This window comes from Conger conger, chromosome 13, assembly GCF_963514075.1.
Source record: "Conger conger chromosome 13, fConCon1.1, whole genome shotgun sequence".
Lineage (NCBI taxonomy): Eukaryota > Metazoa > Chordata > Actinopteri > Anguilliformes > Congridae > Conger > Conger conger.
Window position 1 is genome coordinate 18,729,674 of NC_083772.1, and position 72,089 is coordinate 18,801,762.

The 72,089-nt window shown below is 42.9% G+C and overlaps 1 protein-coding gene across 1 annotated transcript; it reads right to left on the bottom strand.

The window, feature by feature from the left end:
• Positions 1–2,603: 2,603 nt before the first annotated feature.
• On the bottom strand, positions 2,604–53,270 carry LOC133107363 (F-box only protein 40). The gene is made up of 3 exons (XM_061216354.1): positions 53,130–53,270; positions 7,355–9,241; positions 2,604–2,819 (listed from the first exon to the last, which is right to left on the bottom strand). The coding sequence occupies exons 1-3, from the start codon at positions 53,268–53,270 to the stop codon at positions 2,604–2,606; spliced, it is 2,244 nt and encodes a 747-aa protein (XP_061072338.1).
• Positions 53,271–72,089: the final 18,819 nt, after the last annotated feature.

Consider the following 72,089-nt stretch of genomic DNA (forward strand, 5'->3'; position numbering starts at 1 on the left):
CTGTGGCTTTCCCGAGCTGTTATTTCTACAGAAATCTAATTCAAAGTATGTCTGACAGAGGCCAATTCTGGTTTGGCGATGGGCATGGGCCACTCAAATTTCAGCTGTAATACCAACAGTCCTGTAACGAGTGAATGATATGACTTGTTACATTACATTACATTACATTTCAAGGCATTTAGCAGACGCTCTTATCCAGAGCGACGTACAATGAAGTGGCTTATTATGTTTTATTAGGAAGCGCTTTCTGGTAGACACAACAGATTATATAATGAACCCCCCACCCATGACATAAGGTTATATTGGTTATGTCATGGAAATGTCACTTGCTGCATGAATGTTGACATAACACCATATGCCTATTTGCAGTTGACATAAACACTTTTGCATGCTTATGTACCGCTTGTGAATGTGCTATGAAGGAGCTACTGTACTATGGTTCTTATGTAGGACTCAATCAAGTGTATATGTTTTAACTGTTCAATGTGAATCCAGATCGAATGAATTCATTTTAAGGGACAAAATATGAAGGTAATGCATGTGTTTTGCAACTTAAAACATTGTCTGAGATCGTTGCTGGCCAGGTCTGGCCCTGTTTTCCATATTCATCAGGTGGGTATACTTTTTGTACTTTTATATCACAAGTTATTCTGTAATGGTAAACACAGGCCTGGTCCTCACCTGCTGGGTGCTCTGTGCATTTAAAATATGAGTCACTCAATATGATGGAGTCGGACAGGCCAGGGCATCTGAACTGTAGGGAGTTATGCATGGTCCTTTCTCACCGTAGTTCACTGGCATATCTTCCTAAGTGGATATTACAATCGCAGGGCATAAATTAGATCATGTAAAAATATGTAAATGTATTCTGGGCAAGAGGGTGAGCGTGGGACAGATCTGCTGATGGCAGGGGTAAAGGGCCTTAATTTCTTTGCCCACTGCCAATCCATCTTCATCCCAGCTCTGCGTGGTCGTCAGGGAGCAGGAGCAGGCTGTTGGTTGTCGGGGGGGAGCCTTTCCGGATTGTTCCTGAATGATTTGTCATTTGAAATAACCCTACACGAGAATGATTAGTAAAGTAAACAATGATTACACCGGATGATGGACGGCCTTCCCGTCATGGCCGATCGCGGAGAGAGGCTTATCCGCAGAGCGCCGGGACTCTTCGTGAGAGAATTCCCGGGTCGCTACACGGCTCGCTAGCGACGGGGCATAGTTACGGGTTTATGTCATTACATTTTACAGGCCCCCTACGTCATTTTACTCCTCAATTTAATTTGATGGATGAGAGAGACCAATGAGGGCACATCACTCCTGTCTCCCTTCCATCTGAATACAGACGAGCGATGTGTTAATATGTTTATTTCCCCTCAAAATCTCATTAAAGTAGAGACGTATTGGGGCAGTTTAATAGGTGCACTTCCCAGGATGCTCGCTGTTCACTGCCCTGTATCTTAAGGTCAGCCCAATGTGCGTTTCTGCATTTTGTATTGTCGTAGATTTAATGAGAATTGGAACTGAAAATAAGCCCTTTTAATTGATGCACAGCTAGGATCTAATAGGAAGCTATTTTTTTTTGTTGCTATTTATAATAATAATAATAACAATTTGTTATTTAGCTGACTCTTTTATCCAAAGCGACTTACAGTTCAATAGACAATCCCCGTTGAGCAGTGTGGGGTTAAGGGCCTTGCTCAAGGGTCAAACAGCTGTGCAGACCTTATCGTGGCTACACCGGGGCTTGAACCAGCAACCTTCTGGGCCCCACTGATGCACCTCAGCCGCCATTTAGCTTTAGCAGTGTAGTAGCGTGGATGGCTGAGGTTCATCTGCTTGTTGATGCTGACCAGAGATTTTCTTATAAATAATAATTTTATATTTTATATTTATTTTGGAAAATAAATTTATATGAATATATATAGTTAATAAATAAAAACAGACTTGCGAAAGGTAATTTACTTAGCGGATATGCTATATTTTAACAGGAACACGTAAGGAGTTATTATGTTATTATAAATGAAGGCACTGTTGTGGTGATCATTCAAAGTATTAATGAGGCTCTAATCAGAATCCCCAGTGCCCTATATTTGCATTCTATTCCTGCTTATACGATACATAATTACTACCACTAATAATCACAGTCCTTGCAAATTAGAGATCAAAACTTTGATTTTTTTTTTCAGTCCACTAGATGTCAGCCTTACTCTTTGAAATAATTTTGTACCTGCCTTTCAACAGGTTTACATTTTTAAAATGTCATATTTGGTGAGTGAGTAATAGTTAAAATCTAAAATTATGCAAGTGGAATAAAAGTATAACCCCTCCCATGTGGAGAGAATGGTTTTTGAACATATGCTTGCAGTATTAAGGCCTGATCAAGCTTAAAATACACACCCTATGCCATTAATAAAAGGCACTGCACAACAGATTGTCCAAAACAAAAAGAGCCCCAGTATCATTCACCCATATTGCAAATAAAGCCATTGCATTTCAGTTTGTAAAACCCTGATGCAGGGTCCATGTTCTGGAGATGGTCCTGATCAGGCAGAATGGAGGTGTGATTGTGTGGTGCCTTGGGGCAGATGTGAAAGATGTCTCCTCTGTCAGGGCTGATGTTGTTTGTTCGACAGGAACGTGTGGACGAGACTCTTCTGCTCTCCGTCCTGCTCCTGGCTGTCGGACAGACCCACCAGGACGAAGGGTTCACTCTTCTCCTGTGTCTGGTAGAAGGGGCAGACTTTCAGGTGCTCCGACATCGAGGGCGTTTCGTCAAAGCTCCACCGCTCTACCGGGGAGAAGAGACTGCTGAACTGCCACACCTGTGGAGAGGGAGGTAAAACCAGACACTTTCACTGGGAAAAGAGGAAAACCAGACACTTTCACTGGGAAAAGAGGAAAACCAGACACTTTCAGTTTGAAAATCAGCTGAGAAAACAGAGGGAAGTGCCAGTTTTATCTGAGACATTTAAGAATGTCTTTTCAGTCTTGGCCTGTAATAAAAACCAATATACTCAAGGCTCCCCAGGACTGAGTTTAAGAACCACTGTTCTAGTGCATGGATGGGCCCCACAGTCTGCTGGCTGTTGAAGCATACATAGTAATGTCTAATACAAAGACATGAAAATCCCCTAATTAAGAAATAATTAACAGCTTGTTGAAATTGAGAGATTGAAATTGCGGTTGGGCACGGAAACCCAGCACGCACGGCGGTCCTCCAGGAGCGACTGTCAGGACTAGAATAGAGCTTTAAGAGATATCAGACCATGGGGGGTATGCATGGAGTAAAGCAGCATGAGGTGTTTGTCAACTCCAAATAAACAATCTGCAACATTTAGACTGTACTTTATAAAAGGGAAGAGTGTTTTTTGTCCTAATTTTACAAACTGAAATGCAATGGCTTTACTTTATCCTGTGGACGGTCTGTAGTGGTTAAGGTACAGGACTCGGACTCGACAGGTCGGCGGTTCAATCCCCGGTGTAGCCACAATAAGCTGTTGGGCCCTTGAGTAAGGCCCTTAACCCTGCATTGCTCCAGGGGGGGTTGTCTCCTGCTCCCCCTTTCTCACCACCTACTCCACTCAGCTCCTTGTTCAAGCAATGGTCCTGTCCCGCCTGGACTATTGCAATTCTCTGCTGGCTGGCCTTCCAGCATCTGCCATCAGACCCCTACAACTGATCCTGAATGCTGCAGCCTGTCTTGTATTCAATGTTCCCAGACATTCACATGTCACCCCCCTGCTCCGCAACCTCCACTGGCTGCCTGTTATGGCTCGCATCAAATTTAAAACTTTGGTGCTCGCATACCAGGCAGTTAAACGATCAGCCCCTGGATATATTCAATCCCTTATCAAGACTTATTCACCAACAAGACCCCTCCGTTCTGCCACTGTCCTGGTCCCACGGTGGTGGAATGACCTCCCGGTGGATGTCAGAACGGCAGAGTCTCTGACCTCCTTCAAGCGCAGACTGAAGACCCATCTCTTCAGGCTACACCTTTCCCTCCCCAACTCACCACCATGATTAGCCTTAGACTGTAATGGCACTTATGTATAGATTGTATAGATATTGTTACTTGTATAGATATTGTTATTTTTTGTATTCTAGCTGCAATTGTGGTATGCTAGTTTGAAAGTTGATTGTACTCTTAAAGGGTTCTGATTTTCTGCATGTTTACACTAGGAAACGGAACTATACTGTCCTCTCAGGTCCTCTTTGCACTTGTTCTTGTGTACAACTTTGTTGTACGTTGCTCTGGATAAGAGCGTCTGCTAAATGCCATGTAATGTAATGTAGTCTAATCAACTGTATGTCACTGTGGATAAAAGCATCTGCCAAATGCCATTAATGTAACATAATGGTTTAAAGCTGATTTAAAAGAGCTCCCCTGCAGCTCCCCTGCTGCAAAAAAACAGCAAAGGCTAGGTTTTGAAACAGTTGGTAATTGGTTGACCAGTTCAGACCAGGTCCCAGCTTGACATGGTTTACCTGGTTGACCAGTTCAGACCAGCTCCCAGCTTGACATGGTTTGACCAGTCCAAGGTACTGTATGTTTTTAAACTGGTTGACCTGCTCATACCCAGCTAGACCAGCTTTATAACCAGCTGGACCAGCTTATGACCAGCCTGAGAACTGAGCTGGTCAAGTTGGCATAGCTGGATCTCACAGCAGGCTCTACTGTTGGCTGTCTCCTACCATGTTAATGGAAGGGTGCTGAGTGGCAGCGAGGTTGTGTTTGCATTCCAGTTCACTGAGATCAGTGGCTGTTAACTACACTCCTGTTTCCTGGCAACCGGTGCTAACAGTCTGAGCTATGGCCCTGAGCTGCCCATGTTACAGCAGAGCATGACACCACTGCATCCAAATTCCACTGGCAGGTGGAAGGCAAACGATAAACTGTGCCGTTTTTAACACCGAAGATTTTTTTTAATCTTCAATCCTCAGTTGGGCTTTCAATGTTTTTTTTTTTTGTTGGTGTTCTTGGCCAATTTAACACGGAAACATATTTGTTTGATTACATGTGACTCTAGGAGTTTCTTTTATGATCGTATCAAAATGAAGCGCTACGTCTCTGTTCAGTAGGGGGTCTGCGTTTACTGCCTGAGTGAGATATGATCCAATCTCCACTAACTGCTTCCACAGGCACCTCAGGAACCATCGCTTTAATTGGTCCAAACAAACACGTCTCCTCGTCTTCCCTGGCTCCCTCCCTGTGGAGCGATGCACAGCTCAGGGGAAACTGTAGATGCGAGGAGGAGAGCAGAGCATTTGCTTTTCTGCATTTATTTTCCAATTCATGTTTTTCTTTTTAAAGATTTCTGGTAATTCACAAATCCTTTCTTGTTTTTTTGCAGCCCAAAGGGAGATTTTTGCAGCTCTTTTGCAGTGATGTGTGGGTTCTTCTGAGCATTTCTCACCAGGTATCACTCTATCAGAACATTTTCTTGGTCTTCCAGACCTTGTCTTGTCTTCAACTGTTCCATTTATCTTCCATTTTCTAATAATGTTTCTGACAGTGGAAATAGGCAGTTTAAAATGTTGAGAGGGTTTTTTCTAGCCTTCTCCTTCTTGGTGGAAATGAACCCTGACATCCTTGGACAACTGTTTAGAGGAAGCCATGGTTGTTAACACCAAACAGAACGACCACTGCAGTTGGATACTTTAGAAGGCATGGAATAAAAATAAAAAGTTCAGCCCTGGAATTATGTTCACCTGACTCATTGAAGCCCTTAAGACTAACTCACCTGGGTCTGGGCCTTAGTAATCATCTTTTTAAAGAGTAACAAGGATTGTTTTCCTTTTTTATCATTTATAAACAGTAAAAAATATAAATGAAAAAAGCAATCTTGCTTTTTTTTCAATTTGCAGAAAGGTCTCATGTTTAAATCTGTGACATTTACATTTTAGGTTTGCATTCCCTCATGCACAGATTCATTGTAACAGACATTTAAACCAGGGGTGCCCACATTTTTGCATACCACTGTATAACTTATTAATGTGTTGAGGTTTATGGAATATAACTGAAGAGTTTTGTTTCCTTTCTGGGAGCAGTGGCATGTCCAATGGGGTGGCACTGACTACCTCTGGAATTTGATTGGCCACCCCAGGTGCCTCCCCTATTTTTCCACCTACATTAGCTCATTGCCATTGGTTAATATAACTGGTTGCATGCCCCTACCCCATACTCAGTCTGTGCCCCTCCCCCCTCCTCCCTCCCCCCTATATGCAATGCTCCTCTGTAGCCTGATTTTGTACATCAGCAGCTATTCATGATATGTGGCTGAAAGCCAGAAAAGTCCAGAGCGGGCATTATCCGCCAGGTGCTCCCTGGGCCTGACTGACCTAAATACCTGCAGAGAGCAGCACTATCACAAATATAGATGTGTGTTTGTTTTCATTGCGCTCGCTGGCTACCAACAAAAAGCACTCAGCGTAATGCTACCGTATGCTGTGGTAATCCTACGAGTACAAGCATTTACGTGACTGTCAATGCCCAGGACTGTGAACTTAGATGGAGGCCATGATGGATTCCCCACAGGACCTACACTCTGTGAAGAAAGGGATCCAAAAGGAGGCTTTTCTATAGAGGACCCCTGTCTAGTTAAAGTGTTCCTTTTCCAGGCCAAATGGTTCAATCTGAGAGCTTTCACACTCTTTACACCTACCACACAGGGCTCCATAAAGAATTAAAAATGGGTTCCCCTATGGAGGCAACCCCTTTTTACTGAGAGTGTACCTTCCCACTACTGGCAGAAAGTCAGTCAGAGGGCACGGGGAAACAAATTGAAAGGTAAACACCTCCTGTATAACATTCCTTTTGATAGACTAGGAGACTGCAAACCTTTTCCTTCACAGTTTTTTGGTAATGCATTGACTCTTTCTATACACCAGGAAAAAGTCCTGCAAGTTTTTATATCCACCAGGACTTAATATAAAAATTTTATTTCATACTGTGATTGCAATTCATTTATTTATTTTATATATACTCAGTGAGCACTTTATTCGGCATGTATTACTTATTGTTCTTTATTAGGTCTACCTAATAAAGTGCTCAGTGAGTGTATATGTTTTTAATAACACACTCAATTATTCACAGGAAGCTGAAATTATGTTTTCAGACTTGAGAGTCTAAAGAGTTTAAGTCAGGGCTGTCCAGAGATCTTCTGTCCTGAAAGTTTTCATTTCAACCATAATTTGGCATGCCTTATAATACCAATTAGCAGCTCAATGAGACCTCTAGCTGTTGAATGAGATGTGGTTTCCACAGGACAGTAGATTTCCAGGGACAGGGTTGGGCGGCCCTGGTTTAAGTATTTGTGTTTTATGTATTACGTATGCTAATCGGACAGTGACTTGCCTTCTTTCTGCACTTCCAGCTTGAGCCCCCGTGGGGGTGCGTGCTCTTCTCCCACTGCAGGGATACCGTCCCCCTCTCCTGGAGCAGCGAGGCACAGATGTCCCGCAGCAGCCTGGAGACCTGTGCCAGCTGGGACAGGCTAAAGCTGTCGAGGAAGCTGGAGATGTGCTGCAGGATCTCAAAGGGCAGGCTGTTGAAGGAGTCCACATTTCGGACATAGTTGCTCTTCGGGTCCTCGGAAAGCAAAGCCGGGACGTCTGGTCGGAGGTTAAACGCGCTGACGTTTTGGTCATACGTGACCACGGCCCTGTGGGTGGAGGGTCGGAACCTCTTCTGGCTGTAGGTGCAGCCCAGGTAAGCCAGGGGGCAGCGCTGCTCGAACCAGCCACTCAGGCAGGACTGGATGTCGGAGTGCGTGTTCCTGAAGTGCGACGGGAACTCGTCCCGCCGGAAGGTGTGGCCGCAGAGGAAGGTGAAGGCCGAGCTGGACTTGTTGTGCCTCCGGGTCACGCATTCGGTCTGGATCTGGACGTGTAGGCCCGGGGCCTGGTCCGCCGTGATGTCCGCCAATGAGGCGTCCGGCTTGAATGGGGCGGAGGGGAAGTTGTACGTCTGTGTTCCTACGTCCAAAAAAAGGCCGTCTGTGCCCACACTCTCGCTGATGGTGTGACCTTTCAGCTCCTTCTCCAAGGAGCACAGCAAGGTCATCTCCACCTCATCCTTCTCGGGAGTGTCCGCCTCCTCTGACACCACCCAATCGGATGTGTCGACCCCTTTGTCTTCCCTCTTGGCCATGTTGGAAGGGTCTTTGAGGTGGCTGCGCTTGGCCTTGTAGCTGGTGGGGATGTTGAACGTACGGACGGTTTCCACCTCTATGGGCTCCAGGTTTCCGTAGACAAAGTCCTTCTCTTTGGGCGTGCAGGCGGCCATCTGGCCGAATCGAATCAGCATGCTCCCATGATGCACCAGGTACATGTTATATTCCGCTGCGTTGACCTCTTTCCCCAGTCTCTCCAGGACGCCATCTTGCCAAGGGGCGAGGCCTGACTTGGAGATGTTGACAGAGGTAACGGTTTCCCTCTCCTGACGTTCTGTAGCTAGTTCCCGGATCCCTGCCTCTATGTTTGTCAAAGCCTTCTGGTCTTTTCCATCTCTACCTTTCAGCTCATTTTCTAGGTTTTTAGCGGTCTGTTGGCAGCCTCTGAACTCCTTGCTGAAAATGGCTTCCCAGGATGAATAGCTCTCGACGGCTGCCACATCTCTGTTTTTGGCGATAGCGTCTCGCTCTTCCTGCGTAAGCTCCTGCATCTCGCCTTTGGGATCCCCCGTTCCATGCTCCAGCGCCCCCCCTAGGCTTACAGAGGCCACCCCGGTGAAGATCTCACCCCCCACGGCTCCCTCGACCTCCTCAGGGAAGGTCTTCTCCTCCCTCTCCATCAGCTCAGGAAACAGGGCCTCCATTTTGAGCGAGCGAAACAGCAGTGCCTGATCTCGCACGGCCATGGACAGATCCAGCTGCTCGTCGACCTTCGACCCCTGGAGAACGTTCTTGCGGAAGACGCCGTCGTCGCTCTCCTCCGCGGGCCAGCGGTTCCAGTCCAGGGAGCAGGTGACCACGCTGGCGGGGCAGGTCTCCAGGTGCTTGGCCAGACGCTGACGCCGCATGGTGAAGGGGCAGCCGTTGGCCGCGTTCAGGCAGGGCACCTTATCCAACGGGCACAGCAGCTGGTGCTCCTCCTGCTTGCAGATGTGGAAGACGGCTCCACACAGGAGGCGGCAGCTGATGACCACACACGACACGGAGAGCTCCACGGGAACCTTGCAGTGCCGGTTGAAGCATGTCTCACAGTGAACGTGATGCCCGGTCACTGGCTTCTTCTGTTTTCCCTTAAGAGGAGAGCTCTTGTGAGAACATGGCTTTGTGCAGACCAGGGGTCGGCAACCCTGGTCCTGGAGAGCCGCAGGGCGTGCTGGCTCCCCAGGACCAGGGTTGCTGACCCCTGGTGTAGATGGAGTCTAGTTAACTGATCGAGACTAGATACTCTGAACATTGCATTGTGCAGATGGAGTAAGTTTAACCCTTCTGACCTTGTGAACATGGCATTTTGTAGATACCAAAGTTACGCCTGTTGTTTATTCCACTCAATTCACAGATACACTGAAGGCTGTTTAAATTGAATAATTTAGTAAACTGTGAAACAAAAACAATGCTCAAACAACATAACAAAAATGCCTTTTGAAAGTTTGTGATAATACTACTCTCCCCAGATTGCAAAGTTTCAAGAGTTTTCGAAACCCACTATGAATGCCATTTAACAGTCTTTTCCATAGTCTCATCTAACGCTACTGAGCTTGATGACATTTTTATTAGAACCATTATGAATAGTCACCTTGCTATCCTCTTTTTAAAATGAGATGAGTGTTTTCACACTTATTTTAATGGACTGATTTCTACAGAGCCAGGTTCATGGATTATCTGGTTATACTGTAGGTTAATATAAAATAGAAAGCTGAAGAAAATGCTATGTTCTTCGCAACCATGTACAAATTACAGCCCTTTAAAATTGTGTCACTGACTTACAGACTGCACTGTATATGTACAGTGTCATATGTAATACACACACTTTACAAACTGAATATCTTCACGGAAAAAAACGTACATGCTGTAAGTGACTTACCATACTGCGAGTAAACGGAGCCCTTTGTGAGCACAGCTCTGTGAGTTTGTTGTTCTCAGTATCTGTGGCGTGTGGAAGAGTTAAAAATAGCCACTGCAGACAGAATAAAGAGCGGGCCATCGGAGGGAAAGGTCAGGTGAAAGGCCTCATATTTACAACTGCAGATTCAATGCAGTGTCTCTCTGTACGTAGAGGAACCTGCTTCCTGCACGCTACGCAGTGTCTGATAATGAGCATAGAATAAGCTTACAATGTGATCTCATAAATTAAGTAAGCACCCCTTAATTTGTTTTATGTCTAGTGCCCATTTTGTGTGTCTATGAAAAGTGCCTAAAAAGGTACAAATGCTTGTTGCTGGGGAGTTACCCTATAGGTATGTGACACTGTACCCCTAGCCAGCAGTTATCATTCATTTGTACCTTTTTTGCTTGGAACCTATTTGTACCCAAAGAGAACATTATCTTACTTGCCGTACGGGGTACATTTGGGAAATGCTGATCCTTGAAGAACAAAAATGTATCTCCGCTGTCACTGCATTTCTGAGAGTGTGTGCTCATAGCTGTCATCCCAACAGTCAGGTTGTAAGAGCGCTGTCAATCACACCCACATGTCAGGGTGACCAGATGTCCCATTTTCTTCTGGGATGGCTCCAAATTTCAGCCCCTTTAACACGTCTCGGCTTATTCTGAGATTTGTCTCATATTTCATTCCTATCACAATTTCTGTGGGTTTTTTGTCTGTAACTGTAGGTTAATTGCATTATGTCCATGGTCCTCCAGGGAATCTTTTCAACCTATCACACACGCTCCCCTAAAATGGAATTGCAAATCCACTGCTTTTCAGTCTGCAGTCCCCCCAGGTGCAGACAGACATAGTTATGAGCAGGAGGGTGAGACACCAGGAATTCTGCCAAGCTAGTCCCTCCCATCCCTGTGGGTGGCACCAGTATAGCATATGTTCAATGCCCACCATAGAGTCTATGCACAATGTGAGACATTCCAATTTTGTGGTCATAATCTGAAGACTAAGACCCCCTGAATTGGGAAATTGTACATTTACACTCACTAAGCACTTTATTAGGAACACCTATACACCTACATATTCATGCGATTATCATTGTACAGAGAATGGTGCAAAAAACAAAAAACATCCAGTGAGCAGCAGTTCTGCAGGCAGAAACACCTTGTTGATGAGAGAGGTCAGAGGAGAAGGGCCAGACTGGTTTCAGTGTATATTCAGTCTCAGTACAAGCTTTGCTGTTGCATTGTTTTCCACTAGATGTCAGTATGGTTCTTCTAAATGTTTTATTTTCTGTGAGTATTTTTAAGTTTTTCTAAGGGTTTCCTGCAGTTTTCTGAAATTAATATTTTCTTGAGTTATTCAGCACCTTGTCACTGTTTTAGCCAGATATTTCAAACATTAATTAATTTCTGTTCCATCTAACACAGGGCTTCTGGGTAGTGTAGGAAATTAGTCAGAGTAATAGCATGGTGCTTCTGGGTAAAGTGGGAAAGTAAACTGACAGTTGTCAGAGCAGTGATGCTTTCTGTGTGCAGTTCAAATCCAGACTATGTCAGTACTGACAGGAATTGCTCACATCATTCTGCCTAGTCAGATTGCAGACCAGGAGGAACACGCCTGAACAACTGCTGATGTACGAACAATAGCTGGTGCTAAGCACGACTAAAAAAAAATCTAGGCCTGGCAGTCACTCTGCATCGGCTGGGAACGATCTCCGCTCTCTCTGCTTCTAAAGCTGTAGCTCTGGTTTCCTGGGGCCTTCAATCATCCTGCTGACACAGACACAATATCTATGGTACTTCACATGCTTTGGAACATGTTCATTAATGGAACGATGATGATGATGATGATGATGATGACAATAACAATTATAGAAGGCATTTAAAGAGATATATGTATGAAGGATGATAAGTGGATAATGATTATAAAAGGCATTTAATCAGATGTACGTATGAACGATGATAAGCGGACGCGTGGTGCTGTAGAAGTCGCTGTCACTCTGCTCCCTGATTGCTGTTGTAATTAGTGTTTGTCAGACGTAGCGGGCTGCAGCTGCTGTCATAATCAGTACACCATGCTAGGCGCTGTAATCACGAGATTACTGTGTGTGTCAGGAAATGACTGGCAGTCTCTGTTTACGTCAGCCCCAAGTCGCATCTGCCACTGTTTTCCTCGCTGCACGTCAGCTGACAAAACTATTAAGGGATGTTCACTTTTTATCTGACATTTTACGTCATTTATTTTTAATTGTCTTTCTCTGTAATGAGGGCTTGAGATACAGATTACATTTTTAAAATTGTAAACAGCAAAGAAACGCTCAACAGAAAGTACTGCTGTTAATAAAAACTGGCGGAGAGGTGGAACAGAACCTCCCTACCTGTCGGGGTGTGTACTGAACAGGGTCTTCCAAACCACGCACCCACCTTGCCACAGCCTTCTGGTGTTCCTGGTGAGAAAACATTTACACTAGGAACGAAAAAGAAGAGGACCATTCTGATGAAGACCACTGTGGTCTAAAAGTACAATAAATACCACCGCATTATCTGTTTTTATGGGTATTGAGTGAGTGTGTGAGCCTCTTTTTCTGTTCCTATATGATTCCAGCGCCTTGCTCATTTGATTTTTATATCACCGTGAAAAGGTTTGCATTAAGCAGAAAACACACAAAGAATATGACGCCTTATATCCTATAGCACACCTTCTAATCACTGGATTTTCACAATGCAGGGGTGGCTCAGCACTAGTGTCTCACATTAGGAGTACTGATCTACACTCTCAGAAGAAAAGGGAACCTTGTGATTCCGTAGACGAACCCATCCTAGTTCAAGGGTTCTTTGTCAGGGAGCTTTCACTTTTAACACAGGTGATAATGGGTTCTATGAAGAACTGAAAAGGGTTCCTCTGTGGAGACCCATGTTGTAGGGTCAGTTTGGCCTTTTAGCTCATTAATGATGAGGAATGAATGTGTACAGAGAGTATAAGGCTGCCGTTCTACGGCCAGCTTTGCATTTTTTTTTTTGTTCATTAATGATAGTTATATTAAGTATACGTTCAGGGAGAATATGGCTGCTGCAGCTCTGCCTTTTAGCTCACGATACGGTAATGACATGGGCAATGCTAGTCCTGAAATATAACTGCAATATTTAAAAATATTAGTCATGCTGCCTCATGACATACTTATACAGAAGCAGCTGGGTTAGCAATGGAGTACTTAACTGAACATTGCAATGTGATGCACAATCACTTCTGGTAACTGACAGCAGTGGACATTCTAATGTGATGCAACAATCACTTCTGGTAACTGACAGCAGTGGAGTTCTTAGCTGAACATTCTAATGTGATGCAACAATCACTTCTGGTAACTGACAGCAGTGGAGTTCTTAGCTGAACATTCTAATGCTGGTACAACAATCACTTCTGGTAACTGACAGCAGTGGAGTTCTTAGCTGAACATTCTAATGCTGGTGCAACAATCTCTTCTGGTAACTGACAGCAGTGGAGTTCTTAGCTGAACATTCTAATGCTGATGCACCAATCACTTCTGGTAACTGAAAGTTAGAACTAGAACAGTGGCTTAGAACTTTGTGGGGAAAAAAAACATTTCAGGGAAATACTGCTGAGATCAATGTGTCAGAGCTGACGAGGAAGTGCGTGGCAGTTAGATTGACACTGCCATTTACAGGCATTGTGCCTTCCACCTCTTCTCCAGCTCTTTTATTAATCTGAAAACTGTTCCTCTGTGAAACATTCAGGAGCGCCTTGAAAGAAGAAGAAATAAAATAAATAATAAATAAATAAATAAATAAAATCCCAGTAAAAGACACCCTGCCTGCGCTTTGGGATTTTTACAGCGCTATAAAGACACCGTAGTTCTGACAAAATCTCTGCTCCAAATCCGCTTTTAATAAAAAACTATAAAATAAAACCACATAATGGCGCGGACTCCGCTATTACCACTTAATTAGGGCGGGGAGCTGACAGAATCCCAGTTGGGCAGGAGAATTCTCATTTTGTCACATTAACGGCGGGAGCAGTGAGATGAGACCGGTGCATTGTAAATGAGACACCGGAGTTAAACCTGTTTTTACAATCCGTCTGGGTAATAACTGCTGAAAGGGATATTCACAGTTAACTCTGATTGGGGATCAGTCCACACTGAGCCAGGTTCATCTTGTGGGCCTGTAAACATGAAAGGTGTACAGACACGGCACCAAAGTGCCCAGAACCACCTCTGGGTTTTCATAAGTACTTACTTATTTTTATCTTCTAAGAGATGTTTTCCCTCCTAGTTAGGCCTGCGAGACTTGTATTTAACAAGTGAACTAGTTTTACAACAGAAAACGGTCATAAAAGAGATGATTTACAACAAAAATATTTTCTTCATTATTTAAAACTCCCCGGACAAGGGTTCCAAAAGCAGTTTAAAAAAATAAGTTCCATTAGTCATCTGTGTGAATGAACTGCAATACACTGACAAGAAAAACTCCACCAAGCAAGGACACATTCTTCATTCTCCGAGGACACCGCTCCATACCAGACGTCATGTGTCATCCTGCTAGCTTCAAACTCTGATGAGCATTATGACATCATATCTATCATCTGCATTATGACATCATACCTGTATCCATCATAAGAAACCAAGAAGTAAGTGACAATGAAATATCATGTCCCAGAATAGAATTATTAACTCTTTGAATAGGTGGTTGTTTTTGGCATGTTTTTCAAAACTCCAAGTCAGTGTTTGAGAACCCCATTGTTCCGAGTTACCCGTGGTGAGTGTTACATCAGCGTACGTTAAGAACATGTGACCTAAAGCCTAGTCTCCACCAAACAGCGGGTTTTAGAACATCTTTAGGAGAAAGTTTTAGAAGTGTGAACTCTCCAGTTTTATAACGTCGGTTATTGGCGGCTGGGGTTTTTAAAACTGAGCATGTCAAGTGTTAAGCCTGGAGTTTTAGAACAATTAGTGATTTAATGTTACACTTAACTTGGGTTGTTTCTTTGTTTACTCTGCATTTTAGTATGGACTGCAAAGTCCATACTCACGGACGTTTTTAGGTTTAAATCTTTTTCCGAGATTTCGCTAGTCATGGCTCATCTCGGCTGTTTAGTGGAGACTGGGCTTTAGAATGACAAGGTTATATCTGCATTCTGAGTGGCTTTGAGATATGGTGCTTCAAAGATTCCAAGCAGATACGACCTTTTAAACATAAATGGGCTCCAGGCAGATACAACCTTTTACATTTTTTCTTATTTTATTTTTGTGTAAAACTCATATATTTACTGCCCGATAAACAACATATTTAGGACTCTAACTCATTTTTGTAAAAAAAAGATTTCAGTTAGAGCCTTGTAGTTCTAATGTCTCGATCAGTTAAGAACATCTTAGTCCCATGTGTGGCCTTAAAGGGTTAGTTTAAACAGAGGGATGGTATTTGTCTGAGATATTGTGAGGCGGAGAGATAGTCCTGGAGGAGATGGCAGGCTGGTGTTTGCGTGATAAGGGCTGAGGAATGTGTGGGTTTTTGGGTGAGAATGGGACCTGGTTTCCCACTGACGCTCCAGAATGAAAAGTTATATTTTATTCATGTACGCCAGTTAACACTTTGGCCCTCAGGTCTTCATTTTTATCTTACTGAAACATGTAATGTAAACTCTGCACAACAACTGCGCCTCCCGACCACACACACACACACACACACAAACAGGTGCACACACACACACACACACACATGCGCAGGCACATACATGCACTCACACGCAGGCGTGCACACACGTATTCATTTATGTGGTTTCAAAGAAGACATTCCAATAAAATGACCCCTGGAAATATGCCATTGTGATCATGAAAAAGCATGAACATGACTGTTAGAACAGCCCGTCTTTATTCCAAGCATGCAAAGTCACAAGCATTTATACATGCTATAAATCAATGTGCCTTCCCTGCATAACCAGCGCCCTGTCTGGAGACTGCTGCCCTCTGTTGCTCTGAAATGCCACAGCCAGTTGAGTGGTACACAGTCCAGGCTGGACCTGAAACAGATATGTCATTTACGTATGTAATGAGAGGCAAATAATGTGCTATCGATTTCCGCTAATTACATGCAATGAATTTACTGCCTGTTGTTTGCGTGCGGGGCTAGCGGGGCCTCCGGATGCGATGTTTCACGGATCCAGGCATTGACTACAGCTTGCTTACCTGTGCCTTTTCTCACCAGAGTTCAAATTACATGGAACAGTGCGGGGGTGGGTATGCTCAATAATTGTTTTAATTACTTTAACCCCTCATCAGTGGAGTCCCTCGTTCTTCAATCCTCATCGACCAATCGACAGGCTGCTGATTGAGCTGCAGTGGGTAGACGGCGGACCACGCCCTTTAACCTATTATGGACTAAGGCTCCCTATGGAAAACCCATAGAACGGCCTAGGAATCACAATGCATTTCAACAGTCATGTGTCTTGAAAAATGGGCATATGATCAAATATAACGCTGGCATCTGTTAAGGGAGATGTAACGCGCAGGTCACATCCGTCTGTTAAGGGAGATGTAATGCGCAGGTCACAACTGTCTGTTAAGGGAGATGTGACCTGTAGTGGCCTGTAGCGTAGTGGTTAGGGTAAATGACTGGGACACGCAAGGTCGGTGATTCTAATCCCGGTGTAGCCACAATAAGATCCACACAGCCGTTGGGCCCTTGAGCAAGGCCCTTAACCCTGCATTGTTCCAGGGGAGGATTGTCTCCTGCTTAGTCTAATCAACTGTACGTCGCTCTGGATAAGAGCGTCTGCCAAAATGCCAATAATGTAATGTAATGTAATGTAACGCTGGTGGGGCATCCGTCTGTTAAGGGAGATGTAACGTGCAGGTCATATCTGCCCATGAGGGGTTAAAGCAGATGCTTGTGCTAGCCTGTGCACTCTCAGCTGATCCCTGCTGTAAAATCCAGCTATGTCAGCTTGATCACCTTGCATAAAGGCGGTCTAGCTGGGTATGAGCTGGTCAACCAGCTAGTGCTGGTAGCTTTTCTGAGCTGGTAGCTGGGCAACCATGTCGAGCTGAGAGGTGGTCTGAGCTGGTCAACCATCTAAACCATGTTCAGCTGGGAGCTGGTTTGAACTGGTCAACCGGCTACCAGCTGTTTAAAAACCTAGCTTGAGCTGTTTTTTGCAATAAAGGGACAGGCAATAATTGAAATGGTGCTGAAATTGTGTTAAAGAAAGGCTTATGTCTCTGGGGAGTGATTAAAAATCAAACACAGATATGAAACATATAAAAATATCGTACGGCACAGTCAAGCGCCATTTACATTTTCATTTTAATACCAGCAACATTTTTCACGTCTTGATAAAACAGCCATATACACTGATGATTAGTGCGTCTAACATTATTCACAGGAACTATTTTAAAGTGTATCAAAAAGAATTATAAACCATATGTTTGGTCTGACAGTGTTGAAGGCCCCATGAGAAATGTATTATTTATTTAGCTTTTTAGTCATTTAGCTGATGCTTTTATCCAGAGTGACTTAACGTTGACTACACTACCCCAATGTCCCCTGGATCAATGCGGGGTTAAGGACCTTGCGCAGATCTTATCGTGGCTGCACTAGGGATTGAGCCGCCGCCCTTCCGGGTCGCGGTCATGTACGTACCTTAACCACTCGGCTACAGGCTGCCCCATTTTACAGACGGGGGGAACGTGACTCTCCATCCTGGTCTTATTTAATTAAAAGTTAAAAAGTCTTTCATGTTGCGATCAGCGCTAATTCACTAATGGTCGAGGCAGAGAAGATGTGAGCAGAAGGATTAGATCCAAGTTCAAAACAAGCCTGTCGACTCCATTGACTGCCGGAATCCTAATGATGTGAGAGAGGGGAAAGACGCCTGATCTCACTGATGAAAAAGCATGCGGAGCAGCTTCAAAGACAGAACGGTGAAAATGAATTCCCTCACGCCGTCCCTATGGAGTAATACAGCAGCGCGAATATCCATCCGCTTACAAGACGTCTCTGTCTCCAAGTAAAGCAAACGCGCTACGAACCCTTTGTGGACCTTCGTCATCGCCTTCAAAGTGCGCTGCTAAACCCAACCAACCTTTTTTAAACGGTGTATTTAGGGTGGTTGCTGTGCGCAAAGTCACCAGCTGTAGGCAGCGTTGTACACAGTGAGAGTACTTGCATTAATACAAAATAAATAAATATATAATCATAATAAAGCATGGATGCATTTCCTCTAAAATCTGCTCAGGGATGAAATTGAGATTTTCTTCTTTCTTTTATTAGCTGCAGAAATCTAATTGCGCGTTGGGCAAATAGTCGATAGTGGCAAGGGTTCCCATTTACCCAAATTAATTTTCTGAAATGAAACAATACATTAAAATTAAAACTGAGATCTGAGGGGAAAGAAAGGAGAAAAAAGATTTAGTTCTCAGTCCCTGACTCCCTGTGCCTTGTAATAAGTGAGGAGATGCTGTGTGCATTTTAGAGCTCTCCCAATGACGCCTTTTCGATTTGTGGGCCCCGTAGACAGAGGAGTCGGTCTAATAAGGGCAAACAAGGCCAGGATTCATGTTTTATGTATCTCTCGTTATTAAATGTTCAGATTGTGTTTCCTCTGGCGTAGTGTGTTCCCTCCGTCCCTCCTGTTACTGGAGATGCTGTTTGCTCTCTGTCCCTCCTGTTCCTGGGGATGCTGTTTGGTCTCTGTCCCTCCTGTTACTGGAGATGCTGTTTGCTCTCTGTCCCTCCTGTTACTGGAGATGCTGTTTGCTCTCTGTCCCGCCTGTTACTGGAGATGCTGTTCAGTCTCTGTCCGCCCTGTTACTGCCGCTACTGATGACGGTGTGACTGATATATTTGTTTATTTATTTCTGTTTATTTTTATTTTTTGGTGGGGAGAGTGCGGTGTCACGGAGAGAGGGGGGCACAGGAGAGAGAGTGGTGGTATCAAGACGAGATATAGAATCAGCATTACAAGAAACCATCCTGGCAGATAAACGCTGACATCTCATAAACTAGCATAGGGCGGGTATTATAACTCATGTAAAAGGATTTGAATGTTAAGTCTGTGAAGGCTATGTGCTGTGATAAGTAGCAGCAGGATACCTGGATCTCTGCGGGGCATGGATGAAAACTGGGTTTCAGATTGGTGAGTTTTACACATTGGAGAACTGGTAGGCGTGATAAAAACCTTAAATCTGTGGAGAGAATTTGTCGATTTACTTATTTTAAAAGGGGAGGAAGAGGAGGATGATGCAGAAGAGGAAGAACAAATACGATATGTCACACGACTGGCTGCATGTGACAGCTCACTGGCTGCACCTTCATCTCTGCAAAGCCTTTGACTGTGAAAACAAGGGCAAACACACACACCCACACACACACACACACACACACAACTGCAGTCACTGTATAACCTGCTTAAACATTTGATGGTGAAAAATTTAAAATAACTTTCATTGGGACATTTATTGGGCTCTGACTTGATGTGCTTAAATTAGTGCAGCTCATAAGGAATATGTCTCTCTGCATAAGGCAGAGAAATTCAGAATCAACATCATTTTACACATCTCTGTGGAGATCCCACATTCTCTCTCTCTCTCTCCCTCTTTCTCTCTCTCTCCCTCTCTCATTCCCTCTCTATCTCAATTCAATTCAAATAAGCTTTATTTGCATGGCAAGTGTACATTTAAATTGCCAAATCATACACAGACATAACAAACATAACAAATACACAAAAACAAATAAACATACAGAAGAAATGTCACATTGTTTTCTTTCTCTCGCTCCCTCTCTCTCTTTCATTCCCACTCTCTCTTTAAATCTTGTCAGATTATCCTGGCCCTGTGAGTTAATGTTCTTGCCGTTTCTCTTGATAAAAGCGTAAAGATCAAAGGTTTTGTCTCTACAAAGTAACTTCACAGCAGTGTGAAGTAATGTCTGGAGTGCTGAGGGACAAATAATATGCATCTTTGTGATGTTAAGCCTGAACCATCTTACACCCACTGCGTGTCTACCACAGTATATATTTTGTGTGGTATGCATGTACATTACATTACATTATTGGCATTTGGCAGACACTCTTATCCAGAGTGACGTACAGTTGATTAGACGAAGCAGGAGACAATCCTATCCTGGAGCAATGCAGGGTTAAGGGCCTTGCTCAAGGGCCCAACGGCTGAGCGGATCTTATTGTGGCTACACCGGGATTAGAACCACCGACCTTGGGTGTCACAGCCATTTACCTTAACCACTACGCTACAGGCCGCCCAATATGTTAAAATGTACAGTATTTTAACCACAAATGCCCAATTCAGTGACTGGTAAATTCATGGAATGTAATAAATGATCAATATTATTGGGCTAATCATAATAACGCTGGGCAGTCTATAGCCTAGTGGTTCAGGTGCATGACTGGGCCTGGGGGGTTGATGGTTCCAGTCCTGGTGTAGCTACAGTAAGGTCAGTACAGGTTGTGGCCTTTAATCCCACATTGCTCCAGGGGGGATTGGCCCCTACTTAATCTAATCAACTGTAAGTCACTTTGGATAAAAGGGCGTCAGCTAAATAACAAATGTAATGTCAATATTATTATTATCATTGTAGTTGTTGTTGTTATTAGTGTTGATTTCCCCCCTTGGTAACCAATAAGCCCCGCATTGCTATGCACTAACCCCCCAGCAGTGTCTCTAGGCACCCCAGTTGCAGTCACCCCCATTTACCCTTCATTCTGCACCCCACCCTCGGTCTGCCCCTCTCCAAGCTGCCCCTCTCTCTGTCTGCCCCTCTCCAGCAGGGGGACCTGTCCCAGACACCCTGCCCAGGGGGTAACGGGCAGTCTCATGCTCCAGTAAGCCCCCTCTCTTCAGCTTCAGTGGAGAATAAAGGCTTGGGCACAGGATCAACCCCGCGACTGATAGATTTGAATAAAGATGTGTTTTTTTTAATGGGGAGGGTGGATCCTGGCTGCTGGATTTGACCCCCCTCCCGGCAGGTGATGAGATCCCACAGCCATAACGGACCCGCACTCAGGAGTTAGTGGATAGAAATTCAAGAGAGGTAGGCTCTCTGCACAACTGCGATGTGAAACCAAAAAAAGCAATTAGACCTTGTCGAGCTCCGGTTTATCACAGACGCGAAAAGGTGAGCGTTAAACAGTTTGCTTTAGAAATCAGACAAAGGGGGATGTTTTAGCATTCAGCAATGTAGCAATCGTGTACCGTATACCAGAGCTAAATCAGTCTGATGTCAAAAGAAGTCAAGGGAAATAGATCACTAAAAAGAGCGCTCAGAATTTTTTTTTTGATTTTGCCAATGAGAGGCTGTAGATGTAGAAATAATACTCTCTTCACCAACAGTTTGAATATTAGCTGTTGACTTATATGATGGTTTGTTGTAGCATAGAAAAATGCGCACGATTAACACATCTGTGTACTTCCATCAGCCCCCACCACCAGTCAGCTTTATGAGAGGTTGTGCAGGTCCTATTCAGTAGTAATTTAGCGTGGACATAAGTATTCATTATCACCGCACTAAAGCAGGAGAGAGCCGGTACTGAATGTGACCTGGCTCTATCCGGTTCTAACCGGCTCCATTTTGTTTTCTGTTGATTTTAGCCGTCGCATTCGCTGCGAAGCTTCGTCACCGCGACTCTTAATTTATCAACTCATCACACGCGCTCCTCTTCCTGGATCTCGCCTCAGTCTCTGCTTCTTTGACGTTTAGCTGGAGGTGGAATTTCAAAGGCGCCAACATCGAAAGAAAACGCATGAAGGCATAAAAACTGTGGGTGTAACTATGACAGACAAGCTTCTGACTGAGGAGGGTCTGTACAAAATCAATCTACTTTGATGTCCAATGCTTAATCTTTTAAAATGATAGCTGTGTAGTTTGGAGAAACACACACACACACACACACACACACACACACACAATTTCACATGCATCATGAATAGCTATCCTAAGGTAACCCCTAAAAAATAAATAAATAAAACCCTTGACAGTCAGTGGCCATTATTTGCTCAGTCTGGTCCTGGTCAGAAGTTTCTAAGCTGCTTAAGTCTTGTGTTCCCAGCTGACATAAATCCCAAAGCAAACGGCCCAAGGGTCACGGCAGCCATATTGATTTTTTTCAATATTGATAGAATGGCTTGCTGAGAAGGACTAATTTCAGCAGGAATGGTGATAATGGGCTCTGTTGGCATTGCTGGTGAGGACTAATGGCATTTTAAATGTGTTTGTGCTTAAAGCAGCCTGTGTCACCATACCTGACAGCATCAATAGGCTCGTTGTGATCATATTCTATCATCATTCCTCTGGAGTCTTTGTACTGCCATCTGTACAGGACATGAATCAGTCTGTTATCCTTAGAGCTAGACATGGACACACGCACTCGCACTGACACACACATATACTGTACACACGCACACACACTCACACTGACGCACACATATACTGGACACACACACACACACACTCACACTGACGCACACATATACTGTGCACACGCACACACACTCAAACTGACGCCCACATATACTGTGCACACATGCCCACACACACTCACTCTGACACACACATATACAGAACAAGTGTGCACAAACACACTCACATTGACACACACATATACAGAACAAGTGTGCGTGCACACACTCACAGTGACACACGTACATAGGCACTCACACCGGCACATACTGCCCACACAGGCACACATACACACACACACACACACATATGCACACTTGCCCACACACATACACACACAAACAGAGCAACACTTTTATGTACTGTATATACACACACACATACTCAGAGAGAACACTTTCATGCATATACACCTGATGTTACACAGCTTGATTACATACACAGGATAGCATTTAAAATGGTACGAAAGCTTAGGAATGAGGATTTAGCACGTTGCAGCTTCAGCTAAACCGTGAGATTAGCCGGTGCTTTCTCAGAAATGTGCAGCTTAATATGTTTATACACATGGCACACATACACATACAGCTTGTGCAGTTAAATAAAGGAATGTGTAGACAGTCTTTAATGAAGAGGACACGCATTAGCATGGTATGGTAATGCTATCCATGTTAATAGCCTGTCAAATGAATATACTGCTTTGGCAGGAAGCCACTGCACTGATCGGACATGCAAAAGGCTAGCACACAGTTCCCATATAACTGAATATGGTATAACAATGCAGTATAAATATTCCTGTATACTATATGTTCCTCTGGATCAGTTCATTTTCCAAGCATTCAGAAATAGCAGAAAATTACCAGATGATATCAGGTATAATTGCTATCGTTGCTGAACTTGACTCTGTAAAGTGCCATTCCTAGATTGCAGAAAGGAAAATCCAATCAGCTGTTTTGTTGAGTCGTCACCTCCGTTCCGTTTTCCGAAACCACCCACAGCCACCACTCAAAGGAAATTACAGAGAATCATGGCCAACGCTACAAGAACAGATGAAAAATAATAAAATGTCTGACACCTTGAACCTCAGGGCCAACAGTGTATTACACAGGATGCAGGTGACCTGGGATGATTGACAGCTCGCTCTGCATGTGCGATAAGCGATGTGATTGGTTTATGGGACACAACAGGACGCATGTACACACACAGATGCACGCATGCACCTGCACTCACACACACAAGCACAAAAACACACAGACACATGCGCACACGCACACATGCATACACACACAGACACATACACATGCACACAGACAAACACACGCACACGCACAAAAACGGCTTACCTGTTAAAGACAGCAGGTCAGGAAACAAGTGAGGTTAATTGCTTGTCATCTTCATCATAACCTTGCATAATTTATCATGGATGAATGCATGATGTGTGTGTGGGTGGGTGTGTGTGCCTGTGTGTGTGCACGCTTGCATGTTTGTGTGTGTGTGTGCGTGTATGCATGTGTGCATATGTGCATGTGTGTGTGTTTTTATGATGTTGTCATTGAAATCTGTGGCAAACTCATCTGTGGGTGATGTCCATGTATTAGTTTTATATGCAAGGCTATGCAGATAAGCAACTATGAATCAGTGTTCTGCAAATATCCACGAAGGGCAAGAGCAGGGTCATTTTGTTAAGAGCAGTCTGCCGAGATCAGCAGAGAGCGGGATACTACGGCCCGTGTATCCTTGATTTCGGCAGCTACCTGTGCATACATAAAGTATAAAAAATAATAATTCCAAAATAAAACCATAAATAGTGCACCATCATGCCAAAGCAGCTGAACTAATAGACAGCAGAGCGTGTTACGGGCAGGGAGGCACAGAGCAAGCCAATAAGCAGTCTGAACTAGTGGGCTGGAAGATGAAAGTCATCAAAGTTAGGCCAGTAAATAATAAAGACATAAAGACAACCGTGAAGAGATTTTTCATCTATTTTCCCAGTCTGGCTGTACCTGGCAGCGATCATCATTCGCTCCTCAGTAAATCATCCCAATTCGGATGGCTTGCTATCAGGCTTGAGGTATCGTAAGATGGACATCTTACAGGAGCCGAAGGGATTTGTTGCATAATTCATACCTTTCAGTATTTATATGTGTCAACACTCTCGCGCAACCTCTGTGGACGAGACTGAAGCGTCTCCTGAATGCACTTATTTCTCCAGCCCAAACTTCTGTAGGTATCTGCTCATATCAGTGCCGCAGCTGGGTCCGTGACTGTCGACACTTCACCCAAACGATGTCCTGTATGTGCCGTCAGCCTGCACAAGGCCACCGCGATGCTTACATAACAAGCTATAGTCACCGCAGGGTAGTACAGCTCATGACAAGATTCACACAGTCATAATGCGTCATTTTCAAAAGCAGGGTTTTTAAAAGTGTAATAAATAAAATATATTTTTTTATTATTTCGTAAACCAGGTAAGTCTCCATTTAGATTAGAAACCAACATGATAAACCTCATCCAGGGGATCTTTAACTAATAAGATACTTATCTTTATCAAAAATACAAAATCTAAACCCATAAGTAATAAATACTACCACACGCTGTTGTAAACTGGCATGACTGGTTATGGCAGGTGAAATGCCAAGCATATGACAGCTTACTGCAAGCGTATAACAGCTGATTACAAGCTTATGGCAGCTTATTATAAGTTTATGACAGCTTAGTACAAGCTTATAACTGGAAATGGAATGAAACTTAAAATGAAAATACAGACGTATTACAATTTATTTATCTTTATTATTTATATATATATATATATATATATATATATATATATATATATATATATATATATATATATATATATATATATATATATACACACAGTGGTGTGAAAAAGTGTTTGCCCCCTTCCTGATTTCTTATTTTTTTGCATGTTTGTCACACTTAAATGTTTCAGATCATCAAACAAATTTAAATATTAGTCAAAGACAACACAAATAAACACAAAATGCAGTTTTTAAATGAAGGATTTTATTATTAAGGGAGAAAAATCCAAAAATCCAAACCTACATGGCCCTGTGTGAAAAAGTGATTGCCCCCTTGTTAAAACATAACTTAACTGTGGTTTATCAAACCTGAGTTCAATTTCTCTAGCCACACCCAGGCCTGATTACTGCCACACCTGTTCTCAATCAAGAAATCACTTAAATAGGACCTGCCTGAGAAAGTGAAGTAGACCAAATAATCCTCAAAAGCTAGACATCATGCCGAGATCTAAAGAAATTCAGGAACAAATGAGAAAGAAAGTAATTGAGATCTATCAGTCTGGAAAAGGTTATAAAGCCATTTCTAAAGCTTTGGGACTCCAGCGAACCACAGTGAGAGCCATTATCCACAAATGGCGAAAACATGGAACAGTGGTGAACCTTCCCAGGAGTGGCCGGCCGACCAAAATTACCCCAAGAGCGCAGCGACGACTCATCCAAGAGGTCACAAAAGACCCCACAACAACATCCAAAGAACTGCAGGCCTCACCTGCCTCAGTTAAGGTCAGTGTTCATGACTCCACCATAAGAAAGAGACTGGGCAAAAATGGCCTGCAAGTTCCAAGACGAAAACCACTGCTGAGCAAAAAGAACATTAAGGCTCGTCTCAATTTTGCCAGAAAACATCTTGATGATCCCCAAGACTTTTGGGAAAATACTTTGTGGTCTAACGAGACAAAAGTTGAACTTTTTGGAAGGTGTGTGTCCCATAACATCTGGAGTAAAAGTAACACCGCATTTCAGAAAAAGAACATCATACCAACAGTAAAATATGGTGGTGGTAGTGTGATGGTCTGGGGCTGTGATAAATGGAACCATGAATTCTGCTTTCTACCAAAAAATCCTGAAGGAGAATGTCCGGCCATCTGTTCGTGACCTCAAGCTGAAACGAACTTGGGTTCTGCAGCAGGACAATGATCCAAAACACACCAGCAAGTCCACCTCTGAATGGCTGAAGAAAAACAAAATGAAGACTTTGGAGTGTCCTAGTCAAAGTCCTGACCTGAATCCTATTGAGATGCTGTGCATTACCTTAAAAAGGTGGTTCATGCTCAAAAACCTTCCAATGTGGCTGAATTACAACAATTCTGCAAAGATGAGTGGGCCAAAATTCCTCCACAGCGCTGTAAGAGACTCATTGCAAGTTATCGCAAACGCTTGATTGCAGTTGTTGCTGCTAAGGGTGGCCCAACCAGTTATTAGGTTTAGGGGGCAAGCACTTTTTCACAACACTGTATATATATATATTCATACATACACACACACACACTCAGTGAGCACTTTAAGGGTATCAGACTTATTTTTTTGACTTGGTCTTCTGCTGCTGTAGCCTATCCACTTAAGAGGTTTGACACGTTATGTGTTCAGAGATGCTCTTCTGCATACCACTGTTGTAATGTGTGGTTATTTGCATTACTGTCACCTTCCTGTCAGCTTTGACCAGTCTGGCTCTTCTCCTCTGACCTCTCTCATTAATAAGATGTTTTGGCTTACAGAACTGCTGCTTACTCAATGTTTTTAGTTTTTCCCACCATTCTCTGCAAACTCCAGAGACTGTCCTGGATTAAAAGCCAAGGAGATCAGCAGCACCAACAATCATTCCATGGTCAAAGTCGCATGGATCACATTTATACCCCATTCTGACATTTGGTCTGAAAAAAACATGAATGTCTTGACCATGTCTGCATGCTTTTATGTCTTTAGTTGCTGTCACATGATTGGCTTGTTAAATATTTGCATTACCAAGCTGGTGTACAGGTCTACCTAATAAAGTGCTCAGTGAGTGTATACATTAAGACATGTCCGTATGGTTATGAAGAATTGATGCAGTTGGGGAAAAAGTGAAATTTTCATTTCATCTAGTTTTTAAACATCCAGAGGGGCCACTGACTGTACTACAAGACCAGGAAAACCTGCCTTGACAACTGTAAATAAATACATGCATAAATAAATCACTTGCATTATTGCAGGTAAAATTTCTACTCCATTTACACCATCCTGTTTACACTGCTCCCCCACAGTTCTGCAGGTAAAGCAGAGCCTGAGAAGTAATCTTCATTTTGTGAATCCCTTTTAAGAATTTAAAGAGACATTTTGATTGAATGTGTGCCATGGCTTCTTTATACTGCATATTATGTGTGTGTAACTAATAAAAAGGTAGGAACGCGGAATCTGCCACCCTTTCAACGCTCATGACATTACTTTCAAGCAGATATGATTAATGTAGCAGAAGCCTGCTGTAACTCAGACATTACATATCCAGCTTACACTCACCGAGCACTTTATTAGGAACATTTGTACTTTATTACAGCCTCATATTCATCTGATTATCTAATCAGCCAATTGTGTGGCAGCAGTGCAATGCATACAATCATGTAGATATGGGTCAGGAGCTTCAGATACTGTTCACATCAACCATGAATGATGGTTGGTGGAAGGCAGGGTGGTTTGAGTATCTCAGAATCTGCTGATCGCCTGGGATTTTCCCGCAAAACAGTTTCTAGAGTTTACTCAGAATGATGCGAAAAACAAAAAAAAAACATCCAGTGAGCAGCAGCAGGCCTTGTGAGAGAGGAGAGGGGCCATACTGGTCAATGCTGGCAGGAAGGTGACAGTAACTGAAATAACCACGCATTACAACAGCGGTTTGCAGAAGAGCATCTCTGAACACACAACACGTCAAACCTCTAAGTGGACAGGCTACAGCAGCATGCCCATAATAAAAAAAAGATGTGGTCTTTCATCTTGTACAAATCTGTTTGAATATATAATGGTGTGAGTGTGTGTGTATACACGGCTGTACTGCTTAGCTCACACTGTCACACTGTGTGCACTGGAAGCTGCAGCTGCTACACACACACACACACACACACACACACACTTATCTGGCTCAGTCCAGAAATGTAATCCAATAAAATCAATTAGGCAGCGGCCAACAATGTCTCAGCCCCAGGGTAGTTTAAAATGTAAACGCACCTGTTCTACAAGGGCAGTTCCCCTCCTGTTTGGTGAATGTGGGATGGCCCTCATTGGAAGTACCCAGTTCTGAAGGGCACAGAGCATTTTCCTCCTTAGTAAATATTTGCACTTTAATGGAACAGCTGCAGTGCACTGATATGCACTGATATGGCCCAATAATCAGGGTGTTGCTGTTTACTGCAAACGTAGACAATGATGCCAGAGTGTGTTTTGGGGAGAACACTCATGAGCAGTATGTTCATACATTTTTAAGATGTGATTTTGTGGTGTGTTAGTTCTCTGTTGCCAAGTCCTCTTGTAGACTGAAAACACTATTAAATTGGGTACTTCATGGCTCACATGCCAATTTTTCGTGGTAAAGGCATTTCAGCTCTGGAAATGTAATTTTATACAGCGGGGGGGGGGGGGGGGGGTAATTATGTTTGATTTTCAAGAAAGATAAGATATAGTATGCTTTTCCTGCAGGCTCTTCTGCTCTTAGTCTAAAAGGCAGCACTCTTTAGACATTATTCAACGATTAATCAAGGGCCATTAACTCGTATATCCCTGCTGTTATTTGCAAGACTTTCCGCACGCTATTAAATTACGCATTCTGTATTGTGTGTTGGCTCTCCTTCTTTTCTATCCTTGTGAGCACTTAATAACTAGTGTGCTAATGCTAATGTCTTTGAAGAGTGAAATATCCAACATATACATTTTTGAAATGTGTCATTCGTGTGCTGTATGCTTTGTTTTTTTATCTGATGTACGTGCACTGAAAGTTGAAAAATGTACCGTCTGTGAAAGAAATGGACTGATAGTGAAAATGACATATCTTTGTGCAACTCTAATGTCTGCTCATGGATTTTGGCCGTATTTCTCACAATGTGCTCTCTGCTCCCCTGGGCTAATACTCTCCATGGAAACGTGTGATGTCACAGTAAAAAGGGTTCTGATAGGATTCTTTGGCTGCTCTCCATGGGGGAACGCACTTTTTAGTTCTGTATGAAACCGTCTGCCATACTGTAGGTGTGAAGGGTGAAAACTACCATACAAAGAACCATTTTGCCCAGACAGAGAACCCTTTAACTAGATAATGTTCTTCTTTGGCAGCGGTCTTCAACCTTGGTCCTGGATAGCTACAGGGTCTGCCCATTACAGCAGTTGATTATACAGATCACTCACCTCACCTGGTTACCTGGGTCTCAACAGGGTGCTGATTTTGAGGTGAAAATGAAAACCAGCATACCCAGTAGTTGGAGACCCCTGTCCAATGGAAGAGACGGAGATGGACTGTTCATGTGCAGGCAGGTTGTGGGCACCTGATTGGTCAGAAGGGCAGATGATGGCATATAATTCCGACTGAAGTCCTTCTCTCCCTGGGCGAGGCTACTGCCACTTCACCAGGCACAGGCAGCACCAGGCACAGGCAAACCCCATACCAGATGCGTGTCTTTAAAATAAACCGGGGGGTTTCAGCCTTTTCTGATGCAGGGACCTCCACACCGGCTGTAAGGTCTCCAGGGGAACCCCCATCATAAATTAGCCACAGGCAGCCTGGGCCCTTGAGCAAGACCCATAACCCCACATTTCTCCAGGGGGGATTTCCCCCTGCTTAGTCTAATCAACTGTACGTCGCTTTGGATAAAAGCATCAGCTAAATACCAAATTATTATATATTTTTATTTTTATTATTACAATGGGTTATATGTTAAAAATGTTTTATATTTTGAATGATATACATTTAATGCATATCAAGACCCCTCTTGGCCCACCCCAACCTATGATGCCTTCAGGAATCCCCAGGTATGTGCGGACCCCCTGTTGAAATCCAACGTAGTACACCAGCCAACCTTCACTGGCTGCATCTGGACCATGCGCATATCTGATACCAGAGGAACAGAAAACTCTCCTGTGTTATTTAGCTCAGTGAACTGCTATATTGGCACTAAATATGATGTAAAAGTTGTGCTGTGTAAAAAGCTGCCCTTTGCTACGAATGCCCACTATCTCGTCTCCTCCGTGTCTGTTTGCTCATTATGTTTATCGATGGGCTTTGATGTGGCTCATTATACTGGCAGTGCCAGACACATGAATGCTGCACTGTACTAAAAGCGCAGTTTGGTTAAGAGAAGTCAAAGAAGGATGTTGCATGAGAGAGCAGTGGTGGTAATTATTCTTTATCACGATCAGCCCTTCAGTTCAGTTAACAGCGTTTATTTTATTTCCGTGGTCGCTGGAACAAAGAATTTTATCCTGTGGCAGCAAAACCGAAACATTTTCACGGTGTCTGAAATATCGAAGGCGAAGACAGTTGTGAAACGCAAATGGCACAATCAACGACTTCTGAAACAATGAGCATGTTCAAATTAATTTGTTGCAAATTCAATTTCTGCAAACTAATTTTGTCAGCAGAAGTGGGCTGCTATGTTTGTCCACTGTGTAGCTTAGCAACAGCAAAAAATGAAACTAAAAATCCCTTTTTAAATAATCTATTAATTTTCTGCTTTTTTCTGCTTTTTTTTCTGCCAGTTTCTGGATTTTATTTTATTTTTAATTCTAAGTCAGTGTTCTAGAGTGATACCAGTAGTGTTAGCAGTAGTGATTGTGACATCAGCATTAGAGTGTTCAGAATGTCCACACATTCCAGAATGCAGAAGAGAGGGCTTGTTCCCTCTGCCCTGAGAACTCGTGATGGTCCCTGGAACATCATCTAACAATGATGCACTGTACTCTCTTATCTGCTATGACTAAGCTTGGACCTTAACCTCTGTATTGCATAACGCAATACTCGTGTTAAAAATATCCCTCTGTTCAGCATTTCATTGGCACAACGAATGCTCAGAATGCCAGTCATGTTCGGGAATGTTATTTGCGGCAAAACCTTTTCTCAACTGCTAAAAAGTGTGGAAATGTGAAAATAAAATGTGATAGTATGATTTGAAAATGTATGTTTGATGCCTCTTTTGACTGATGTGGTTTGATGCAGCTATATGTTTTTGGTTTTTGTTCCATATTCTGAGATAACCCCCCCCACCACACACACACACACACATACACACACACACACACATACACACACTTTCTTTTGGAAGTTTACAGAAGTGTGTCCAGGCATTCTGTATCTTTGCAGTCGATGCTGTACTTTTTGGAAGATTTAGTAAATCTCATAAATTAATCACGACTGACTATGCTGAGCCAACTGTTCAATTAAAATCTGTTTGGTCACCCCAATTCCTGAATAATGCTGGAAAATTTATTTGCGCAAATTTATATCCTTTTATTGACTCGACCACACTCCGCGAACAAACAAAAACTGGCCAGTCCCATGGCCAGTACAGTGTGTACCTGAGACCCATGATTATATTCTCACTGGTGCGCTTTGCTACCTTTATCCAAAGCACTGTACAATTGATGCTCACTCACTCACACACCAACAGCAATTGGCCGCCATGAAAGGCACCAACCAGCTCTTTGGGAGCATTTGGGGATTAGGTGTCTTGCTCAGGGATACTTTGACACAACCAGGGCAGGAAGCGAACCAGCAACCCTCCCACTGCCGGATGACTGCTCTTACTGCCTGAGTCAAAGTCACCCGCAATATTTATATATATATATATATATATATATCTATATATATATATCCATCCATCCATCCATTATCTTAACCCGCTTATCCTGAACAGGGTCGCAGGGGGGCTGGAGCCTATCCCAGCATACATTGGGCGAAAGGCAGGAATACACCCTGGACAGGTCGCCAGTCCATCACAGGGCACACACACCATTCACTCACACACTCATACCTATGGGCAATTTAGACTCTCCAATCCGCCTAACCTGCATGTCTTTGGACTGTGGGAGGAAACCGGAGTTCCCGGAGGAAACCCACGCAGACACGGGGAGAACATGCAAACTCCGCACAGAGAGGCCCCGGCCGACGGGGATTCGAACCCAGGACCTCCTTGCTGTGAGGCGGCAGTGCTACCCACTGCACCATCCGTGCCGCCCTCTATATATATATATATATTTCTGTATTAATTTTTTTTTGCTGTCAATTTTTTACAATTATTTTTCAATTCAGAAAAAGAAACATAGAATAACTTCCCCCCTGCCACCCCAAATCCTTCAGCAGTACCCATTTTGATGGCACTAGACTAGCTAGTGCCATGTGGTGGCTGTGCAAATGTAACAACAAAATAAAAGATTAATTAAGAAGGTTTAGAAAAATAGGAATTAATATTGCCTTTCCCCAAACCCACCTCCTTGATCAGTTTCAATATGCCATAGTTTGTTGTATTTTCCCCAAGCAGTCTGTTGTGTTATTGTATAAATGTGCCTTTCAAACCCAGATTGAAAATGGTAGAAGCTAACGTGTTAACCTCTAAATTGAACAGCTACTGTAAACCAGTGGACTGGTCAAGCCTGCCTCTTTAGCACCCCCAGTGGACATTTGATTTCAAAACTGTAGCAAAGTGTACCTGAGTGAACATATTTGTGACTGCAAATAAGTGCCCCAAGATTATATTATATTATGTTAATATATTTGTATTTATTGTTTACTTACATTTACCACATTGGTCAGCTGACCCAGGGGATCGATGTGAGTGGGGAAAGCGAGAAATGGCAAAGCCACTCAGATGCGCTAGCCAGATCAGATGACAGACAGGCTTTGTGGAAGTGCCATGGGTTCTTTAAAACAACAGTAAGATTCCTGTGGTGATAAGGCTTCATGCACGGATCAGATCTCTTGATGAACGGCAGAAATGGTTCTAGCCCTGGAACATAACACACCACCCTACGGCCAGACTGCAGGAGGTGTGTGTGTGTGTGTGTGTGTGTGTGTGTGTGTTTGCGTGTGAGTGTGTGTGTGTGTGTGTGTACGTGTGTGTTTGTGTGTGTGTTTGCATGTGTGCATGCGAGTGCATGTGTGCGCATGAGTGAGAGTGTGTGTGCGTGTGTATGTGTGTATGAGTGTGTGTGTGTGTGTGTGCAAGTGTATGTTTGTGTATGTGTGTGCATGAGTAAGTGTGTGGGTGTGTGTGTACATGTGTGTGAGTGTGTGTATGTATGTGTGTGTGCGTGTGTGCATGTGTGTGAGTGTGTGTATGTGTGTGTGTGTGCAGCTGCAAATAAACGTGTGTGTGAGTGTGTGTGTTTGTGTGTGCATGAGTGTGTGTTTGCAAGTGTGTGTGCGAGTGTGTGTGCGCGCATGAGTGAGAGTGTGTGTGCCTGTGCGTGTGTATGTGTGTGTATGAGTAAATGTGTGTGTGTGTGTACGTGTGTGTGCGTGTGTGTGTGTGTGCAAGTGTATGTTTGTGTATGTGTGTTCATGAGTAAGTGTGTGTGTGTGTGTGTGTGTGTACGCGTGTGTGTGTGTGTGCAAATGTATGTTTGTGTATGTGTGTGCATGAGTAAGTGTGTGTGTGTACGTATGTGAGTGTGCGTGTATGTATGTGTGTATGTGCGTGTGTATGTGTGTGCAAGTATTTGTGTGCATGAGTGAGTGTGTGTGTGCATGTGTGTGTTTGTGTGTGTATGTGTATGTGCAGCTGCAAATAAACTTCACCACTGGCCTTTACTGCCTACCTGCAGATATCCCAATTTTCATTTCCATATTGCCCTTTTATTAGTCATATAAAATACCTTTCTGGGTGAGTTGTAGGATTATTATGAAGGTGTGAACATATGGAAATTCAAAGTGGATTAAATTGCATTTTGGCTGAGCATTGGTTTCTCATCATAACACTTTTATCTCCTGTTTGTGTGATGAAGAAAGTCATCATTTCATTAGGAATAAACAGCCGTTTTCCTAAGACCAACTTGCTGGTGTGTCTAGAATGGTCTCTTTTCAACTTACACATTTGACTGTGGGAAACCGGTTACCAGGGAGACAAGCTCCGCTGAATCTCCAGATTTCCTGTTTGAAATAGTCACGCTCATAATTCACTGACACTGTGGAAATACCACGAAATGCCAACGGCCATAAAATGTCCTGGAATATCAGAAGGACCCTGGGTTAATGCACCTTGTTTTCTTTTTTTATTCTCTTTAAAAGAGTCCCCTTAGTCACCACTGAAGCCCTCTTACTTTCATCCAGGGTGACCTACATACAGTAAATTATCTTCAGCATACTGTTTAGCATATTACCTATTTATATGACTGTATGAGCACTAGAAAATTGTGCAATAAGTGCCACACTTATTTGACTTGAGCCTAGCTTCCATCCATTGTGCTGCATTTACTGTACATTTAGACACTCAGTAGATGCTCTAATCCAGAGTGACTTTTAAGGCAGTAAATCGTACAATACAAGGGCAAAGCTAGAGCTAGGCCATTTACATTCCCTTTACATTCATGAGCAATGAAATGTGCGTGTGTGCAATTGTGTGTGTGTGTGTGTGTGTGTGTGTGTGCATGCATGCTTGTGTGTGTTATACATCACCATATACAATGACAAATATGTTTACACTAAAGGAAAAGTTACCATTATTCTTATAAATGTGTAATAGCAGCATTGGACTGAATGGGCTTTGGCTGTGGATGGTTTTCAAGACAATCTAATTCAGAGTTTAATCAAGAAGATGAAAACCTTCAAAATGGATGAGTGTCCTGTTACTCCTCAGCACAATTAGACCCATCAGCCTTTGAAGTCTTCAGCAAACACTTTCTATGACACTCATCAGGTCATTATCTTTAGATGATGAAGTGATTTATATATGTATAACACATGCCAAATTCTCTAAAGACCCTTACTTAAACATAATCCTTTTATATAGGCAGTGAAAGTAGAATTGATTTATGCACTACATTTCTTCAGATACAGTTGCTCATCAACTCTTTTGTCGATCCTGTTCAACATTCTCATAGCATTCTTTGTCTGTATTATTCCTTATGTTCCAGACCAAATAAAATATGTTTTTGTACAATGCCGTCTACATAAAACACATTTCTGCTGTGCACCTTATTTTACAAGACTGTCCGTGAAGTGAAGTGAATTTGTATAATGAGGTACAATGTGGTTTCCCATGGCCACACTTCACTCCTGAAAACCCTGGTGATATACAAGTTACTGTATGTATAAGTCATAATTTAATTATTTAACAGAGGCTTTTAGCTAGAGCAACTTATAGAAGTGCATCTCACCCTCAAGGTGATTGCTTCAAGACATGTGGATAGAGTAAAGAGAGAGAAGGGTACTTTGTTTATATAAAATAGAAACCTTGAGCTAAATAGAAGCACTGTTGTGTGATTTGAAAAGGTGAGTTTTGAGACTAGGGTTGGCAGTTAGCCGGCAGGTGGATGCTGAATAGACAGGCAAAATAAATTCTTATAATTTGTTATTTAATGGTAGGCATTTATATAGCACCTGTATCCAAAGCACTGTACAGTTTATGCTTCTCATTCACCCAATCACACACACACACACACACACACACACATACTCACACTCTCACACACACACACACACACACACACATACTCACACTCACACAGCAATTGGCTGCCATGCAAGGCACCAACTAGCTCGTCTGGAGCAATTGGGGGTTAGGTGTCTTGCTCAGAGACACTTCAACACACCCAGGGCACAATCGAACCAGCAACCGTCTGACTGCCAGACCACTGCTCTTACCACCTGAGCCTGCATTGCTCCAGGGGGGACTGTCTCCTGCTTAGTCTAATCAACTGTATGTCACTCTGGATAAGAGCGCCTGCCGCATGTTGTGTAATGTAACTATTGTCAATGTCATCTATCAACCCAAAAGTTGGTCGCGTTTTGTGTTTAGACATGCACTTCTATGTACCACTGTTGTAATGTGTGGTTATTTGCATTACTGTCACCTTCCTGTCAGCTTTGACCAGTCTGACCCCTCTCCTCTGACCTCTCTCATTAACAACACATTTCTGTAAACCCTAGAGACTGTTCTGTGTGACAATCCCAGGAGATCAGCAGTTTCTGAGATACTCAAGTCACCCTGTCTGGCACCATCAATCATTCCACGGTCAAAGTCACTTAAATCACATTTCTTCCTCATTCTGACATTTGGTCTGAAAAACAGCTGAACCTCTTGACTATGTCTACATGCTCTTATGCAAGTTGATGTACAGATCTACCTAATAATTATTTTTTTATTTTAATTAAACATTATCATCATCATCATTAGTATTCCATATGGTAAGAAATATATTTTTTCTGCTGAATGTTTAGCCAGACAAACTGTAACATCTGAGATTCACTAACCTTGAGCTGTAAAAAACTCCTAATTCCAACTCAAAATAATAAAAATAAACATTTTATTTAGGCAGTGCGGTCACTAACTTTTAAAAGTTTTTTACAGCTCAAGGTTAGTGAATCTCAGATATTACCGTTTGTCTGGTTAAACACAATTTTTTTTAAGTTGACCTAATTTTATACTAATTAGTATAAACAACTCTTCTAAAATCACAAAATTTTTAATTGAGCAGTATGGACACTGACTTTTTTCAGTTGAAACAAGACATTTTTACCGTTTGAGCATTAACATGAAACTCAAAACGAGGAGCCTCTCACTGCCTCTGTGTAGCAGAGGCATTTTTCTGGTCCCTTCATAACCAGGATTAAAAGCAGGTCTTGGTCCTTGCAGCATGGAGCCAGAGGCCCCTCTAAGACGCTGCGTATCCAAACACGGCAGGGCCATGTCAGGGAAATTGGGTAATTGCTGTCACCCAGCCGCTGTTGATTTATCTGCTGTAACACCCGTGCCCCCCGAAGAGGCACCTCGGGTGATGTCATCTCACCTCCCCAGCCTCCACCTCTCCACCCCGCCCACCCGCCCTGCTGTCATTACTGCCCCCCTCCGCCTTGTTGCCGCGGCTACGTCTGTGAGCTCACGTGGAAACCGCATCTCTCTCCGGCCGCACGCAAACAGGAAGTGACTTGTGGCGTCCCCCGGGTAACACCCTCGGCTTCGCGCCTTACGCGGTCACCAGGGTCTGCGCGTGCCCCTCTCCCCCCGCCCCGCCCCCCCATCCTCTATCCCAGGGCTGTTTCCGCCAATGATGTGGGTCGTAGGGGCTGAGGGGGGGTTTGCTACTGTTAGAAGTAAATGCTCTTACACTACTTTTTTCTGGCACAATATCAATTTTCTGTATACCACTGAATACACACTGAAGTAATTCAGGTTAACAGCAGTGTACCAGTTGGGAATTAAACCTGCAACCTTCAGGTTACTAGCGCAGGTCCCTAGCCATTATACCATTACACTGCCAGTACTATATTTCATCCACGGCAGGAGAACTGTCTTAGGCCTTACCACAGGCACCATAACTTAACTACCCTCACTGCGTCTAGCAAAGCATCTGCTATAACTACCCTCACTGTGTCAAAGCATCCTTATGGCCACTCACCACATGCTGAGGTACAGAGGGAAAATCAATACTGAGCTGGTAACACCTTATAATAAGGTTCCATGAATTGTCATGAATTCATGTTAACTAACTACTTATGATAATTTAATTCGTACAGCTCTGTTAATGTATTTGTACATCATTAATTCATGTTAACAGCAACACTAGTTATTGCCAATTCATATTGGAATGGAAAAAGTCAGTTCTTTGTTTATGGCTAACTAAGTTTTTCCTATGGTATGCTAATGTATAAATATTATGTAACAACACGTTAGCTGTTAACAAATGCACTAACAAATGAAATGTTAATTTCATGCTGAGTTAATGTATTTGTCCATCATTCATTTGTGGTAACAACTACATTAGTTGATGCCAATTCCTGAACCGTATTGAAGAGTGTGACCAGTGGGCATATTAAAGAGAGACAGGAGCAGGTGGTCACACTTCTAGACGGGAACCATACCTGGACACAGGGGGATATCACCCCTTCATTCCATTCCCTCTTTACATAAAACAATGGCTCTTGTGTATTTGTCTACTTGTTGGTTTTTAACACATCTGTTTATTCCAAACATGCAATTCATCACACTTTCTAAGTCTTGTGTAACGGTGTAATCCGTTAAGACTTCTCATTGCCCATTCTCATTCAGAATTTGCACGCTGATTAAATTTGGCAGTGTCTGTTGAAAATAGCTATACTCAGGAGTCTTCCCCTGTATGGTTATTGCATCTTATATGCAGTCTCAAAAGAATGAAGACTTACTATAATCACATTCATGGTAATCAACACTTACCATAATCACATTCATGGTAATCAACACTTACCATAATCACATTCATGGTAATTACACCACAATATCTGCTGCTCACAGTCCACAACAAAATCAACGTTTAGTTCTCCTTTTTTCTGACTCACTGCTTAGATGGTGTGAGAAAATTAAGAGCTTAGGAGTGACACAATACAAATTACATTACAGCCATTTAGCAAACACTTACCCAGAGCACCTTCAGCACCTTCTTACACAGTACCCATTTACTGTATACCACTGAATATATGCTGAAGTAATTCAGGTTAACAGCAGTGTACTTGGGAATTAAACCTGCAACCTTCAGGTTACTAGCGCAGGTCCCTAGCCATTATACCATTACACTGCCAGAACTATTTTTCATCCACGGCAGGAGAACTGTCTTAGGCCTTACCACAGGCACCGTAGACACACAATAACAACACGATCAATCACACTTCAGCTCAATACAGACGGGCAGGTAGGTTCACGTTTCACATAATTCGCCTAGTCCTACCGAGGAGGTTGGTATCTAATCTATTAGTATCTAGATTTGTATCGGGGGTAGATTGTACCTTAGCCTAGTGCATGACTGGGACCCTTAAGGTTTGTGGTTCAAGCACCGGTGTAGTCACAATAAGATCTGTGCAGCTGTTGGGCTCTTGAGCAATGTCCCCTGCTTCAATGGTAAATGGTAAATGGTTGGCATTTATATAGCGCCTTTATCCAAAGCGCTGTACAATTGATGCTTCTTATTCACCCATTCATACACACACTCACACACCAACGGCGATTGGCTGCCATGCAAGGCGCCGACCAGCTCGTCAGGAGCATTTGGGGGTTAGGTGTCTTGCTCAGGGACACTTCGAACCGGAAACCCTCCGACTGCCAAACGACTGCTCTTACTGCCTGAGCCATGTCACCCCACATGTCGCTGAGTTTAATCAACTGTAAATCACTTTGGATAAACTCATCAGCTAAATAACAAAATATACACTCAGTGAGCACTTTATTAGACTTGTTTTTTCGACTTATTAAGTCTTCTGCTGCTGTAGCCTATCCACTTAGAGGTTTATTTTTATATTCATGTAATATTAAACTGCCAACAATTTGTTTGTAACAAAAGAACGTACCAGCAGAAAAATAGCCTTTGCACATCTATAACTATAACACTATCCAGAAGGAAGATGGAGGCTGTTAAACTGGGCTCAGAGGAGCCCCAGTGAGTTCTCACTCTGAGTTGGCATAGCAAGCGAGTGATACCACAGATACTGGTCTTGTATGAAAAGCATAGACACACATAGTTGAATGACATATGAAAGTGATGTTAAAAACCTCTACTTTTTTACAAGAACACTTCACTGCTACCGACTGACCTTTGCCAAAGAAAACACAAAAGCTTGACTCAATAATCACGGCAGATGAAAAGAAAAAATGGCAGGGATTCCATCTGAAATGCAATTACTTTCAAATGTGCATAGTGCAATCTCCCATATTTCACTAATGGGCTGGTATTGACTGATTTTCTGCCTGAATTGCGTGGCTATTGCCAGTGCCATGAGGCCGTCGGCTAGGACTGCGCTGAAGGTCAGAGAAGAGGTGGAGAGAGGCAGACGCCAAGCTTTAATCAGTGTCTCTGCACTCTGCCGTCTGGGAGAGAGGCGAGCTCTGCTTTAACCCTCCAAAAAGACTGAGGATCAGGGCAGGCTCTCCTCAGCTCAGCTCAGAACAACCAGAGAGAAGAAAGCAGAATGTAGTCCACTGTGGACTTTTAAGGACGCGAGCTTGTAAAACAAAAAAGTCAGTTTGTAAAACAAAGCAACTGCATGAACTATTGCTTGATCTATTGAACTATTCGTAACTGTATGAGCGATTGCTTTTTCTTCTTCTTCTATACGATGATAACGATAAAACAGTGGTCTAGGTGAAATTAATGATGTGGATCTGCTGCATTGTGGGAGTTTTTTTTATGAACATGAACAATTCTAACTTGTATCCATCTCACAGCAAACGTCTGAATCTTAGAAGGTGTGGGCTTAGATGGGGGACCTGGGATTTTTTGCTGTTGTTGGTGAACCAGTTAGGGGCACTCTTCCCTCTGGAAGCCCCTGAGAGAGCGGGCACTGTGCTGTGGAGGTTATCATCCTTCAGCTGAGAGTCTAGACCAGGAATCATCAAGTGACGGCCCTCAAATCCAAATCCGGACCTGGTTTTCTTTTCACCCGGGCAATTACTGTAACTGAACAATTAGTGCGGCTGTCTTCTCTCCTGACTCGGAGGTAAACCAGCAGTTCTCTACTCTCGGGGACTGTGATTTGAAGATGCTTCAAATCAGAGACCAGGGTCCTGACTCACTGTAGTCATTAAAGATCCCAGGACATAATTCAGACAGTTATCGGTGCTAAACGTGGCGTTCTGGCTTTCACACACTGTGGATGTTCAGAATGTCAATTTCAGCCGATTTTATGTGCCCACACATCCAGGTTGTAATGCAATAATCATGACTGTATCAATATCAATGAACACCACTGCTATGGTATGGGACCTAATCTTAATTAAATTTACCTCATCAGTATTTCATTAGGTCATGTGTATATGGCACTTAGTAACTGAACAAAACCTAATAATGGGTGTTATTCAATTGTAAAATACATTGTCAATCACTAATGGCCCCTTGTAAGGCTGGTATCGCATTACAATTCAATGAACACTCTTGAAAACATACTGTTAGAAGTACACTCATTTTGAGTAATTACAGAAATGAGAGGTCAATCAGCTAAATTAATGCTGTCAAATCATTGAGTTTACTCTATTTTATACAAATATTAATTTCAATGATATAATTTGCTCACTGTTATCCAGGGGAATTCCTGCATCAGTTTAGCTGGTTAATTTCAGCCTGCAGTAGGGTTGGAATGAAAACCTACAGGAAGGTATATTTCCAGGAACAGGGTTGGGCAGCCCTGCAATGCAGTGGGCTCCAGAATTATTGGCACCCTTAATAAAAATGGGGGAAAAAGGCTGCATATAATAATAAACAACATGATCTATTTTGTATGTCCAAACATACAGTATCTGTTAGGCCTCCAGGAATAGGCTTGGGCAGCCCTGATTTAGAGTCTCTGGTTGAGTTGGCAAAGACGTGCCCTTTCCAAAAACATATGCTGAAGCTCACCCTTCCCATTTCAGATTCACAAACGTGACCATATCTACCTTGGGTTCATTGCCCGACCCACATGCCTGATGAGCTGTCATCACGGTCACTGATCTACGCTTGTTCCCTCGCAAAACGACACGATGCAATTTCAAGGTACATTTAGCGGCAGTGTCTACCGTTTCTGCTATGTGTTCTTTTATGAGATTGAAGGCTGCTTAAAGTCTGATTTGCTGATCTATCTAAAGCACCTGAAGTTTGTTTTTAAAGGTACAGTTCATTAACTCCAGAGATAATCTGAAACAAGAGAGCAGCAGTATATACAGTATGTATTTTGCACTGCCCTCTGGGAATGGGGGTCAGTCCAATAAAAAAATACAGTTCTGCAATGGGAGGCTATGTATAAAAATGCTGTCATTTTTACATGGTGAAACCAAAATGCATCCCTTAAATGAAGTCTGAGAATCTGAACATCAATTGTTTCACACAAATCTAACATTGTGGAATAGTAGTACCTCTAGTACTATTGAGCCTTTCCAACTGGGAATACATTTTATATTTGGAAAAAGTTCACAAAGTTGACAAACAGTTGCAAGTATCACCCAACACATTGCTGAGGAGAACATTGTAACTGAGCCACAATTTGTTTGGAAATTATGGTGAAATCATAATTGCAGACATAATTGAGGATGTGAGCTATGCCACATCCTGCAAGCTCACACATTGCCTCGATCCATTCTAGATCCATTCTCTGAAGATGTCCCCATAGGCAAACCGGCTGTGTTTTTATTTTTAGCTTTTCTTTAGTTGTCCGCAATTTATTTGAGTTAGAAAAACAGAAATAAATTATTACTTCGGGGTGTTAATAATGAGTATGCTCTATGTATTATTGGACTGTTTTATGTTGTAATTGCAATATAGAGAAGACAGATGTTAAGCAATGGGTATTATGTAAGCTCAATGAAACTATGCTTCCTCAATGGCACTCTGATAATGAGAATGCTTTTTAAAAAATGAGGGAAAGATTTGTGTAAAATAAAAAAAAATGTGTTTCATAGTGTGACAGATTTGCATGTGCACATCTCTCGTGACAAGTCTTTAATTTACCTGGAATTGTGCAAGTTGTAATGGTTTTGATTTGATTTGATTTGATAATCTTTATTTTGAACTTACATATATAAAAACAAAATAAAACATAATGAAGGCCACAAACTATATATAATAAAAAATATATATTGGTTCACTCAGCATTTGACTGATTTAATGGCTAAAACCAAAACCACACATTTCTTGGACCTTGACCCATGAGTTCATAATCAAAAAAACCAAAATAGACTGCTAGACATGCGTGCGCTTGTGCACCCACACAGTTTAACAAAGCTGTCCTGCCTTGCATTGTAAACAGAAAACCACACACTTTTCCTGACGGCCTGTAAGACCATAGTATTGTGTTGTACTGCCATGTGATTAGCAGGCCAGTGGAACTGCAAAGCAATAGCAGCACAGAAAAGCATAGGCATCAATCCGATACGCTGAAGCAGGGCAGACTGTGCTAAGAGGAGACAAAAGGTGGCCTCGTATCGCAGGTAAAACACTTCCCGTCTACACATTATGTCTGGTACTTCCTCACAATTAAATTAGTGCCAATCAAACAGTCAGACAGATTCAATTTCTGCAATTGTGTGTTCTGTTCCCAAACATTAATCCTCACACCGCAGCAGTTCTGTTAAGAAATAACACACAGCATATTATATTCCTCATGGGATTTAATTAGCACATGAACAAACCAAGAAGCCCCCTACACACACACACACACACATATTCTCTCCATTGTTTATTTTCTGAAACATATGTATTGCATGCACAGGAATGTATTTATATTAGAAACCATTACTTTGAAATGAAATGAAATGTATTTTGGTCTGTATTCAACGATAATAGGTTTACAAGAAAGGATACTCAAATATCACAAGCTAAAAAACAAGACTCCACAATCCAAGATCTCTGGGGTAAGACTGGATATGTTACAATTGGATGTTAACTACCCACGTATTAACTTCGATTCACTAGCTTTAGCCTACAGAAGTATTTTCTAAACTATGGGTCAGGAATGTATCGCTCGTCTGGACTCTTGTACTGGCTCGCTGGCCATCCTCCTCAGCAGCTCTCTGTCTTTAGCTCAGTGTCTGCCCGTGCTCATCTCCCACCTCACCCTGGCATCATCCCCAGCTGTGAACGGCACTGCCCCTTCCTGTCCACAGACAACGAGGCTGACACACCAATCACATCTCTCCCTTCCGCATTGCCTCACCATTACATTACATTACATTATTGGCATTTGGCAGACGCTCTTATCCAGAGCGACGTACAACAAAGTGCATACCCATAACCAGGGATAAGTTCGCTGAAAGACCCTAGAGGTAAGTACAATTTCAACTGCTACCTGTACAACAAAGATAAGGACAAGGGCCATTTTTTTTTTTTTTTTTTTTTTTTTTGAACAAACAAACAAACAGAGCAAAAGTCACCAAAGTTAACTATCCAAACACTGCTTACCTAGCCAACTAAAATACTGATACACAAGTCACAGAGACAACAATTAAGGTTCACAGGGAGGTAGGGAGGGATGGGGAGAGGTGCTGTTTGAAGAGGTGTGTCTTCAGCTTGCGCTTGAAGGTGGGGAGGGATTCTATAGTTCTGACCTCAACGGGGAGTTCGTTCCACCACCGTGGAGCCAGAACAGACAGTAGTCGTGAGCGTGAGGTGGAGGTTCTGAGAGGGGGAGGTGCCAAGCGGCCTGTGGAGGCTGAACGAAGAGGTCTGGCAGGGGTGTAGGGTCTGATGATTTTTTGCAGATAAGCTGGGGAAGACCCTTTAACTGCTTGGAAGGCTAGCACCAATGTTTTGAATTTGATGCGAGCCATGACAGGCAGCCAGTGGAGGGAAGTAAGCAGGGGGGTGACGTGTCAGTATTTGGGAAGGTTGAAGACCAGACGAGCTGCTGCATTCTGGATGAGTTGGAGGGGTCTGATGGCAGACGCTGGGAGGCCAGCCAAGAGGGAATTGCAGTAGTCCAGGCGGGACAGAACCATCGCTTGGACCAGGAGCTGGGTCGAGTAGGGGGTGAGAAAGGGGCGGATTCTCCGTATGTTGTATAGGAAGAACCTGCAAGACCGGGTCACCGCCGCAATGTTCTCGGAAAGGGACAGTCTGCTGTCCATCACCACGCCGAGGTTCCTTGCACTGGGTGACGGCGTGAGTGTGGTATCCCCGAGGGAAATGGAGAGATCCAGATGGGGAGAGGTATTAGCATTAGCAGGTATTAGCGGGATGCCCCGCCCCGCCCAGATCCCAGCTGCTCCTCGACGCCCCTCAACCCCCTATGGTGGGACGGGCCCCCCAATCTGTTTATCTACTGTGTCTATCAATCTATCTATCTATCTATATATCTACTTATCTATCTATTTACTTGATATATCTATCTATCCAGCTATCTATCTACCTATCAATTTACTGTGTCTATCTATCTATTGATCTATCTATCTATCTATCTATCTATCTATTTACTGTACCTATCTATCTATCTATCTATCTATCTATCGATCTGTCAATCTATATATCTATTATCTATCCATCTATCTATATACTGTATCTATTTATCTATTCAGCTATATATCTGTGTATCTATCTATATACAGTGGTGTGAAAAAGTGTTTGCCCCCTTCCTGATTTCTTATTTTTTTGCATGTTTGTCACACTTAAATGTTTCAGATCATCAAACAAATTTAAATATTAGTCAAAGACAACACAAGTAAACACAAAATGCAGTTTTTAAATGAAGGTTTTTATTATTAAGGGAGAAAAAAAATCCAAACCTACATGGCCCTGTGTGAAAAAGTGATTGCCCCCCCCTGTTAAAGCATAACTTAACTGTGGTTTATCAAACCTGAGTTCAATTTCTCTAGCCACACCCAGGCCTGATTACTGCCAAACCTGTTCTCAATGAAGAAATCACTTAAATAGGACCTGCCTGACAAAGTGAAGTAGACCAAATGATCCTCAAAAGCTAGACATCATGCCGAGATCTAAAGAAATTCAGGAACAAATGAGAAAGAAATTAATTGAGATCTATCAGTCTGGAAAAGATTATAAAGCCATTTCTAAAGCTTTGGGACTCCAGCGAACCACAGTGAGAGCCATTATCCACAAATGGCGAAAACATGGAACAGTGGTGAACCTTCCCAGGAGTGGCCGGCCGACCAAAATTACCCCAAGAGTGCAGCGACGACTCATCCAAGAGGTCACAAAAGACCCCATAACAACATCCAAAGAACTGCAGGCCTCACTTGCCTCAGTTAAGGTCAGTGTTCATGACTCCACCATAAGAAAGAGACTGGGCAAAAATGGCCTGCATGGCAGAGTTCCAAGACGAAAACCACTGCTGAGCAAAAAGAACATTAAGGCTTGTTTCAATTTTGCCAGAAAACATCTTGATGTTCCCCAAGACTTTTGGGAAAATACTCTGTGGTCTGACGAGACAAAAGTTGAACTTTTTGGAAGGTGTGTGTCCCATTACATCTGGTGTAAAAGTAACACGACATTTTAGAAAAAGAACATCATACCAACAGTAAAATATGGTGGTGGTAGTGTGATGGTCTGGGGCTGTTTTGCTGCTTCAGGACCTGGAAGACTTGCAGTGATAAATGGAATCATGAATTCTGCTGTCTACCAAAATATCCTGAAGGAGAATGTCCGTGACCTCAAGCTGAAACGGTTCTGATATTTAACTAATATTTAAATTTATTTGATCTGAAACATTTAAGTGTGACAAACATGCAAAAAAATAATAAATCAGAAAGGGGGTAAACACTTTTTCACACCACTGTATCTACATTTATCTATCTATCTATCTATCTATCTATCTATCTATCTATCTATCTATCTATCTATCTATCTATCTCTGTGTATGTCTGTCTATTGGCCTATCTATTTCTCAGTCTGTCTATAGATCTCTGTCTGTCTATCTCTGTGTCTGTCTGTCTATTTTCTCACCCTCCTCTTGTTTTTTTCTTGAGCACGGTGAAGGTGGTGCTAGTACAGGTACTTCAGTAAGTCTATTTAGTGAAAAGCATCTGCTAAACAATCCTACATCATCTTACATTCTAAATTGCAGCAGCACCTGGCGTCCTCATGAACACATATTGGTCTGTTTAGGTGGGAGACAGATTTAACCCGATTCCCTTAAATTCTTCTTAAAAACAAATTTGCTCGCTTGAATTGCTTTTCTGCAAAAAAAAAAAAAAAAAAAAAGAAGGCTCAAAATGAATATTTATAGGACCTTGCCCATTTCTCTTCTTATTGGTTCCAACTTTCTCACGAGTTGGACTTTTCCCGAGTGGCAGGGGTTTGTTACAAAGCCCGACTTGTTGCGTGTTCAATTTGAAAGGCCCACTTCCAGCCCCGTGTTCAATTTGAAAGGCCCTTTTTTTCCAGTTTCAGCAATCAGCCAGAACATTCCCATCACCCCCCCTCTGCCCCCCGCCCCTCCTCCCCCCAACCCTGCTTCAGCGCTGATGAGATGGGGAGAGCTCCAGAGAATATTCAAATGATACTGATCGAATTGCACTGCAGAAACTCTCTGAGGTTAGCGCTCCTGACACGGCCAGTCCTGTGGAGCGCTAGCCTTTGCTCACAGCCACACCACAAAATGGCCGCCGATCACTGCTCGAGTCCTCAGCCGTGTTCACCCAAAGCAGAAAAATACATCCAATTAAAATATACTGCAAAATGCAGTACTCGCTTAAAAATACACAACTGGCATATATTAGCATCTATGCATATATACATGAGCCTTGTATCTAGGAGACATAGTTTACAAAATATATACACCAAGGGGTGTCTTCAGTGACATAAAAAGTTCACAAAGTATGAATAATGCATGTAAAATAAATGTTCATTTTATTTCATTATATATTATTACTTATTAAGTTATAAGTTAGCATAGTGTCTAATTGGGTTGCATCGTATGGGAATTTAGGGTTACATTTGGTAATAAAAGATTAAAAGATGTAAATGCAGTGCATTTTAAAAAAAATAAAGTGCAATATAAATTTCCATCCAGTATATATGCATATATTGAACAACTCAATATAAGAACATGTACTGTATTAATCGTTTTAAATCAAACTGCTTTTTGTTTTTGGAGGGCTAGAGTACATAACTGGCGGATTCACTCTCCCTTGATCATTTGTACCATATACTGCATGTAGCCTGTCAGCCTTTTACACTCCATATGAAAGATGTGTGTCTTTCCAGAGAATTGGAGACAGTTACTATGAATGTGATAACTGGCATTTGAAAAGATCAGTTTCCTTGTGGGTTAATATCTTTGGTCAAAAAAAGAAAAGTTTAGTTTCTTAACTGATTCAAATCAGACCTATGGCAGTTAAGAATTTTTTTTTTTTTTCCATGGCTGTAACAGTTTCTGAGGGCAAGGTTGCCCCGGTGACATATTCTGACCTTTGTCCTTATCCTGAAAACCTACACTTCTGATGGCCTGAGTGTTTAGCAGATCTCAGAGACTGATGGCCTGACTGTTTAAGCCTGCTTTGATGAATCCCCTGGGCCTCATCAGGGCCGTTTAAGCGGGTCTCAGTGGAACCGCACCCCGCAGGACAATGCCTGCCCTTAAGATGAGACGTCGAGCTGAGGCCCTGTCTCGCCACGGCCATTAAAGATCCCCACACCACCTTTCAGCAGCGCTGACCTTATCATCCCGCTCAGATTTCCACAGAACGGGCCGTGCATCTGGCAGCCTATTCTTCCCCCATGCCTCTCTCTGCCTGCTCAGTCCCTGCTAGGCTCTGACCCCTTCCAGTTCCCAAAAAGAGACTGTAGCTGGCTGTACTGCCTTAATCAAAGCAGGGAATATGAAATGTATGTAGATTTATGTACAGTAGATATGTATGTACAGTATGTATGTATGTATGTAGTTATATATATATATATATATATATATATATATACATAAACACACGTTTGTGCAGTATGTGTGTTTATGTGTGTGTATGTATATACAGTAGTACTTATGTACAGTATGTAGCTAGGTAGGTAGGTAGGTAGGTAGGTAGATATGTATATACTGCATGTGTGTGCACTGTGCAGTATGTGTTTATGTGTATGTGTATACAGTAGTATTTATGTACAGTATGTTTGTATATATGTGCATACATATGTACTGTGTGCTGTGATAGTTAACGGTTGTGGAGTTGTTGGAGTCTCCTCCTGCCAGGCATGGAACCCGATTGGCCATTGAGTGAGAGGAGCTGGGAGACTCCTGTTGTGTTAGGAGCCCAGTGAACAGAACACAGGCATGGTGCCCACCCGGTACCAGGGAACTGGACCCAGTCCCAGAACAAAATGGCTTCTAAAATCCAAAAGCTGTCCAGACACAGAGCTTGTACTGGTTCCAGTGATTGTCCCAAACACTAGCGACTTAAGGACATAATAAGATGTTAATACCTAACGAGGAGAACAGGTTGTTCAGCCCATGCATACCCGCCGTTTGGCAGCAAGCTGCTTTATAGCACTACATCGAGCCTGGAATCTCTACTTCTACTGCCTAACCTGGAAAGCTGTTCCACACGTAGACAGCCATCTGTGAAATAAATTAAATTAAGTGAAATACAATTTTATTTGTACAGTGCTTTTGCATGGAATACAATGTCATAACACTTCCTGATATTTTTTGTTTGACTTGCCTTTTGTTACATTCCAGCTATGCCCCCTTTAAAAAAAAAAACTAAACAAAACAAACAAACTGAAAATCTTTTATATCCCCCCAGCCAGTTGAATTTATGGTTATTCTGTGGTGCAAACTGCCAATAATTCATGCGGCCCAATCATACCTGTTTGGTCTCAGCTATCGAAAAAGACATTTAATTTTTTTATATCAGCAAACTTGTCATCAGTACTGTAATAGTCGTATTTATAACAAAATTATGAGATATGACCACACGGAACAGGGAAAACTTCTGTGCCTTATTTATAAAGTCATGATGATGTCACTTCTCTTTTCCCCGGGATTCTCTGAATGCTGAAAGTACATTTTTGAATGTGCCTTGTTCCCGAAGCAACATCATCCATCAGACTTAATCTGTGTCTACTTCTAACTCTGATCACTGCTCTGCTCCTTCCACAAATTAAGTCAACGGGTCTACACAAACTGACACGCAGAGTTTTCAGTTTTATGGAGGTTTCTGTAGGGACAGGTATTTAAGCCCAGCCACATAAAATGGCATTAGTGGCATTTAGCTGACGTGCTTATTCAGAGCGATTTACAATGCAAAGATTATTAATGTGACTTGCAGTAAATGATGTCTCTCCCTTCCCCAGGGTTACCTTATTAATAAACATCTCCGCATCTCCCCTATATGTCCGGTAAATGTCAGCGCACTAAATTATGAACGCAGCAGTTTAGCAAGGCAATGTAGAAGTTTGCTCTTTTCAAATCCCCCAAAAAAAGGAAATGACAGATGCAATGTCAATGAACTTTTTTCTTTTGTATTTTGTTAATTGGATCAGATTGTCTGATCTGAATTGTCAATAATTCACAAGATTTTGGCTGGTGAGAATAATTTGAAATACAAAGTTCTATTTTCATTTAACTATTTGTGAAAGCCTCTATGTTTGCGCAGGGAGATTGATGCACCTGCCTCTGTAGAGATCCCCCGCTCCCGATAATAACAGAGAATTTCTTGCAGGTGAAAATGATTTATTTTGATGTTCAATATATTTTGTTAGTGATTCGAGTCGCATCGAAATATTGTTATTTTTTGCAGTTCTTGAAGATGCATCATTTTGGTAAGAGAAACTGCTTTTTGAAAATATACTACACAATCTTTAATCTGGCCACGATTCACGGAACAGTAGTTCATTTTTTCACTCTCGCCATGAAATTAACTTTCACATTTTTTGAACGATGATTTACTAGATTGGATCCATTTAGAAAGCTGACTCAAATTGTGCAGTTGCGACCCGAAAATAACAACATGGCCTCCCCCCCCCTTAACAACACAGCAGTGTCTCCATTTCCCTGGATAAACACCACACAGCCTCATGGGAGGGAGGAAAAGAACATCCTGGTGTACCACACGCAAAAACATTCACACACCACGTACTGCACAGCGGGAATATCCTGGAAAAAAACGGTGAAGCCCCATAGAGTAAACTGTGCAGTCAGACAGCATTATATTCCTGGCAATTACAGGATAGAGGAACACCTGAAATGTTACGCTTTTCTCCCAATTTGGAAACCTAAAAATCAGCAGCCCTCCTCACTTCTGTACCTGTCATGGTCCGTCCCGCAATTCCCTGAATCCCGCTGTGTTTGTCCTGTGTTTGTGTGTGTGTGTGTGTGTGTGTGTGTATCCCCTCGTTTACTTGTTTAGCTCACCTGTTTCGTGCTTCCTCATTACCTGTTCCCTTTATATTTTGCCCTCGTGTGTTACTCTTTGTTAGATTGTTTCAGGTCTTCTCTGTTTCAGACCCGCTTTCTGTCTGTTTCTGCTTGCCTGCTCTTGACTATTTCACCCCTGGATTTCCCTGCTTGGTTTTTGTGATTTGGTGTTTTTGATTTTCTTGACTACGCTGTTGGATCTTGATTTATGTACTGTTTGCTGAGTCGTCCCGTGTTTGACCTGTGTCTATCCCCAGACTTATCTGTTTGCTCTGCCCCTTTGTTTTTTGTTTTTTTGGACTGCCTACCTGGTTTTGACCACTGCCTGTATTTTGACTACGAGACTGCTTCACTAAAGAACTTTATTCTTTATTCCATCTGTCTGCCCCTGGGTTTCTGACTCTGTCCATCACAGTAACCTGCTCTATTAATCCAGGTGAGCAGAAACCAGCGGGTGTCTCATCTGAAAGATCCAAAAGCGAAGATCATGCTTCGTTTCACTCAGCTGGGCACAAACTGAGCTCGCCGAAAGACACAAGCTGGAGGAAGACTGCATGTGTAGCCTGAGAAAGCAGACTGTACACTCTGAAAACAGGGTTCTGAAAGGGTTCTTTGGCCAGAACCTTTTATAGTTCTTTATGGAACCCTCTGTCATAGGTGTGAAGTGTGATAACTCCCATACAAAGAACCATTGTGCCTGACAAAGAACCCTTTAGCTAGATTGGAATCACAGGGTTCCTATTGGAACCATTCTATTTAGAGTGTAAGTGGCAGATGGACCAGCACTGGTCACTGGTGAGCAATGAGACGCAGTCACCCCTCAGGTCCAGAAAATATCTCTCTCACTCAGAAATGCTATGAGTGTTGGCAGCAGACCTGGGTCAAATTGTTTTGAATTAAAATACGTTTCTGTGCCTGAGTGATCTTGCCTGGTGCAAATGAGCCAACCATGATAACTCGAAGACAGGGTATTCCTTGGGTTTCCGATAAGCCAGACAAGCTCAGTAAAGCATTGAAAAGTATTTGGATCCAGAACACTTACGTATTTGACCCAGGTCCGGGTCAGTCAGTATGGCCGCAGTGTGGGTTTGATTCTACACTGTGTGGCCCATCTACACACGAGAACAGTGCCTTAAAAGGACTACCCACGAGTCTGCTCATGGACCGCCCTCGTTTCAGGATATTGTGCATGTGATCTCTTAAATGGACACAGTTTCACTGCACTAGGCCTTTCTGTTAAAGAGAGACCATTTCAGCAGGATAATTAGACATTCATATATATATATATCAGATTGGTATGGGTCGATGGTATTGACTTGCTGTAATAATTAATGCGCTTGCTTTATTTTGGTTGTCTGAGTCCTCTTGCATTTCAGTCTGAGGCAGTTACATAGGCCAACTTGTTCATATTTCCAGCTGAAATGCGATACGGATACCCTGTACAAGATTCAGTCTGTGGCAATATGAAGAACTCCATTATGTTACATCGCTGTGGTACAAACTGCTTAATTTCACCAGTCGTTCGTTCTTCCAAGCGATGTAGTCAGACGACGGGTTCTGCTGGAATCATGTTCCCCGAATCAATAGTCCTTGTCGCATGTCTTTGTTGTAGGAAATACAGTCGTTTATTTGTAATTAAAGCGCAGATTGTGCCTCCCTGCCCGCAGTCTGCAGTCAGCGTTTTTTTTTTTTACGGCACAGCGGAGATCTGGAGACATGTTGAAACGGAGCTGTGTCTCTGCCAGGCTCTGCCAGGCCCCGCTGCGGCTCACCGCCCTACAGGGCCGTGTTAAGCTGGCACCGCCGTCGCGCAGGGTGAGGGAGAGTTCAGCCAGCCCGGGATCCACGGGCTCGGTCCCATCGCTTATTTTTACCTACCGTCCTGCCCTTCTTTCCCCCTGCGGGGATGCAAGGGAAGGATGGAGAAACGGAGGAAGGTCCCGGCTCTTTCACGCGTCCGTTTGAAGCCACGGCGGTCACAGCTGAGGCAGACGGGGAGAGGTGGGCCCACAGATCCATCGCTTATATGTCACGTGTTCTGAAAAAAGAGGCTTACTTTTTTCCCTGTGCAAGAATCCTTTGAGAGCCTCTTAGCTCCTCAGTACTAGCTCTCTCAAGGAGCATGTAGTAAAGGGGGTTGGAATGTCTTTAAAGACAGAGGACCATGATCAATTTCTGGGTCCGTGGAGAACTGAGGAGACAAGGACAGATAACACAAGCGATTGGAATGAGCCCATTGTCTCACTGCTGTTTAGTGACCCCTGCTGGTTGATTAGGAAACTACAGCGTGAGGCTAGAGCTGCACATAATGCTTCTTCTTCTGACACACGTCTGTGGAAGTAGGGCCGTGGTGTGAAACTAGGCAGCTGGCAGCATGGCTGCCTCTGTGAGCAGAGTGTGTGCTTGTCTACAGCCTCCAGGCAGTGGACACTGCAGCTGCGCATGCATGTGGGTGGGGAGGCAATGCAAAGTGGGGATTAAATCACGGGGGGGGAGCTGGGGGGCAAAGAAAATACTGCCAAGCATATGGATGTCCCAAGAGACAACAAAACCAGCTCAATATTATTTTGTTTCTCTCAATTGTAATGTGAGATTATTCTTATTCTCACCACATAGACGTTTCTGATGCATTACTCCTTACGGAACGGGCTGGAAGTGAACCAGAACTTCCTTTGCACAGAAAAATGAACTTCCCTGGCCATAACTAAAGGACTTGGCATTTGCCGGCAGGTACGTGCGCATGCACCATCCTGCTGGTTTTTTTCATATTCAAGTGGAGATGTTCTGAGCTTAGATGTGAGATACTCTAGTTCTGCTTTGAAGTTCTATTCCCCAGGGACCAAATCCTTAAAAAAACTACTCAGTGTAACTCTTCAGAATTGGTTTAAATTTAGATTTAGTGTTCGTGCCTGAAAAGTGATTCATACGAGCTCATTAACAGAGATGACATGAGGAGCTTGGACTGGGGCTCAGATACAGGGAGAGGTGGGGAAGAGCAGGGGTGCTCCTGTTCCCTGCCACAGAGAGTCAGCTATATCTTTGCCCTCAACAGTACCCTGTGTGTCAAAATGATAATCTCGCGTTGTAATCTCACGCCTGCCTGTTTGCTAATCAATCAGAGAAAATAAAACTTGAAAAGCGAGCAGCCTTGTATACAGAAAAGGCTCTGGCTCTTTGTTGTTATGGTTAGTGCAATTGTCTCTCCTGCAGGAAACCACAGACAGGGACTCCTACAGGACCTTGGACAGCAGCTGTTCCTGTGACTGGGACCTGCAAGGTTGGCGGTTCAAGCCCCGGTGTAGCCGCAGTAAGACCAGTGCAGCTGTCAGGCCCTTGTGCAATGCCCCTTAACGCCACATTGCTCCAGATGGGTTTGTCCCCTGCTTAGTCTAATCATCTGTAGGTCGTTTCTGATAAACGTATCAGCTAAATAACATGTAATGTACCACTATCTCCTATCAGCATACCCCAAAGGCACTGAGCAAGAACGTGTGTCTCAGAGGGGGGTGTGATGCTGATGAATATGTACACACATGTTTCACAAATAAGGATGCAGGTCTTATTTTTCCCCATGCCAGGTTATTTATTATCTGCCACATGTTTATCTCTCTATATGTGCCACTGTATGCAAAGCAACCTATTTGTGGCAGGCATATTGGGTTTATATTTACGTATGACTCCGTGAGTATTAAGCAATGATTTGTATGCACTATTGCTGCAAACAATGAACACATGTGGATGCCAAGCAGATGTATGTTTCTATGTGCGTGGCCTGCAGTTCTTACACGGATCATCCGATACGAATGTAAATACCCCGAAATTAATGCGAGAGTCTGCACTTTTGCCTCCGATTCTTTGTATTACCTCTCTCCTGCCCTCTCTCTTTACACACACACGCACATTCTGGAATATTTTTTCTCTTAAACAGCTTTTTTTTTCCCCCTCTTGGCCGATTCAAATCTTTAAAACACAGTGCCGTGTGTTTGCACCAGTCCGATCGCTAATTAATTTTCTTGGAGAGCAGGAAGAACGGGTCTGTCAGGAGGCAGGTGTTAAGAGCTGAGATCACGTGACACACACGTCTGAACCGCGAAACAGGAGATCAGCCATCACAGACAGCGCATAGCTAGCAGCTCATTAAAATGGCCGCCGCTGAAGCTTCAATTAGCAGCCCAGCTTCCAGCCATTTCCCTGACACTGGAATAGCTTTCGCACAGTCCTGGACATTCAAAACAAGGGCAAATACTCTACCTTTCTAAAAATGTGTTTCTTAAAAATTTTCATGTGCCAAAATATTCATTTCAGGAATAGTTTGAATAGCATTTACTGTCGGAGAGAGGAAAACAGGTCATTGTCTTTCAAATTAAATTTCCTTAGCAAATGCATTGTTCATGCGATTTACTCTTGGCCCTAGCCTCTCGACTGTTCATATATTTAGTGCAATTACTGAATGAGAGGCCGCACAGAGTCTGTTGTAGCTGGGTCAGAAAGGGATCCTGAGCAGACTGTATTGATCAGGCAGTATAATTAGCTCCAGGAAGCATGGCAGGATTTGCTGATTTGTACAGTTAATAAATTGTGATACGCAGGATGAAGTGGACTGTAAATGGAGTTTATAAATACCCCCATAATGAAAGCACACAAAGTGGATTATGTGATGATTACCTGTACATTTTGGAAAGAAGGGTCTGTCTGTCTGTCTGTCTTTCTATTTATCGCAAAACGTTGATTTTGAATTTCTAGCCAGGGACTGGGCTTGTAAATTAGCTCAAGCGAGACACTCGTGTGAAATGCATATGTTTGATCTTCTTAAACTTAAGCAATGTATACCATATGCAGTCACTGAGCACTTTACATCTACATATTCATGCGATTATCTAATCAGCCAATTGTGTGGCAACAGTGCAATACATAAAATCATGCAGATATGGGTCAGGAGCTTTGGTTAATGTTCATATCAACCATCAGAATGGGGGGAAAAAAGTGACTTTGACAGTGTAATGATTGTTGGTGCCAGACAGGGTGGTTTGACTATCTCAGAAATTGCTGATCACCTGGGATTGACACGTACAACAGTCTCTGGAGTTTGCAGAGAATGGTGCGAAAAATGAAAAACATCCAGTGAGCAGCAGTTCTGTGGGAAAAAATGCCTTGTTAATGGGAGAGGTCTGATGAGAAGGGCCAGACTGGTCAAAGCTGACAGGAAGGTCAAATTAACGCAAATAACCACACATTATAACAGTGGTATGCAGAGTAGATAGGCTACAGCAGTAGAAAGACCAATAAGTCTAAAAAATAAGTCTAGTATAAAAATGTATGTTGTCCATGAAAAATAAATAAATAAAAATGCATTCATATTTATTAAAGAGATCTAGTTTATCACAATAACTGACAGCTGTGTGATATGGATCATGTCATAGTCCCTGCCTTTGGAAATGGGAAAAACTGCATTATTAAATTCAGATTCATTTGAAATTGGGAGAGAGAAAAGAAAATGGGAATTATGACCAAACATGAATAGAACTGTGTGCCTTATGGAATACAGACTGCACAGTAGCAAAGGAAAGCGCTGTAACGTCTTCAACGAGGTGTTACAAATCAGATTATATGGCTTTGTGATTGCTTGTATGATACGGCGAGGTGTTTGTTTCTCACTCGGGACAACAGATGAATTGAATGTGATAAATGCCTCGTTTCAACTTGTGCCAGCCTGGGTGTGATCTGATTTATTCTTCTCCCTTCTCCATTTCTTTATAATTTATTCCTTATTTTTTTCCAGATTCTTTATATGCCTACTTTTCAGTCCAGCATTGTCTAATCTCAGTGCCATTTGGCCCATTGGCCATAGCCTGCAGTGTGAAATCTACAAAATCCAGCATGGTCATCCAAAATGTTAATGTTGGTACATTTTCACAATATACTCTCTGTTACCTTGAACCTGTCACACTTCTCAGTCTGTAGCTGTGCATTACAAAGCTTGAATCTGATCACAGAAGACCATGTTCTCTCTCTCCAGCATACTCAAGGTAATATTCACTCTGCACTCTATTCTGTGCCAGAGAATTGGCTGACTGCAAGTTTATTTTATCTGTCTACTCGATGGCTGCCTTGTAACACAGTGATAAAAGAAGAAACAGTTCACCTAATTCCCCCCCTACCAGCTCGAAGCAATTCTTTGTTATATGAAAAATGACTTTATTATAGGTATTATTATTATTTATTTGTCGCCGCTTTTTTAAACAAATAAGTCAGGTAATCAATTACAGCAAAGATAAAGGTGTGCGAGTGGCGCGTTACCTAGGTAATCTTTACTTTCTGAGTTTTTTTAAGACGGCTATAGACTGCAGTTGGTTATTTAACGGCTTTTGCGTTAACTGGTGCGGATGTCCATTTTGGAAATGGCCTTGAATCATTGCATGAGCGTTACAGTATTTGAGTGCTTCTTTTGAGCGTTTCTCTGTAGTTACATTGTGCTGGATTTAGACTTCTCCGCCGTGTTTATGTTCATAACGTGGGCCCAGGCACCGCTCTCTTTCTTTTGCTGATTCTCCCCCGACTGACGGACACATTTAAAACTTTCGGTAGGCTAGCTCGACGATAACGATTTCGGCATGAAGTGGAAATGGATCTTCATTGACGTGAGTTTCCCTGGGTGAAAACTGCTTGCATTTAATGCACGCGTGTAAGCCGTAGGAAGAACATCTGGGAACCGCTCGTGCTTCCCAACAGTTAGTTTCAGGTCGTAATACTTTATTATATCAATACGTTGTAGCTCTTTCTAGTTTCTGTTGTTGATTATTTTAAATAGTATCTATTCTTTCAAAATCTAAAAGCTAGCTTGCTAGATACACTCTTTGCAGCTAGCTGGTAAAATGTCATGTCTTCATGTGGCAGTCTTGAATTTTGCTTTTCATTGCATGACCTGGCATAATTAGGCCTGAACCTTATGGTTTCCACTGAATCATATTTTTCTTTTGTAGCTTTCATCTCAAGTCGGAAAGGTACTAATTAAATGATCACTGCAATGAATTAGAGTTTATTTTTGATTGATTATATAGACCAGGCCTCTCATGGGACCAGTGTGCTAATGTTATTTGAATCATAGTTTGACAGGGAAAGGCCCTGAAGTTCCAATTATGAGATACAAATATTGAACCACACCGTTGGCAGGTGTACTGGTTTCTAATCCGTCTTAAATTATATTTGTCATCATTAGGTAATCTTCAGTGACTTAAACGCAATACTTCTAGAAGCACTTGAAATTAAAATGAAAAGTCCACACGCTCGTACAGGGTTCTAGCTTTTTTTTTGTAATTGATCCTGTTCCTCATTGCAAAAGGGCAGTGTGCATTATAGTGAGGAGCTTTGTGATTTAATGGCATAACAAATGAAAGCCTCGGTCAAGGTATGAAATTGGTACCTCGCACCTCATCACAAACAATAATTTGAGAACTCTTAGCCTTCATTTTAGGGAATGATGGCAAACTGCACTCGGTTGGATGATTTTGAAAGTTGAAAAGGATGACCATTATCAGCATTTCTATGTTCATATGAGACGGCAACCTTTCCCCCACCACCACGAAACTAAATGGAATAAAATATGTTGTCTGTAATCCTGGTATCGCTAAACTTTTAAGTACAGTTAATCTTAAAGCCATTTTTATGGTAATATACAGTATATCGTATTAATATGGTTGTGTATTAATTGATCCAATTACTATGTTAATTGTCACTTGTGTGTGTGTGTGGATGCATGCGGGTGTGTGGGCATGTGAGCGAGAGAGAGAGAGAGAGAAATGCAACGTCTTGAACTTGATATCTAATTATTGAATTCATCCGATTGATATCCATTAACATTTTTCTAATAATGGTACAACAATACATTGAGAAGGGAATTAAACGTTCAGGAGAAATGTAAGTTATGAAAAACTGAGCTCACATTTTCTCTATTTATTAATAATTAATTTTGTTTTGCAAGATGACCTCTCATATTATGCTCCCTTTTTTTATAATTATGATTCATCTCAATGCTGTTTCTGTTCATTTTAAATGTGCTTTATCAAAATGTAGCGCTCCCAAATATTATCTAATAGCATGGTGAACAGAAACTTTTAAATGCGTTTTCCCACAAAGGAAATCGGATCAAGCGATATACTGTAGGTGTGGTGTCATATTTGCAAGAGCAAAACCAAGCTGTCATATTTATCACCAACTTAAAATATAATGGAATTCCTGCCAGTGCCACATTAATGCAGATCTGTTTAAAATATGAAAAGCTCCACGGGCAAAACAGGATGCATAAAAATATGACTGATTTCATTTTTTTGGTATGATTCAGTACTTCTGCCATCAGTATTGAAAAAAAATTAGATATTCTCTTCCAAGACTGCTGCCATAATCCTAACTTTAATAAAGTCATGCATATGAAGTGAGAATAAATCCGATAGTTAATGCAAGATGATCTCGGCCAATGTTTTACGAATCGCATGTTTCCCTTTCAGGGTAAGCAGTCAGATCCCTGCGATATCTTAGTCTTGTGCGCTTACACTTTCTTTTATATTGCCATGACAACAGTTGCCATACATCTGTCAGTCTAATTGTGCAGGCCTTCCATGTACACAGAGGGGCTTGTTAATTATTCATGAGCTAATTGCATCAGCATAAATCGGTGGCTTATGACAGCTCACAAATACTGGACCTCATTGACAGGCCAGCCTGTTGATGGAGTGCGCTAATCACTCCACATCTTTGTTAATGAAAAATTGGCTGGGTTGGGATCCCAATCAAAAACTGGCACAATCCGTACTGCGACCGCTTCCAAGGTGTGGATTTACATTCTGTGGCCGATATTCCCGAGAAACGTACGTCATGTTTTGTTAGTTTAATGTTGGAATGGTGCAGCCTGTATGCCCTCTAAATGCAGACATCGCACCCTTGCAAAAAGAGCCCTTGCAGGGGACCAACTAGACGGGGTAGGTGTAGCTGTTAGCCAATGGTAGGTTAGCTGTAGCTGTTAGCCAATGGTAGGTACGTTAGCTGTAGCTGTTAGCCAATGGTAGGTACATTAGGTGTAGCTGTTAGCCAATGGTAGGTTAGCTGTAGCTGTTAGCCAATGGTAGGTAATTTACCGGTCCGTATAATTGAATAATGAACAGAGGGGCCTAAGCTTGCTTTTTGGGGCATGTTTATTAGCACCCCATATCTATTTAGTCTACCTGAAGAAACGACATGTACCAAAACTAAAATGCCACAAGCCATTCTGAGTTAAAAATCTCATGGATATATATTTACTGGTATTTACTGTACTGTTATGCATAATGTTCTGTTAATTGGGACACAGATGTGTTCTCCAGCTGTGGCATGGTCAGTTAGTAGTATATAAATTGAACCTTTGCAGCACTTGAATTACCAGTGCAGTCCTCTGACGTCTCCCCTCAACGCCTCCTCACACAGACGCCCTGTAAGAGGGTTTTTTATGCTGTTTTTTCTACAGTCTCTGTTATGCTTCAAGGCCCTAGTGTTGTCATTCCAGGCTGCTAAGGGGACTGACCCACTGTACATCCATACTTTAATTGCTTCCTGTACCCCAGCAAGACCACTCCTGTCTGCCAGCTCTGGTCACCTTGTGGTCCCCTCATTACGAGCACCAGGTGGTCGAGCTGCACATTCACGCCTGTTCTCTGTTCTGGTTCCTCAGTGGTGGAATGACTTGCCTGCCACTGTCAGGACAGCAGAATCCCTCCCGATATTTTGAAGCAGACTCAAAACACACCATTTCAGACGACCTTAGCCCTAACTCCTGATTTACCCCCACCCCCCTATCCCCCAAAACAATATCCTCTTGTACACCTTATTAAAATATAAAATAAAATAAACCCTTGTACTTATGATGACTATTGTTTTTGGTTAGAACTGCTCTACATGTGTGTTTATGGATTTGATGCTTTTCACTTGTTGAAGAACTTTTGCACTTTGGATTAAAAGTGTCTGCTAAATGTCTTGCATGTAAATGTGACTGTAAGTTTTCTTGTTTATTCTTACAGTTTCTGTGTGCCCTGAGCAGCGGGGGGTGCTGAGCTGGTCCTGACGAGCGCGTCCATCAGCGTTATTTTCAGATGGAAATGATTCATTTGGCCCAAAGCGTTTGATTAGGTCAGCCCACACTTGGGAATGATAGACCGATATCGATGGCTCGCTGTTTCGCTGTTTCGCTGACCTGTGTTTTTGAACAATTTGATGCGAAAGTAAAATCTGATGCAACTCTTTTTTTTTGCTCAGCCTATCAGTTTGGCTGCAGAGTTATTGCAGTGAGCATGGCTGCCAGGGCTTAAGTTATGCTGTAATGACAGGCTGTTGCCACATAATGATGCACACTGTTCAGCAACAGCACAGCAGAGTCCACAGTGACATATCCACTGTGCATTTCAAATTGAGACCATTTGCTGTTAGCCGGAAGCCTTGCTATTTGACAACTGTAAGACGGTGACTTGCTCCATAGTAATTGTGTGTGTGTGGGTTTGTGTGTGTGTGTTGCCAATGAGATGTTGGGTCCAGCTCTTGACATGAGATGATGAAAATCAGAATGTTCACGCTAAAGACTATTCAGACCATTCTTTAAAGTCAATTAAAAACCGTGTAAAATACCTGTACAATATCTGAACAACATGTTGGTAATTGTGCCCTGCTGAGTCTGTTGTAACATTGCTTAATACTAGTTCTAGTGGCTGTGTTGGTTATGATGAAGTGGACATTATATGTAAATTATTTAATAGTCCCAGTGAATCTCTGTAGCACTGGTTTTGGGGAACGCACAACCTGACATTTCTTTTTCATATACTGCAGGGCTCAACTGTATTGCCGAGTCTTTCAAGAGTCATTCCCTTGACATTAATTTTAAAAGCTCATTTCATAATGTGTATGTTGTGACAGATTAAAGTCTGTGAATGGATACTGGGTCAAGCTTTATGGTTTCTCTATGAGATGAGTAATTAACGAAAGGGAGAACTTGTCTGTTCACAGGTCTTTGAATGACACATTCTCCTGTTTATTCTGAGAAATGACATGCTGATTAATATAATGGTGGCCTGCTTTTGGGGGAAAGACGGCGCGAGAGAAAATGAAATATCTAGGTCTTGCACATTTGGCTCCCTTTTATTACTGCAGTTAGATGCTCCAGATAATGGGTATAGCTTTTACATTAATGTGTATGCGTGTATATACATGATCGATAGAGTATACTGTGTATATATAACAGGCACACAGAATCATATAGTGACAGACGATCCTACGAACGCTGTTTAATACAAATATCTCATTTCTTACGGGTTCAAGCTGAGATATTTGCATTGCGTGGGGCATATAATGCCCTACAGTACTTTGCTTTTATGTCGCTCAGGAACACGGTTCCAGTGATAAATGTATTGATCGCAGCCCAACAGAGATTCTCCCTGCTGTTCCCATTTCATTTCTGCCCTGCAGTTCTCTCTTGTTATTGATCTTGTGCTGCGGAGGAAACAATCACAGGCATGAAAGCTGTTCTCACCCGCCCTGGCATCAGTGTATGCATAGTACTCTGACGCTTCATTACGTTATCGCCTTCAACTTATTCTTCTTTATTCTCCGTTACATCTACGTCTTGTTTTACATTATTTCAATGCTTTCTTCTTCTGTGGTGCTCTGTAGACAGAAATATGATAAAATCATACAAGTGGGTTTTTTTTTCTTTTGTATTTCAGTTCAGACTTAACTGTTCTTTTGTACCGGGTACAATTTCTTCAGCACGGCCGCATGCATCGAGTTGGAAAGCGAGAACTGAAATCAATACGCAATTTGAAAAAAAGATTCTCTAATGATTGGTTACCAAAAGAGGAGAGGGGCACATTAAGCTTGGTGAGTTTTTCCTGTAACACATGGAGTCTATGTGACTGTGTCCCGTGTAATACACCTGGGAGAAGCAGTGTTCCAGAGCATTGCATCCCTTATGGGGATCGCTGCCCATTCATAATTCAGTGAGCCCCACTGTGAAATATTTACACATCCGGGCACAGCACAGGCTAATTGTCAGCGCTAAATCAACTCCGGTGGAGTACATTTTTCTGATGGATTCCCTGCGATCCCTGTATTCATATAAAGCCTGGTGGAGTTGAAGTGAAAGTGCACGTTTTACTGTGCCCTGCATTTCCCCAGAAGCTGGCCGTTCGTGGCGGGGGATGAAATGCACTTTCTCTCTTTTTACGACCATCTCCTGTCTCTGCTGAGTCATGTGTTGGTGCTGGAGGACCCAGCGCTCCTTCTGCGGTCCCTGTGCCTGGTATCTGCGGAGACACTCCACTGTAAGGCCTCCTTGAACAGAAGAACATGTTCAGATCATTCTTTTCTTCTTCTGCTCGGCTGCCTGTCTGTTTTGCTCACTTTTACACAGCTCCACTGTTCGGTTTCCTAGCTGAAGTGAAAACGCTGAACTCCTCAAAAGTTCACTGCTGGGTTTGAGGTATTCCCTAGAGGTAGAGGAGACAGAGCATAATTTGCATGCGTCTCCTGCTACTCCTGCTGCCTTCACTTGGTGAAGCTCGCGTGGCCTTTAGCCGATACCGGGACTCATCTGCTTTTCACTGCGGCTAATGGCAGGTGGCGCATTGTTTGTGCCCGAATCTTGGAAACTGGGCCCTGTATCACCGAGCAGGGTTACTGATGTAGCTGGAGAACTGCACTGAGTCAAATCCAGAACCCTCCCAAATCTGGAACATGGACTACAGTAAACCTGTTCCAGGTTTTACTCAGTACAGTTGTTCTCTAATGGTGATACAGGCCATGGCTCTTGCCTCTCTCTCCCTTTCTCCTCTGGCACAGCTAATATTTTAATGCCTGTTGGGATTTTTTATTTTTTTTATTTTTTTTATTCTTCTACTTTCCAAGACCTTTTTTTAAAAGGGGACCTTTACTGACCGTGGTCAGGGCCTCGGTTTAACATTTCATCCAAAATTCTCAATAAATCAGCCGTGATAAATGTCAGAGACCTGTTGGGTTCTAAAATGCGCATTAATATTTAAAGGTTATTGTAGACAAACTAACCGGTGAGTCTGCCAGAGGATTCTCACCATGGTCCTCCCTCACTGCTTCGCCCAGCGAGAGGTGTGATTAGCCTGTGTGTGTATTCATATCTGAAAATGAATGTTCTATACTGCCTACTGGTCAGAGCCTTGAAAATATCTACACCGAGAGGGAAATATGTGGACAGGACAATCTGGGGATACTCATCCATGAACCATGAGGCAGGATTACTGAGTTAGCTTTTCTTACAGGAACCGCTCTTTTGGTTTGGGTGTGTTCTGGGTTTTACTCAGTGCAGTTATCCAGCTAACTCAGTAATCCTGCTTTGTGGGTTTTACTCAGTGCAGTTATCCAGCTAACTCAGTAATCCTGCTTTGTGGGTTTTACTCAGTGCAGTTATCCAGCTAACTCAGTAATCCAGCTTTGTGGGTTTTACTCAGTGCAGTTATCCAGCTAACTCAGTAATCCTGCTTTGTGGGTTTTACTCAGTGCAGTTATCCAGCTAACGCAGTAATCCTGCTTTGTGGGTTTTACTCAGTGCAGTTATTCAGCTAATTTAGTAATTCTGCTTTGTGTGTTTCAGTTAGTGCGGTACCTACCTCCTAAAATAATATTGCCCCCAGTAAACATCTGATGTCCTCTGGTGATGACGACGTTGGAGAGGTTCTCTTTGTTCTGTAGTGGTCTCATCTGCGTGGAGGGGTCAGAATTTCAAAGACCGTGACTACCGCCTTCGAGCAGGAGAAGCCTGGTTAGCTCTAGTGCTTCTCCCCGAAGACTCCGCTTAGCCGACGTGTTCAATTTGTTTTTCAGCACTTTGTTTGTTTTTAATTGTGTGTCTTGCTCTTGACTTAGAATTATTGATACCGCTATGATGGAGAAATCCGATGAAATGTATTTATGCCCTCGCTCTCTCATGAGTCATATTCCGTCGCCTTATTGATCCACCTCGCCGCATGAATACAGAGGGCCTGATTTAAACTTCCGTGTGTACAATTCCTCTGGTGGCCTGGTGGGTGTTAATTGGTCTCGGAGGGCATTGGTGGTGAGAGTGTTTCTGTGGCTTTCATCTGGTAACCAGGATAAGAATGTAAATCCTGCTGCTGTGCAGTCTGGACCCCGGCAGCTCTTTCTGTGGGGCATATGGAGATGGGGTGGCCTGCTGGAATATGATTATGAATATGAGTAGCCAGAATTATTCATTCTACTATGTTGGTTATGGTAGAGTGCCACCAGTTGAAGCCCTGCCTACACTAAATCATGATTGGTCAGAAACATCTGACCTCTGGTTCTCAAAGCACATTCCTGGAATCCCACTGCCTGAAAAGAGGAGTTTCTGGACGTTGTAAGACCTGTCGGTCATTAGTGATAGTTTCCTGTGTTGACAGAAACTTCTACACACTCCCGGGTCATGTCTGAGATGGGGAATTTCTGATTTTCCTGGACACTGCCAGCATGGAGATTTCTCAGCTTGTCCTGAGAGGAGGATAGCTGTGTTTGGGAATGTCAGCTTCCAACATTAATCCGCGTCCGCACATGTCCAGATGAAGTCTGTTTTGTGAACTTTATGATTCTAATAATAATAATCATAACTTTGTGCTGTATTCTCAAAAATGCTATATAAATAAAGTGCTTTACATCAGTAAAAACTAAAATAATAGTTAAAAAGTCTATAAATTATAAAACAATTACATTTTAAATGGCAAAATCCACCCTGCTGATGCAGTTTACAGATGCCGTGTCAGAATGTTCACCTGGTTGAGGACATGTATAGTAGTACCGCAAAATCATGAACCAGCCCATATGAGACTAGATACTATGATACAAACGCAGTGTTGAGTGAAGACAGATGGAATGACTGAGGGTGGACAGAATGACGGAGTTCTGTAATATCTGCATAAGAAGAGCTGCTAAGAAGTTGTGGCTCTGGGTTATGGGACCCTTTCAGCAGACCGAAGTGTTGAGTGTTAAAACGTCTTCATTATTAGAGCTGAATTAAGAAATATTCATATCTATGGATATTAGACATTTGGAGTGCCATTGCATCAAGTGAATTTCCATAACTGTGTACGTATATAATTGCAGAGAGTTGATTTTTTAAAAAATGGCAACCACAGTTAATCAAATGTGACACCGAAAAGGTTTTTTCATTACTTCATGTGACGGGGGATATTTACAACTAAACCCAATATCAAACCGCAGTCTTGCGGCTCGTGATCGGATTAGGCTGAGAATATATCTAAGTTTCTCTTTTTAAATAATTCTTTTTTTGAAATATATATATAAACCCCCCAGGTTCACCGCCACGCGATTTCACGCCGCGCACATGAAACTTTGCAGTGAAGTTCAGGAAGGCGTGCTGGGTGCTGGGGCCAGGCGAGGACGAGTTATGACTTCATTAAGAGGGGTCCGCCGTTCATTATATACGGCACGACGTGCGGCCTGCTGGGGGGGGGCTGACACCGCGGTGACGGGCTTTGTCCTTGTGTGCTCGGCGGGTGAACGTCGCGCCGCACACACGGGATCCATAGAAAACAGAAAGCCACAATAATGAGATGCGCTTCCGAGCTGAGCATCTTCAGGAGACCTCTACAATCTTTAACGTTGTGCAATGCGGCCATGATGTGAAGAACCGTCTGTTCATTGTGCGTATATTTTAGATATACATTCACTGAGCACTTCATTAGGTAGACCTGTACATCAGCTTGTCACTGCAAATGTTTAATCAGCCAATCATGTGGCAGCAACTATATCCATATTAGCATGCAGACATGGTCAAGAGGTTCAGCTGTTTTTCAGACCAAATGTCAGAATTGGGAAGAAATGTGATCGATGTTGTTGATGCCAGACAGGGTAGTTTGCTTATCTCAAAAACAGCTGACAGTTCCATGAAACATCGAGTGAGCAGCAGTTTTGCGGGCAAAAATGTGTTTATGAGAGAGGCCAGAGGAGTGCCAGACTGATCAAAGGTGACAGTAATGCTAATAATGACTCATTGCAATACTGGTATGCAGAAGAGCACACAACACGTCAAACCTCTAAGTGGACAGGCTACAGCAGCAGAGGACAAAATAAGTCAAATATCTAAAAGTGCTCACTGAGCGTATATGTGTATTTATATATGTACTGTACATTTATTATGTATTGTACATTTCTTAATTGAATGTCAATTATATATATATATATATATATATATATATATATATCCATCCATCCATTATCTTAACCCGCTTATCCTGAACGGGGTCGCAGGGGGGCTGGAGCCTATCCCAGCATACATTGGGCGAAAGGCAGGAATACACCCTGGACAGGTCGCCAGTCCATCGCAGGGCACACACACCATTCACTCACACACTCATACCTATGGGCAATTTAGACTCTCCAATCAGCCTAACCTGCATGTCTTTGGACTGTGGGAGGAAACCGGAGTACCCGGAGGAAACCCACGCAAACACGGGGAGAACATGCAAACTCCACACAGAGAGGCACCGGATATATATATATATATATAAATATGTGCAGGCATCCCACTCTTGCAGTGTGAGTTTGTAAACTTCACTTCTGCCCCTGGGGCAGATTGCTGCTTTGCGGGAGAGTTCTGCCCACTCGTGGGTATCAGGGGGCAGGTGAGCCTCTCAGACCCTCTGGGAAAGGTGTACAGTATGTAAATTATGTTTTGCTTTATTTTCTGAAGTTTATGAAGTCATAAAGTCACACCGGGGCAAAGAGTGTGGCTGTAACTGCTGGCTGTGTGTATTGATTTTACCGGACCTCAGCACCAAGGTGCCATAGAGCACACACATGGTAACCTTCCGTATCCCAAATCTATGGACCTATATGCTTCTTTTTTATTTTTTTTTTAATATACATTTTTACATTTTTATTTATTCTGCAATTTATATTCATTAAATATAAAGCTCTTGCTTCTGCTGTTTAACCCAGGGGGAAATGTAACTATACTTTCTCAACCATCTACACTTCTACGCCTCAATTAAAATGTAATATTTATAATATATATACATACTGGGGGCAGAGGTTTCCCACGTGCTGCCAGTTTCCCACCATAAAGACGCATGTTGAATAATCAATATCCGCAATTTCTTTGTATGCCTGATCATTTTTGTTTTTGTTTGCTGAATTACACTTACAGGAATGGCATTTCAACTGGCCAGCGCTGGGTCATGTTCATCGGATTCTTCAGTGTCTAGAGCTCGACTGTATGGTGTGAGGCAGAGGTGGGCAATGAGGGCCGTATCTGTTTCTGGTTTTCATGTCAACCTCTGGCCTTAATTACTTAATTAGCTGTAACATTTATGCCATCTGATATTTTCCCTACATTTCTTGATGAAGGCATTAATGCCAGTCAAAGACTGTTCTTGTGTCCCTGTATGATATGGTTTTACTGTGATCTAACCTGAGTGAACTAGTGTTGGTGTATACGGCCAATTAGCTCATTTAGCCAGAGTAATTGGTGGAAACAGAAACCTGCATACACACTGGCCTCCAGGACTGGGATTGCCCACCCCTGGTGTGGGGGGTTGGAATGAGAGGGGCTAAAAATGTACACTACTATATAGACAACATGCACATAAACAAAGTAGGCCACATTGAGAATAAGGGCTTAATTGGTCATTAAGCAGATTGTGAGCTTGGAAAGACTTGGAAGCCGTGATCCGCACCTCATCACCACGACAACAACGTGCATTTTCGCTCTGCATCGCCTTAGTCCGAGGGGCCCAATCACGTGCCATGGAGAGCCTAGAGTGTGCAGGTTTTCATTCCAGCCAATCACTACACCAGCTGCTTTCACTAATTCTTCACTTAATTAATACACCTCTGGCTGAAGGTGTATTAATTGGTGAAATTAAATCAGCTGGTGTCGTGATTGGTTGGAAAACCTGCATACTTTTGGCCCTCCATGCCACATAATTGGGCACGCCTTTTTTAGACCAGTGTAGCCCCCTAGCCAGTAGCATCTGCTGCGCTGAAAATTGGTGGGGAACAAAACTTTCTCAGTTCCGCCTGTGTACTAGCAGCTGTGTGCTGCTTGCCAATTGATTAGTCATATCCTTGGCAGGCTTAATCAAGAGAAGTAAATGAAAACGGGTTGAGATGAATGATTATTTTATTTAGTTTAGTTTAGTGCCCCACCAGTTGTCTTCTCACCAGACACCCCCGCCCCCAACACAGTACCTCCAGTCCACAATCCACACCCCTTCTTCATGGGACAACTCATGTAGTGATGTTGTCTCACCGCTGGAGGTGACAGAGAGCAGGGTAGGGTTCCTGCATTAACATGACATCACCTGCCGCTGCAATGCTGCAGAGCTGACAGTGTCGGCGTGAGTAGGAATTAGCTGTCGTCTCTGCTTTTCCCTTCGATAGCTAAAGGCAAAGCTCCCTGTCTGAGCCGCAGACGTAGTGAAATGGGGCTCATTCTCTGTGTGATAATGGAATGACCACAGAGATCCCTGCCCGCTGCCCCCACCCACAGCCACCCCGGCCTCTCCGCTTCCCGCGCGTGGCTGATCCCCGTGCCCCGCCGTAAATCCCGCGGTGTTTGCATGAATCAGGGATGTCACTGCTTTCTTTGCACAAGATGGCTGTCACCTTGGCCAAAATGGCGCGCGTCAATCTTGATTAATACGAGGACTCCGCACTGGGCCATCCCAAGCCTATGTGTGTGTGTGTTGTGTCTGTGTGTGCGTGTGTGTGTGTGTGTGTGTGAGATTCCCTCTGGGACGGTAATGCAATTCCTGCTTTGGAAGTTACATACGATGACTGGGACTATGGCGTAGTCATTCCGCAGAAATGCAATTTGCTTTATTTCCACACCGGCAGTAATGCTGACCCACTCACTCTCCTGCTAGGCTGTGACGGGCTCCTCCAAATGCTTTGAAGAGTGGAGAGTCCTGGCTCCATGCGGAACACAGGCACTGGTGTCCACAGAAATGAGTCATACACTGCAAAAACATGACATAAGTCTGTTTTTCTGTTTTAACAATAAAATATCAAAATAAGACAAAGCTTCCCAATGAGCTGACACTGCTTTACTCATTTCACGATTTGCCAATAGGGTAAAAGGAATTGACTTGTCAAGCAAAAAGTAACTTAAAGCTCACTTATTTTCTACTTGAGAGGATTCTAAGAAGATTTTAAGTCTCAATACAAGACTCCAGCCAGACTATTTTTGTAGTGTGTATTGGGGAGAAATTCAGGTGATATTGCAGGTTGAGTTATGATGGCTGGTTCCATCTCCCAGGAAGCTTTTCAGGCCCATGCCATTATGATACAATTCATGATGAGGACTGAATGCTGCATATTTCTAAATGGTGTGGCCCATTGTATCCTGCAGAATGCTAATGGAAAAGGGATCAGGTAGTGAACTGAAGGTGAGATTACTAATGCATCAGGTAAGGATATAGAACCCTCAGCCAAGCTTGCTGCTACATTTCAGGTATTTAGCAGACATGCTTATCCAGTCTGATTTAACAAGCTTCATTTTACTGTTTTATATACAGTCCATTTCTCCAGCTGGGTATTTGCTGAAGTAAGTCGTGTTAAGCACCTTGCTTCAGGATAGCAGTGCCCCACCTGGGAATCAAGCCAACAGCATTGGGCTGAGGAGCTCATTAAAAAAATCTGCTGTAAAATTACAGTAATTTACTGGTAACTGGGCCGCCAGTAGGTTACAGTAAAAGTTAAAGTAAATGTAAAAGTTAAAGCGCACCCCTTTACTGTTATTACACCCTTATGGTTTGTTAAAAAATGACTTGTATGCATTTAAAAGATGTACATTTTCCAGTAATTTGCTGGCAGCAAAGATGCCACTACTTTTTTTACAGGGTATGCCTAACCATTGAGCTCCTCACTAGTCACAACAATGCAGTACATACCCTGTGTGTGTTGGTGGTTGGAGTGTGTCCCTTGAAAGCTATTCACTGGGGAGTAGGAGGTGAAAGCCACACTCTTCTACCAATTTACCGACAATTTATCGTCATTTTATGCCATCTCCCTTAGTGGTTTCAATCTGTTACAAGATGTGCTTTCTTGTGTTTATTTGGTCTCGAGAGTGGGCGGGGGGAAGCAGGGTATTCCTCCCCAGGGGAGATGAGGAGGAGAAATATGTTGTCATTTGTTTCTCCTGAGCAGGTGTGGTAACCACATCTCCCTCTGGGCTAAACTGAGATTATTTCTGCAGCCAGTGTGGAGCTGTCCCTGCTGGAGGATGGTCTTGTTCCCCGTACCCCCCCAGCTCAGTGAAAACACACCACCCCATCCCCCGTTGGGCCTCCACACCGTGAAGAAGAGAAAATATAACCTCAAGAGCGCTGACTTTCATAGCTCTGATAGGTGTTGGGGGTGATTCGCTTGCATGCAGGGCTAATGTGTAGAAGTCATGTAGAGCTGTTTTACTGGTTCATCTGAGAGATGCGTTGTGGATCCAGCAGCTGTCTGGAGCCCCCTGCTATGGATCCAGCCCCCGTCTGGAGCCCCCTGCTGTTGATCTAGCCCCTGTCTGGAGCTCCCTGCTGTGGATCCAGCCCCCGTCTCCAGCTCCCTGCTGTTGATCCAGCCCCCATCTGGAGCCCCCTGCTGTTGATCCAGCCCCCATCTGGAGCCCCCTGCTGTTGATCCAGCCCCCATCTGGAGTCCCCTGCTGTTGATCCAGCCCCCATCTGGAGCCCCCTACTGTGGATCCAGCCCCCTTCTCCAGCTCCCTGCTGTGGATCCAGCCCCCGTCTCCAGCTCCCTGCTGTGGATCCAGCCCCCGTCTCCAGCTCCCTG

Bases quoted from the DNA above. Each gene is read 5' to 3' on its own strand.
- LOC133107363 (XM_061216354.1), bottom strand. From the start codon at position 53,270: ATGGATCTGTGGGCCCACCTCTCCCCGTCTGCCTCAGCTGTGACCGCC. The intron at 9,242-53,129 runs GTAGGTAAAAAT...TCTCCTCTTAAG, and splicing joins GGGGAAAGAAGGGCAGGACG to GGAAAACAGAAGAAGCCAGT. The intron at 2,820-7,354 runs GCAAGTCACTGT...CCCTCTCCACAG, and splicing joins GCTGGAAGTGCAGAAAGAAG to GTGTGGCAGTTCAGCAGTCT.